General features: G+C 38.1%; 5 protein-coding genes across 10 annotated transcripts in view; 4 read left to right on the forward strand and 1 right to left on the reverse strand.

The window, feature by feature from the left end:
* Positions 1-16,455: 16,455 nt before the first annotated feature.
* LOC111596867 lies at positions 16,456-26,814 on the forward strand. Its single transcript, XM_023311313.1, has 8 exons — positions 16,456-17,046; positions 20,437-20,612; positions 21,347-21,442; positions 23,565-23,705; positions 23,798-24,015; positions 24,467-24,822; positions 24,884-25,464; positions 26,055-26,814. The coding sequence occupies exons 1-8, from the start codon at positions 16,580-16,582 to the stop codon at positions 26,786-26,788; spliced, it is 2,769 nt and encodes a 922-aa protein (XP_023167081.1). The 5' UTR covers positions 16,456-16,579; the 3' UTR covers positions 26,789-26,814.
* Positions 26,815-27,166: 352 nt separating this feature from the next.
* LOC111596869 lies at positions 27,167-31,900 on the reverse strand. Its single transcript, XM_030224175.1, has 4 exons — positions 30,898-31,900; positions 29,281-30,830; positions 28,765-29,225; positions 27,167-28,711 (listed from the first exon to the last, which is right to left on the reverse strand). The coding sequence occupies exons 1-4, from the start codon at positions 31,517-31,519 to the stop codon at positions 27,619-27,621; spliced, it is 3,726 nt and encodes a 1,241-aa protein (XP_030080035.1). The 5' UTR covers positions 31,520-31,900; the 3' UTR covers positions 27,167-27,618.
* A 74-nt stretch (positions 31,901-31,974) lies between these two features.
* On the forward strand, positions 31,975-34,552 carry LOC111596866 (NEDD8 ultimate buster 1). Of its 3 annotated transcripts, none has more exons than XM_023311309.2 (5): positions 31,975-32,228; positions 32,294-32,537; positions 32,589-33,047; positions 33,103-33,894; positions 33,956-34,552. In XM_023311309.2, exons 2-5 carry the CDS (start codon positions 32,418-32,420, stop codon positions 34,421-34,423), a joined length of 1,839 nt encoding a protein of 612 aa, XP_023167077.1. In that variant the 5' UTR covers positions 31,975-32,228; positions 32,294-32,417; the 3' UTR covers positions 34,424-34,552. The 3 variants fall into 3 exon arrangements, with proteins under 3 accessions (XP_023167077.1, XP_023167078.1, XP_023167079.1); XM_023311310.2 differs by having other exon boundaries at positions 32,353-32,537; XM_023311311.2 differs by having other exon boundaries at positions 32,379-32,537.
* Positions 34,553-37,882: 3,330 nt separating this feature from the next.
* LOC111596864 (ATP-binding cassette sub-family A member 12) lies at positions 37,883-57,788 on the forward strand. 3 transcript variants are annotated; one of them, XM_023311305.2, is made up of 14 exons: positions 37,883-38,177; positions 50,198-50,605; positions 50,667-50,809; positions 50,878-50,961; positions 51,054-51,194; positions 51,259-51,398; positions 51,448-52,550; positions 52,605-52,725; positions 52,779-52,969; positions 53,040-53,377; positions 53,432-54,081; positions 54,146-55,389; positions 55,486-56,191; positions 56,557-57,788. In XM_023311305.2, exons 2-14 carry the CDS (start codon positions 50,310-50,312, stop codon positions 57,406-57,408), a joined length of 6,009 nt encoding a protein of 2,002 aa, XP_023167073.2. In that variant the 5' UTR covers positions 37,883-38,177; positions 50,198-50,309; the 3' UTR covers positions 57,409-57,788. The 3 variants fall into 3 exon arrangements, with proteins under 3 accessions (XP_023167073.2, XP_023167075.2, XP_023167074.2); XM_023311307.2 differs by lacking the exon at positions 37,883-38,177 and adding an exon at positions 38,416-38,484; XM_023311306.2 differs by lacking the exon at positions 37,883-38,177 and adding an exon at positions 39,047-39,130.
* A 13,597-nt stretch (positions 57,789-71,385) lies between these two features.
* Positions 71,386-71,651, forward strand: part of LOC111596868 (sentrin-specific protease 8) — a 1,021-nt gene continuing 755 nt past the window's right edge. Inside the window, exon 1 of one of the 2 annotated variants that reach the window (XM_023311314.1) lies at positions 71,386-71,651. This exon is cut by the window's right edge and continues 755 nt beyond it. In XM_023311314.1, the coding sequence (XP_023167082.1) occupies positions 71,473-71,651 (179 nt within the window). In that variant the 5' untranslated portion in view covers positions 71,386-71,472. The other variant, XM_023311315.1, reaches the window with a different exon arrangement.

Below are 71,651 nucleotides of genomic sequence, written 5' to 3' on the forward strand. Positions count from 1 at the left end.
TCTGAAATTTAAGTATTAAATATTGTTATAATTGATTTAAAGTATTATAAATAAATAACATTTATGTACACCTATTGTTGTTGGCACGAATGGATTTTTGTCAATCAAATTAACATTAGAAAATTAACGAAGATCAACAAAAAGAGACAGAAAATTAACAAAAATAAAATACAAAAGTTAAAAAGAGCAAAGGAAAAAGAAAAATAAACCAAATTTCTATTGCTTAGCTAAAAATGTGAAATATGAGAGATATAATAAAATAAAGAAGTGAACAATTTATTAAAGGAAAAACTATGTTTAATAACTAAGCAACAAATACAATTTACCTAACTGTGCTGATTGCAGACCTTAATTGAAATTGAAAAATTAAAGCAAATGAAAAATTAAAGCAAGAAATACGCAAGAAACTCTTTGAAATATATATACATATATACAGTACCGCTCAACTTAATAGGAGTGACAATTTTAGTCTCATCAACGAAAACTCCGATTGATACGAAATCAATTTTGTCATATAAACAAATTAATTAGTTGTGTTGAAGAAAAGTTTCTGCTCGGTAAATTTTGATTTTATATGATTTTTATTTATTTTTTTTTTTTAAACAAAAAATTAGGGGTCTTCTGAATAGGCTTGGATAAGAAAATTATTTTAAAAAATTACAAAAAATAAAATTGCAATAAAAGGAAAAATTGTATCCATATTTTTTTATTTAGTTTGTCTTCCCTTCGATCTCTCAAACTGGTATCTGTATGTATTATAAAAGAAATTGGCCTTCAGCTAAAGTTCGCTCACAAAGTGTAACGTGTCCGTCTTTCTGCCATTTCATCTACTAGACGACTAGAGGCGTGGCCCAACGGAAATTACAATTTATTTTTAAGCACACGTGCCTAAGGCTTGCAGCTTCGAACTGTACCTTCGGCAGTTAAGATCTCCAGATCAAGTAAGAAACTATGTATCCTTATCTACTGAGGGCGTAGCAAACAGGACTCATATATTTTGCGGACTACTCAATACTAGAGACTTGGTATTTGGAACTTATAAGTCTCACGTAAAATTTATGTAGTAGACACATCTGTATCCTCTACTGTTCTACAGATAGAAAATTAAGACTGAAGATAGCTGAAGTTATTACATATGTCTAAACATACGTGCTTTTCGGGTCCCTGTTTACCTGATCCACAGCTGATTAAATTGAAGTATACTGATATACAGATAATTGGATATACAAAAGTAAATTGTTGATATTATTTAACAGAGGTTCTTTGTCGTGGTAAATGCTTACCAAAAATAAATTAGGAATATAATTTAAATACGCAAATAATATTTCTAAGAGCATGACAGATCCTATAAACAAAATAATAGTTCAAGGTACAAACTCCCACTTTATAATGCCTTGTAGACCGAAGACTAAGTTCCTTTGGAAAAGTTTAGTAGGTCTCTATATAAAGCTGTCAGTCCGGTCGTCTATACCAATGCCTGTCTCTCTATATGAATGCTACCATAATTATTATTAAAGGTTAAAATGCAAATGGAAAATTTAGTTATTAAATCTCTTTTTATTGGGAACCTCAATATTCGCTGATCCCCTCTTTTAAGATATAACCTACTGAACCTACTTCCCGATTTGGCAAGTCTCGAGTGCACGAGGGTCTCCACGTCTGCATATTTCAAATGACAAAAGGCATTCAGACATCATCCTTTGTTTACAGCTTTCATACTCAGTATGTTATGCTTCAATATGCTTCATTTGACTAACAAACATTTGCTAACTTCTTTTTAAACCTATTAAATCGGAAAATCGATTCTGTTGAGTGCCCAGCTTGAAGTTCTTGTTGTTGGCAAATTAGGTCACATTTTCAGCTGCAGTGCTTTGTAGTGAAGTTGGTTGAAGGCAGGTCTCAAATTTAGTCGGTCCATGATGGATTAACACCTTTGGCTAATGCTTCAGAATGAGGACTCACGACCGCTGGGCAGCTAAATATCGAATACAAAATAAAAAGGTGACTAACAGACGCGCGCTCTCTCTCTATCTCACTCTTTTTCTCTCTTCCTCTCTCGCTATGTGTGTATAATGTTTGGCCTTTCAACAGATACACAGACCATTGAGCACAGGCCCAGGATAACGCCAGTTACCTGACCCGAACTCCATCAGCGGAGTTCTTTGAAGTTGGCAACGGCTGTTGGGGAAATTAGGCGAACGCTGCTATGTATGCTATAGTCCTCGTTGCGTCACTGCAACAGCAGCTGATGAGCTGACACGCTGAATGCTTGTCTGTCTATTTGGGTGACTGCAAGTAATTAAAGTTTCAGCTGCTGGTCAAAAAGTTGTTCCATGCAAAAAGGGGTCCAAGCCACTAACAAAAACAAGAAAGAACGCTCTAGTCGGGGTGCCTGACTAGGAGATACCCTGATCCCAGTCCTCTTTGAGTTCTTTAATATTTTCCGTAGTTTGTAACGAGTATTCAAAAAATAAAATAAAAATCGACAGCACGAGACCAGGATTCGAACCCACTATTTTTACGCAACGCGCACCAACTCCACCAACACCGCCACTTCATAATTTGAAAAATTAAAACAATAAATAATATTCCATCTCTACTGGGACTAGCTGAAAGAATAGTTGCAAATTTGCAAAAATGGGAATAGTTGTCGAATATTTGAAATAATGCGCGTGCTATACACTGACCTAAAACAAAATTTCAAATCTCTAGGTCTTATAGATACTGAGATCGACACGTTCACACAGACGGACGGACAGACGGACAGGGCTTAATCGACTCGGCTTTTCGTCCTGATCGAGAAAATATATTATTACTAGGGTTGCGCAAAACCATTATGCTCTGATTTCCCATTTTCAATGGAATCAGGGTATAAAAAACTTACAGGGTATACAAAGAAAACCGTAGTGTGAAAAAGTCAAGCCATAAGTTTTGCATCGCGAAAAGTCAAGCCAAAAGTTTTGCTGCACGATGAATACGTAAAAAATAAGAAGAAGAAGGCAAATGTAATAATCGAATTGGCGTGAACACAATTTGAATATATAGATACCAAAAAGAGTTTGGACAATGGCTAAGAGAATGCAAAGCAGCGAGAAACAGAGTCAACCTGTGGCAGTCGGATACCTACCGCGCAATACTTATTCCAGGTCCCCAAAATACTTTACGATTCAAGTCTATAAAACGCCTACTCATTAAGTGATGTGAGCTTACTGTCTTTGGGAGATTTTGAAATATATATATATATATACTTTCAGACCCCAAAAAGTATCAAATTTCTTGATCAGGACGACAAGCTGTGTTTATTTAGCCACGTACGTCTGTCTGTCCGGGTGTGCGTCCGTCAGTCAATCCCTATATATGTCGATGTCAGAGCCTCTAAGCTAGAGCCTTAATATATTTTTGTAGGTGCCTATCTTGCATGTTATCGATTCAAAATTTTATAGAAATTCAGTTATTAAATTATAGCTCATACGTCTTAAGAGCTAAAGTTTTTTTGTTCATTTTAGATATCGGCTCAAGATTTCCGCAAATTTCTTAAATTAAAGTACATTAGCAACTATATCCAATACGTGAATGAGTTCGTTCTTTTCTAAACGAATGAATATTCTGATAGAATATGTAGATCATATGCTGACTAGCAACGGACGTACCAAGCAGCGCCAAGCGAACTCATTTTGCATACACATGTGCACACATACATTCAAATGGATGAAGTCTTGTCTATTCGAAAGATCTCAGTTGCGATTGCATTGTGTTTTAATTGTCAGCTGCTACTTTCGTTTGAATGCGTACCCAATCGAACCAAATAGCGATGCGCGTTGCCAAGGAGTTCTGAGTTCAATTTCCGGCAAGCATTCTGTGGATACAAGGAGTCTTCAGGGAATCCCTGGGTCCAGAGTGGACCTTTCTTACGTGTAGTTAAATGAGCCAAAAGATTGACACAGTAATTAATATATAATTACAACTTTGCATGAGCGCTGCTCTAATTGAATTTTATGTATATGGTGTATGTGCTTGTGCGTATGCTTGATTTAATTGTGTGTGTGTGTGTGTGTGTGTGTGTGTGTGTGTGTGTGTGTGTGTGTGTGTGTGTGTGTGTGTGTGTGTGTGTGTGTGTGTGTGTGTGTGTGTGTGTGTGTGTGTGTGTGTGTGTGTGTGTGTGTGTGTGTGTGTGTGTGTGTGTGTGTGTGTGTGTGTGTGTGTGTGTGTGTGTGTGTGTGTGTGTGTGTGTGTGTGTGTGTGTGTGTGTGTGTGTGTGTGTGTGTGTGTGTGTGTGTGTGTGTGTGTGTGGTGTGTGTGTGTGTGTGTGTGTGTGTGTGTGTGTGTGTGTGGTGTGTGTGTGTGTGTGTGTGTGTGTGTGTGTGTGTGTGTGTGTGTGTGTGTGTGTGTGTGTGTGTGTGTGTGTGTGTGTGTGAGTGAGTGCATAGTTTCAGTGGCATTTTCTGCTTTGCACTATTGCTAATATTTAATATTTTACTTTTTATTGTGCAATGAATTTACGAATTTTTCCAATGATTTTCTATTCATTTTTTGGGTGCCTATAATTTTATCGTACTCGTATTCGTAACATGTCATATATATATATATATATATATATATATATATATATATATATATATATGTGTATATATATGTATATAATATAATATAATATAATATATATATATATATGTATTTGTATATATATCTCGTTCAAATACGTATATCTACAACAACAACAATAACAACACAACTACAACCACAACAACCACCCAACAATAATAACAACACAGCTCTGCCAAGGATATCGAAGTATTATGATTGTGGTAAGTTTGCATTTCCAATAATCCAAAATTTCCACAAAATAAAACCGGCCCCAATTCCAGCCAGCGATTAAATGCAGCAGTAGTCGTAGAGTCTAACTAACATGACTAATTAACTAAACTTAACTTAGCTTAACTGAATTAACTATATGTTTAATATATGCTAAAGAAATATCCTAACTATAGCTGAACTGTTTTGTCTGCCTGCCTGTCTGTCTGTCTACATACCGGTATCTGTCATCATCAATTTACCTGAACGTCTGTCTGTCCAAATAAGCCTATATATCTATTTATCTATCTGTCTATTCATCTCCCAGTCTATTTCCCTATCCCTATATCTATCCATTTAATCCATCTGTATATCTTATATCTATATAATTCTTATATCTATATAATTTATCTATCTTCATCTATGCATATCTATATGCGTCTACGTATATATCTATCTATATATCTGAAATTCTGTGTATATACATACATATATCTATGCATCGATCAAGGTGTCTGTCTGCTTGTATGTGTATCAATACCTATATTTCTATCTATATACATCCATATCTATCTATATATAACTATCTAGCTACCTCTCTGTCTGTGTGCTTCAGACTTTGCTGTTTGTGTGTAGTACCCGAATGTATATATATATATATATATATATATATATATATATATATATATATATATATATATATATATATATATATATATATATATATATATATATATATATATTACAGAACTTTAATCTAGCTTGCATGCCCAACTTCATATATATTTTTTAAACAAACTTCAATGTTTATCGTATAAACTTTTAAAATTGTTTCAAGCGCACGTTGGACACACCCAAATCGAAACACACATGTGTGTGTGTGCGTGTGAGCGTGAGTTGTCACGATGTGATGTAAAGCCGGTTCAATGTTTTATTTATAAGCGCCTTTTGTTCTTTCCCATTGCATATACATATTTAAACATTCTTATTAAACTCGCAATTAAGAAAAATCAAACAGAAAACAAATATTTTTTATTTTTTTTGCAGCTGGCGATCCGAATTCGTGGCGTTTGGGGCGGATCGACGAGACTGATCATGAGACGGCCGTGTGAAAGTGCATCAGTATATGGATATATATATATAGATATATGTATAGCTAATATATGTGCAGTAGCGCAGGCGGAACGAAAGGATGCTTAGACTTGTGTTTTTTTTAGTATTATTAGTGGTATTACGTAGGCAATACGCATACAAAATTATAGATGCAAACTTGTATGTTGATTAAACTTATATATATATATATATATATATATATATATATATATATATATATATATATATATATATATATATATATATATATTATAAATATAAATATATAAATTAGATTGATGTTGATTGAGGAAATTTATTTTTTTAATAAAACACAACAAAGTTAGAAACCTAAGCAAAACATTAAATATTAATGAATTATATATATAGTTTTAGTTTGTATATGTATGTTATAATCAAGTGTGCGTGTGTGTGTGTGGGTGTGTGTGGGTCTGTGTGTGTCTGGCCAGTCATTGGATGCCTGAGCTATGCACAGTTCACAATTCAGCGATTGCTTCAACATTTCTTTGTATTTCAATATTTTTTATACATATATATAAACAAACACACACACTCACACACACACAGGCGCACATGTGTGTTAAGTAAACCTAAGCAAGTTATTTAATTATATTGCATCATATAAACAAATTACTTTTTTATTATGTTTATTTTATTTAGCTTTTGTGCTTGGAACTGAAGCTTGATCAACGACAGCGAAAGAAAATTTCAAAACTTAATCACATTTTGAACAACATAATTTATGCAAAATTTTGAAATTATTCTTTTCATATTGCCAATCTAATCGAAACAGAATTAACATATTTGGTTTAAGCATTTGTTTTCATATATTTTTATTATTTTTTAATTAAATACCCGAATACCTTAAAGTATGCGGCACATATAGAAAGAGGTTTTCACCAAAAAGCAAATTGCTGTTTTCAATCAACAAAACATTGCAGCGAGCAGCATATTTGGGACACCATTGTAAAAACGTAAAAAATTGTATTGCATACTTCTTGGGGCTGAATAGAAATGCACTATGGAACTAATTGAAATGAATAAGCTGTTAATGCTGGACTAATGACAGTCACTTCCTCCTCTCCACTCCAGTTTTCAGCCTTTCCCGACCCTTCAAATGAAAAGAAAACTGAGAGCTACAACCATCCCCCAGCCCACCCGAGATTAGGAGTAAAAGAAGAAAAGAAAAAAAACGCAGCCCATGTCTGAAATTTAAGTATTAAATATTGTTATAATTGATTTAAAGTATTATAAATAAATAACATTTATGTACACCTATTGTTGTTGGCACGAATGGATTTTTGTCAATCAAAATTAACATTAGAAAATTAACGAAGATCAACAAAAAGAGACAGAAAATTAACAAAAATAAAATACAAAAGTTAAAAAGAGCAAAGGAAAAAGAAAAATAAACCAAATTTCTATTGCTTAGCTAAAAATGTGAAATATGAGAGATATAATAAAATAAAGAAGTGAACAATTTATTAAAGGAAAAACTATGTTTAATAACTAAGCAACAAATACAATTTACCTAACTGTGCTGATTGTAGACCTTAATTGAAATTGAAAAATTAAAGCAAATGAAAAATTAAAGCAAGAAATACGCAAGAAACTCTTTGAAATATATATACATATATACAGTACCGCTCAACTTAATAGGAGTGACAATTTTAGTCTCATCAACGAAAACTCCGATTGATACGAAATCAATTTTGTCATATAAACAAATTAATTAGTTGTGTTGAAGAAAAGTTTCTGCTCGGTAAATTTTGATTTTATATGATTTTTATTTATTTTTTTTTTTAAACAAAAAATTAGGGGTCTTCTGAATAGGCTTGGATAAGAAAATTATTTTAAAAAATTACAAAAAATAAAATTGCAATAAAAGGAAAAATTGTATCCATATTTTTTTATTTAGTTTGTCTTCCCTTCGATCTCTCAAACTGGTATCTGTATGTATTATAAAAGAAATTGGCCTTCAGCTAAAGTTCGCTCACAAAGTGTAACGTGTCCGTCTTTCTGCCATTTCATCTACTAGACGACTAGAGGCGTGGCCCAACGGAAATTACAATTTATTTTTAAGCACACGTGCCTAAGGCTTGCAGCTTCGAACTGTACCTTCGGCAGTTAAGATCTCCAGATCAAGTAAGAAACTATGTATCCTTATCTACTGAGGGCGTAGCAAACAGGACTCATATATTTTGCGGACTACTCAATACTAGAGACTTGGTATTTGGAACTTATAAGTCTCACGTAAAATTTATGTAGTAGACACATCTGTATCCTCTACTGTTCTACAGATAGAAAATTAAGACTGAAGATAGCTGAAGTTATTACATATGTCTAAACATACGTGCTTTTCGGGTCCCTGTTTACCTGATCCACAGCTGATTAAATTGAAGTATACTGATATACAGATAATTGGATATACAAAAGTAAATTGTTGATATTATTTAACAGAGGTTCTTTGTCGTGGTAAATGCTTACCAAAAATAAATTAGGAATATAATTTAAATACGCAAATAATATTTCTAAGAGCATGACAGATCCTATAAACAAAATAATAGTTCAAGGTACAAACTCCCACTTTATAATGCCTTGTAGACCGAAGACTAAGTTCCTTTGGAAAAGTTTAGTAGGTCTCTATATAAAGCTGTCAGTCCGGTCGTCTATACCAATGCCTGTCTCTCTATATGAATGCTACCATAATTATTATTAAAGGTTAAAATGCAAATGGAAAATTTAGTTATTAAATCTCTTTTTATTGGGAACCTCAATATTCGCTGATCCCCTCTTTTAAGATATAACCTACTGAACCTACTTCCCGATTTGGCAAGTCTCGAGTGCACGAGGGTCTCCACGTCTGCATATTTCAAATGACAAAAGGCATTCAGACATCATCCTTTGTTTACAGCTTTCATACTCAGTATGTTATGCTTCAATATGCTTCATTTGACTAACAAACATTTGCTAACTTCTTTTTAAACCTATTAAATCGGAAAATCGATTCTGTTGAGTGCCCAGCTTGAAGTTCTTGTTGTTGGCAAATTAGGTCACATTTTCAGCTGCAGTGCTTTGTAGTGAAGTTGGTTGAAGGCAGGTCTCAAATTTAGTCGGTCCATGATGGATTAACACCTTTGGCTAATGCTTCAGAATGAGGACTCACGACCGCTGGGCAGCTAAATATAGAATACAAAATAAAAAGGTGACTAACAGACGCGCGCTCTCTCTCTATCTCACTCTTTTTCTCTCTTCCTCTCTCGCTATGTGTGTATAATGTTTGGCCTTTCAACAGATACACAGACCATTGAGCACAGGCCCAGGATAACGCCAGTTACCTGACCCGAACTCCATCAGCGGAGTTCTTTGAAGTTGGCAACGGCTGTTGGGGAAATTAGGCGAACGCTGCTATGTATGCTATAGTCCTCGTTGCGTCACTGCAACAGCAGCTGATGAGCTGACACGCTGAATGCTTGTCTGTCTATTTGGGTGACTGCAAGTAATTAAAGTTTCAGCTGCTGGTCAAAAAGTTGTTCCATGCAAAAAGGGGTCCAAGCCACTAACAAAAACAAGAAAGAACGCTCTAGTCGGGGTGCCTGACTAGGAGATACCCTGATCCCAGTCCTCTTTGAGTTCTTTAATATTTTCCGTAGTTTGTAACGAGTATTCAAAAAAATAAAATAAAAATCGACAGCACGAGACCAGGATTCGAACCCACTATTTTTACGCAACGCGCACCAACTCCACCAACACCGCCACTTCATAATTTGAAAAATTAAAACAATAAATAATATTCCATCTCTACTGGGACTAGCTGAAAGAATAGTTGCAAATTTGCAAAAATGGGAATAGTTGTCGAATATTTGAAATAATGCGCGTGCTATACACTGACCTAAAACAAAATTTCAAATCTCTAGGTCTTATAGATACTGAGATCGACACGTTCACACAGACGGACGGACAGACGGACAGGGCTTAATCGACTCGGCTTTTCGTCCTGATCGAGAAAATATATTATTACTAGGGTTGCGCAAAACCATTATGCTCTGATTTTCCATTTTCAATGGAATCAGGGTATAAAAAACTTTCAGGGTATACAAAGAAAACCGTAGTGTGAAAAAGTCAAGCCATAAGTTTTGCATCGCGAAAAGTCAAGCCAAAAGTTTTGCTGCACGATGAATACGTAAAAAATAAGAAGAAGAAGGCAAATGTAATAATCGAATTGGCGTGAACACAATTTGAATATATAGATACCAAAAAGAGTTTGGACAATGGCTAAGAGAATGCAAAGCAGCGAGAAACAGAGTCAACCTGTGGCAGTCGGATACCTACCGCGCAATACTTATTCCAGGTCCCCAAAATACTTTACGATTCAAGTCTATAAAACGCCTACTCATTAAGTGATGTGAGCTTACTGTCTTTGGGAGATTTTGAAATATATATATATATATACTTTCAGACCCCAAAAAGTATCAAATTTCTTGATCAGGACGACAAGCTGTGTTTATTTAGCCACGTACGTCTGTCTGTCCGGGTGTGCGTCCGTCAGTCAATCCCTATATATGTCGATGTCAGAGCCTCTAAGCTAGAGCCTTAATATATTTTTGTAGGTGCCTATCTTGCATGTTATCGATTCAAAATTTTATAGAAATTCAGTTATTAAATTATAGCTCATACGTCTTAAGAGCTAAAGTTTTTTTGTTCATTTTAGATATCGGCTCAAGATTTCCGCAAATTTCTTAAATTAAAGTACATTAGCAACTATATCCAATACGTGAATGAGTTCGTTCTTTTCTAAACGAATGAATATTCTGATAGAATATGTAGATCATATGCTGACTAGCAACGGACGTACCAAGCAGCGCCAAGCGAACTCATTTTGCATACACATGTGCACACATACATTCAAATGGATGAAGTCTTGTCTATTCGAAAGATCTCAGTTGCGATTGCATTGTGTTTTAATTGTCAGCTGCTACTTTCGTTTGAATGCGTACCCAATCGAACCAAATAGCGATGCGCGTTGCCAAGGAGTTCTGAGTTCAATTTCCGGCAAGCATTCTGTGGATACAAGGAGTCTTCAGGGAATCCCTGGGTCCAGAGTGGACCTTTCTTACGTGTAGTTAAATGAGCCAAAAGATTGACACAGTAATTAATATATAATTACAACTTGGCATGAGCGCTGCTCTAATTGAATTTTATGTATATGGTGTATGTGCTTGTGCGTATGCTTGATTTAATTTAATTTGCTGGCAATTATTCTGCTTTAATTTGTGTTTAGCAAAACTCAATCATGAACGTTGGCAAGCTTGTCGCAAGTTGCAGACGTTATAGTTGCTGTTGTTGTTGTTTGACATTTGCTGCGATTTGACTTCCGCTCCACTTAAAAGAGAAACGCGTGCGCTGCAGCATGCAGCTCGGGATTTGGGTTAGTTGTCGGTTAGCTAAAGCCTTAAACCAGTTAACGTTAATAAGCTCCGTTGGCTTGGTCAATTAGTTAGTCAGTCAGTCAGTCCGCCAGTCTGTCAATCAATGAATCAATCAGTCATGTAGTCAAGCAACCAATTGCTTCCGTTTTTCATTTAAAACTTTTCTAAATGTGGTGCTGCTGGTAGTGATCTTGATGCTGCCTATTAGCGGTGCTTGTCGGGAATGCAGTCGCATATGCCTGTAAGTTGAGGATTTCGATGTGTCTGGCTGTCGCATTGAGTCGCTTCGCTGCCTCTAACTGCCTGTGTTGAGGGGGTCAGTCGTGCAGGCATTGAAGCGTATCACGTGAACCGAGCGACCTGGTGACTGTCGCTAAGCCCTAACCACCAATATACCAATCCATCAATACTTCACTCATCAACAAAGTTGCCATACTACAGCGCTATGGTCAGTAACCTTAATTGACCAACAATATACTCACACATACATACACACGCACACACAGAAGCTCAGCGAAGGCGATAATCGAGCAACATATGGCTCATCATGAAAATCCGTGTGCGCGTGTGTGTCTGTGTGTGTTTGCGTCCGTGTGTGTCTGTCTGTGTGTATGTGTGTGCGCCTGTGTGCTTGTGTGTAAGTTTGTGTGTGTGTGCCACATGTGTGTTACTCTGCTATCTGCTGCAGCGTTCATTGGCTTTGAACATTCGCATTAAATCAATATTATGTACAGTAACCAAACATTTTGATTGAAGTTGCCAAAGTGTCAAAAAGTGTTGCCAGAGACATTATCGATTTTAAACCAAGCAGACACACAATATATACAGACACACACACATATTTATATAAATATATATATATATATTTACAGACACACACACACACTCATACAGACATGCTCCCGTGTTAAACACAACTCGATAATTTGTCCGTAGACAAACAAAAAAAAACAAATAAAAAATATCTAGTAGCAAATTACCGAGTAGGAGATTTCACAACCCAATAGTGTGTCTGTCAAACAAAAAATAATAAAAAGAAAAACCCGATGTCAGCACAGCAGGATTCGAACCAACATCCCCTCGCCAACGCGCCGATGCAATGCTAATAGAATCAATTGACGAAATAAATTAATATATAAATCGACAACATTTTGATTTGGCCAAATAGTTTATAGCATCTAATAGAGAATTTTTTAGAGGGCCAGAACCCCCAACAGTTTTGTAAATATATTAAGCTGAAGGTAATAATGTACAGTCGACGACGTTAGTACCAAGAGAGTAAACAAAAAAATGTGAAAAATATTCCATTTACCTATTGAACTGTAAGAACACTATTACACAAATTTACAATATTTTATAAAATTTATATTTGTGTTTTAAAAAGAAACACTCTTGTATTTTTCCTTCGAAACACCCTATTACGTTACCAAAATAGCATTTCTAGCATTTGTAAGTGTAGTAGCCTTTGCATAGATTTGCCTTAAAGTTTAAAAAACAAATATGAATCAAGGCCCCACTGCGCGTCCCCAGGAGTTGAACTCATAACTGCTCGCCTTTAGCAACAGCAATATAATAGCAGCTGACCACTTAAACATAATTAAGATTTCAGAAAAAATTTAATTCTCCAGCTCATATAGGTTCTGCCGGTTCATACGGAGAGACGGACGGATGTTCAATCAGACGGACATAGCTTAGTCGACTCATTGTCCTGATCAGCACATAATGAAATTGGGATGAGTCGGATTTGCTTCGAGATATTATATAATTTGTTTTAGTCTCGGTTAAATATGTGCGATGTTCTTCTGGCAGTAGTGTCTCCAATTATGACCTTACGGTCTTAAGTTCCTACTGGGTTTGTTATCATAAATTAAGTACGTGACAATAAGATCGCGCCAATTAATTGAGTGTTATTCGTGAATTGACTGAAGCAAAAAATCTATCCTTTAGCGTTGCCTTACACTAAGTCGGAATTTACTATGGAGGCTACTTGGAGCCTATGAGGTTTATAAAGTATGAATATAATAAATAAATTATTTCTAATAAGTTGTTTTTGGTGAATCTTCATTTTAAGTATTAATCTAATATAACGATTGTCAAATCAGTTCATATCACAGCTTATCTCTTGTAGCCTGATTAGTATATATTTATATAGATAAATAAATATATATATATATATATATATATATATATATATATATATATATATATATATATATATATATATATATATATATATACACCTATACATAGATCTTCTTCTACATTCTTCATAAATATTTGAAATCGAAATTTCTCTTAAGATGTACGCTTAGATATCTGATATCTGAGCTCAATATGCTATACCATTTTAGTCGTAATACCTTTGAGTGGCTAACAGGTATTGCCTAGCATATCACTCTTGACTAATGAACTTTTACTAGTTTGCCCTTTGCCCTTTGCTGCTAAATATTCGCCGAGGAGCTTAGCCTCTGTTGCAGTACATCTGTCCACTTGCTCAGCAATACGAAACTCGCTCGCTTTGTGTGTTTGTCCTTATGTATGAATTCGTGTGTGTGTGTGTGTGTGTATGGTTGAGGTACTACTGTGGCACTTAATCTCATATTTTACTCTTCAGTGATGAGACTTGCTTTGAGTTGCAAATATTTCAAAAGAATCCTCGACTTTCTGAGTTATCATTTTTACCTTTTTCTCATTTGTAACTATAGAAACTAACAGATTGCAAAGCACGTAATTAAGCAAAAATATCAATTGAATGCTTTGTTAATGGAAGAGCGATGAAGGTCCTTTAGCTGCCCAAACAGAAGACTCGAAATTGTGCATTTGAAATCGCATAAACAGATGCAGACTATAAATGTATTCATCTGCATGAAACATAAGGACAAACGTATACTTCTTAATCAAAAGATTTGAGAGTGGCTTAGGCAAGATTTATTTGAATAGAATTTAGAATATAAAGATTCGAAGAAGAGTATACGATTAATTAAAAGTGTAAGCGCCATATATACATTTTGAGACTTGTTAGAATAGGATGTCCAGTTAATCTAGTCTACAGATTATAAAAAGCAGAACAATTTGCATTTGAGTCATGTATACAGTATAGGAACTACTCTCATGGTTAATCATGATTTGATTGCAAAAAGATATTTGAATTTTGTAAATATACTTTTATATCATGGAGATTGCTGATGACTGTGGACTTCTTATTACTTACACTTTTCTCCGAATTTAGAGATGTTAGAGAACTTTGACTGGATCTCGTTTGCCGTCTAAAACACAAAATCGTTGATGCCTATGGGACTTGAGTTAAAATTTTCCCTTTCACTATAAATTGAATTTGCTTTAAGATCTTTTCTAGTCGAGAATGCCCACACAGAATGCTCTACAAAATTGAGAAAAGTCCGACTTTGCTTATTACAGAGTCTCAATAAGACCTGAGTGGTTAAGCCGAAGAACAGAGAGCTCGAAGGTAAAACATTATTTTCGTATTTTAGCAGACGTAGCTATGTAGGCGTGAAGTAGTTGCATTGGGTTAGTAAATGCATTAATGTGTACGGACTTAGATGAAATTTAAGCATATTATGAAGTTGATGTAATCAGAATTGAGCAATAGGGGTATAAGCTAATTATAGGGTAGCACACACACGCAAAGCTAAAGGGCCTACCTAGATGACTGTTAGAGAGTTGCAATAAGAAAGGTGAACATTAATTTGGAGAGAGGGAGAAAGAGAGAGCTAATCTAGAGAGAGAGCTAGCCTTGCGGTCAGGTTGACTTTTTTAATTGTGAATCCATTGAAAATGGAAAATCCATGACAATTTCATTGAAGTCCGTTAACACAGAAGGTATTAAACAAATTGTTTAGTCAATTTGCAAAGCCACGTGGCAATCAGCGCCAAGCGTACGCATTGCTCCTATACATTCTAAAACAAACATTCAAATCTTTTATATTCTATGAATCGAAATAGTGATGTGGCGATGTAGGTAGAGGTGATGCGCCTTGTCAAAGTGCTGTTGTCCCAATGTTGGCTTTTGTTCGTTTTATCGCTTCGGTATCTCCTAGTCGGGTCCTCCCGACTAGAACTTTCTTACTCGTTATCCTTTGCTTTGCCTTCCCTTTCGGCTGATATACTTCAGTGTTTGCAGCTGCTGATTCTATGTATATATGTATATAAGCTGCCATCGGCAGCTACTCAACAATTCCACACTTTCACTTTGTGGCATTGTGCACTCAACTGTGTGCACCTATGCGGTGCATACACACAGACGCACACATACACGAAATATTTACAGTAGTACGTTAAAATATGGTACAATCATAGCATAGAATCCAGCTCAATCACATGTGGGAGTTCAATTAAATGAACGTGCAAAAGAGTCGGCTGAAAATGCCCAGATTTGCCTTGACTTGCAGCAGCAACAACAATTGTTGCACTCGCATAAATACACAAACACACTAGCACCTACATACAGACCTGGGGCATATACATATATATTTATAAATACATATATCCCAAAGCGCCCGGAAGTCACTTACAGCTAACAACGGAAGTTGCAAACGATTGCTGCTTGCTGCTGCTGTTAGCTGGTTTTGCTGTTGTTGCTGTTGCTTGTGCGTTTTATAATCGCTTTTGAGCTGCGTACAGCATGGGGCAGGAGCCGGCTGTATCGTCTGGACAGCCAAGCAGACTCGGCTGGCACTCGTGCGCCCTTACCCGAGTCCTAGCTGAGACTCTGCAGCTGCCACTGCCATTGCCACTTGGTTGCACGTTCGTTTAGTCATTGAACGGTTTTCCAGCGCTTCGCACGTTCACAGCAACAGCGATTAATTTCATTTGAGACTTCAAAGTGACTTTTTGTTTTGGTTTGCTTTCTCATTTTGGCGCGCATTTGTGATTTGTTATAAAAATTTGCATTTGCATTTTGTCACTGAAATTGATTTATTTTTCTAGTTTTTTTTTTGCACTCAAGTCAAAGTCAAACACCAGACGAAATGCGTGATCATCCGGCGGTACCAAATGTGTTTCGTGTTGCCTCATCGCACAGCATCAATAGTATGGGCGTAGCAGCCACGCCTCGCAGTAATAATATGCAGCAGCAGCAGCAGTTACTAACAGGCGGCAATATCAAGAGTGCTAAGAGCAACGGCTATGAGCAACAGCAAGTTGCACAGTTGGAACCACAACCGCAACAGCAGCTGGCTAAGCATCAGTTAACCACCAGCGCATCCATTGAGCAGACTCGTCAGCCGATGCAGCAACAGCAATCACCGTACGCAACGTTGCCTCGCGGTGGTCCGCGACGCACGCAACAGCAGCAGCAGCTATATCCCAAGCAGCAGCAGACGCCGCAAGAATCACAAAAACATCTGCAAACAGGCGTCATCAACACGATTTCAGGCAGTATTCCTGCGACGGGCTTTCAGTCGCATTCTGACAGCTTCAGCGACTTGCAACTGAACAATTTAACCCGACACAACAACATCAATTCCGCCAACAGCAGCAACACTAACGATAAACGGCAGCAACAGTTGCTGTTGCAGCAGCAGCAGCAACAGCAACAACAGCAGAATCGACAAGTCTCCTGCAAAGCTGTTGAACAGCAGCAGCCACAGCAGTGGGCATCATTATCAGCTGAGGATGCTAGCACCGTTCTGGAAGCCCAGACGGGATTCGCCAGAGGCGGTTACCTGTGGCTACTGACACCTGTTGCAGCTAGGTGAGTGCCATGCATTACATATATTAACATACGCGCAAGTATGTCACGAAATCAACTCATTTTTAGATCAACAAGGTCAAACTCAACTTTCGCATATTGCTTCCGCTTGAAGTCACGATAATTTTCAATTATTTTCTAATATATATATATATATATATATATATATATATATATATATATATATATATATATATATATATATATATATATATATATATATATATATATATATATATAATATAATAATATAATTTACGTATATATATTATTTTTTGATAATATTTATATTTGTGTATATTTTATGCTTTCAGCAATATTTTCAATTTAAAGCTCAAGTAGTTCATTAAAATGTTATTTGCTTATAATTAAAAACAAAATAAATAATATTTGAAATGAAATATTTTTGTATTTTAACTTTTTATTTAAATTAATTCTGCTTTTCTATAATATTTTAATAATATTTTACGTATATTTTACGTATGCAGGAAATATTTCTTAAGGAAATAGCTCTAATATTTTTATATTTTTGTATTTATAATATTTAATTATTTTTATTCTAAATATTTCGGAGTATATTTTTTTATTGTGAACAACTCTAACCTGAAATATTTTTATACATCGCTAGTTTTCTTTTTTAAATAATATGTATATCATTTAAATAGTCCTTTGAGATAAGTTACGCAGATTAATTTTGATTAAATTTTTTATTTTTCATTTTGACTGATTTCTTTTGCCTTTGTTAACATTTATCTGGAATTTCACAATAATTCTACAAAATATAAATATATATATATATGACATCTTGAATTTTGTAAACAGGAAGTGTTTAAAAGTGTGTGGAGAGGCGATAAGCCGATAAAGAACCCAAATATCCACAAATCATACAAAATCATCTAGAACATCTAAAGAGAAAAGTATCGAATAATCATGATAGCGTTTGCCATGCTCTTAATATGTATAAATTAAGTCACGTATCGTACTATGTTTGAAAGGTATTTTTTATTCGGAATCCTCTCCATTTAACTCAATGCAACCTTTACAACGATCAATTAATTTATGCATAGACTCTTCTTGAACACCTTTGTCACGTCTGTTTGAATGGCTCGAATATCATTGGAAAATGCTCCTTTCTTGGCAGTTTTCAGTTTATGGTGTTCATGGTGATAGATCTGAAGAATACGGAGGGTGGTCGATGACACAAATCTGTTTTTTCATCAAAAATTCATTAACTTTTTAGTCTTGTAAGGTGGTGCAATTATCATTTGCTCTTTGTATCTTACGACACAAGCTTAAAACTTTCTGTTTAAAAAAAAAATCGATTTACATGAAGTTGGCTTCGTTTGAGAGGTGTATCTTTCTATGCGTTGTTATCAACGTTCAATAGATGGCGTTACGTGTTCCATTATTAAAATAAACAGTCCCCTTATTTATTTGAACATAAGCATTGTGTCTGGAATTCTGATTTTTAATAGGCTTCGGGTATCAAAACAATTGTAACTTTTCAGTCAATTTTCTAGCATGGCCTGCCTTACGTCTGCCCTAACCGGATTGTTTATTTGGGAAACCAATTTTTGAATGGAACGCTTGCATTCCTTTAAAGGGAGGAATTCTTAACAAAGAATGGCAAATATTGTAAGAATTGCCCGAGTGCGAACTTTGGAAATAGAAATCCAAATTGAGATTTTCGTTGCGTTGCAGGCTGTATGGCCGAGCTGAGTTTCAAACTTTTCGAAATTAAGCTCAAAAGTTTGAGATCCTGAATGTGAAATGGCTGTGAGGTGAAGGGTGTGGACTTTTTAAAGTCGAATGGCAGCTGAAGTGTGTGGGCATCTTGACTGCAAATAGTTTGCGAACAAATTAAGCCCACTTTGCAGTGATTTGTGTCGCTAACACAATTATTTGTCGGCAGCAACAGAAAAGAGAGAGAGAGCGAGAGCGATTTTCAAGATGTGAGAATGCCGAGCTGCCTATGCCTGTGACTCCCTCCTACATGGGCGGCGCAACTGATGTCCTTCGTGTTGTCCTGCTTCTGAGTTCTGCTGTCTGCTACTATTCAGCGTTGTTGCTGTTATTTATTATAGCTGAACACGTGGAAAGATGTACGTGCAAAATATAAGTCGCGTTCCTTGGCAGAGGCAGTGGCAGCAGCAGTAGCAGTGGCAGCGGCAGCGGAAGTGGCAGCGGGAGTGGCAGCGTCAGTGGAATTGAATGTGGTTGTGGATGAGTAGGTTAGTGAGTTGATGATTCAGTTGGTTGACAAATGTCAGAAGGCAATATATGTATGTATGTACGTATCTATATGATATGTAAATATATGTTCATGACCAAACCTGAACCATTGAAAAACTTCTGAAGCTATACCCCACTGATTGAAGAGTTACCTTACTTTTAGGATGTGTGAAAAGCGCAATCAGAGAAAATTTAATGGCTACCAAAATAGTGCACTTTAACCTTGGCAGCGAGGGGTTTATGCAAATTAGACTAAGAACTCGCTCAAAAGTGTAAATGCTTAATTTGACCTCCAGTGTGCAGACGTAATGGCTCCCATTTCTATATATTAGTCGCATACTTTCCTCCTGACAGCCTCTCTTTTTTCTCTTCTCTTCTTCTGCCAGTCTTCCTTCTTGCCCTTTTCGTCTGATATTTGTGCGCAGTTTTTTTTATGCTTTTTAAGCCAACAATTTGCGAGGCATTTATTTGCATATCAACCGGGATGTGGCTGAAAGCCCATTAACTTTTTCGCTATTACCTTTTCGTTTTGTTTTTTCATATATATTTTGTACCCTGCACCTAGTTCGTCTGCGCGTACTCGTCTGATAGACCTAATAGCTGACCTAGAGCTGTCATGTTTTCCTTTGCATAGCATTAGGGTATTGTGTTCCCAAACTGAGTGTTTCATCCTCTAACTCGACGGTGTCTGAAAGTGAGTGACAAATCAAGAGTGCTACTAATTCCAATAAGCATATTGCTGCACCTGTTAGCTCAATTAATGACATTCAGCTATTGTATCATTCAATAAGGCTTGCCATTTGACCAGGAAGAACTTTGTATAAACAAAAAAACCATACATAGGCGATGCAGTGGTGGAAGTGTACTAGACTCAGTTATCTGTCAACTTATTGGCATGAACGTAGCTATCAAATGTAATCAGAAGCAATGCAATATTAGGAATTTAGCCATGTCATGGCAGACATACTTAGCATTCCTATTCGCTCATTTCATACGCGGCTGCTAACGACATAGATATCACATTTTTTTAATCAGCAGTCAGACAAGAGAGCACCAAGACACACACACGCACACATGCACATACATGCTGTGTGTGTGGGCATTTCGCGTGAATTTGGCACTTGAACAGCTGCAACATAGTATATTTAGCATTTATTACAGCATTTCGGTGGCAATTGTTATCGCTGCCCTGGCCGGTCCCCACTGGCTATATACCGAGGAGAAGTTACCGAATGTTAACTATAATGGGACGGCCAACTTTAATGCACTGGACGATGGCGCCTATGTGACGAAGTACACCAAGTCGAGTCTTTGGATTTTATGCACAACCTTGCCGGGTGAGTGAGTGAGGTATAAATGTAAGGGGAGATGACATCGCGTATACGTCATGAAGCACACACGAAGTGAACGGTCATTGTGCGTTAATAAAGTACAACTAAATGAATGGCAATCACAAACAGCACTGCAGTCAATCAAGCAACGCCACTGATCCAGTCAGTCAATCAATCAAGTATGTAAATAAACGAGACACTGCCGCCGATTAAGCGCCACCTACCGCCAGCCGGTAACTGAACTGATTTATTTGCCAAAAACCTACCCAATAGCTGTCGCCAGGCATGTCATACCGCTCTCCATATAATGGTTGCGCACTGCATAATATTCATTCACAGTCAAAAAGCAGTTATATAATTTTTGTTACATTGCAAGGGAAAGTAATTAAACTGTTCCGTTTCAGAGCCAAAGCTCCAACACTTTAAATGATATCGCCCCTAATGGACGTATCGAAAAATTGTAACAATAGTAACTTATCAAACAAAGGTATCAAGGAGTAAATGTTCCAAAATTCACGTCCCTAGCTTCGATAGTTGTGATACGGACAGACGGACGGACGAACAAGAAGACGAACATTGTCCGACCAAAAAACTCATTGTAGACTTTGGTGAATATTGGATATTTCTGGAAACGATATTGTTCAATAACACATTGGCCATTGTGTGGGATCTTATCATTATCATTGTCCTTATTATCATTATTGCTATTATAGAACTGCTGTGTTATGCATTATTTACAGGTCTAGATATGGACTCATTCAATTGCATTAAAATTGACTACTTTCCAGATGAAGGATATCAACCAGATCCACACGATTCAACGTCCGCCATACCCTGTAAGTGTATATGTATATATATTTATGTATATACATATATATATATATATATATATATGTATATCCTTCTGTATGTAACTTAACTTTTGCCACACTAAAAGTCAGTCTAAAGAGAAGAGAAGGCCGATAGGTAGGAAGGAAGACGGACGAGCAACGCATTCTTTTGCCTACTACAGACTTTTTCATAACAAGATATATATAGGGTGATACCAATATCAGTAGTAAAAACATTTTTATAAAAACAAAACCTAAAATTTAAGTTTGAGTACGTCTTTTTTTTGCCTTTTCAAGTTGGTTTCCCCTATGTTCCTTCATTTCGAATTCATACGAAATAAAAGACCAACGGTTGCAGAGCATTCCGAATGAGTGTTTGTCAATTAAACATACATTTAATTGCGGGATAGAGGCAACGTATCAAAGAGAGCAAATTCGTTAAAGTCAAAATTGGTTTATGCACATGAAAATATCAGTTACAAAAATCCTTTTGCCTTTTAACCGCACCCAGACAACTGACTAAATGCATTTAGGTCGAACTTTCGGAGTCAGCTCGAATATTGTATGTTTGCTGGCATTGACGTTGTAATACATCGCTGCCCATTTTTATTTCTATTTTCACTTCCATTTCCATTTCATTATTATTACATTTTCAATTTCAGTTCATTCGATTTACAGAAACAACAAAACTCAAATATTTCATTAGTTTTTGCTGCTGAAAAGGAAATTTCGACTAATTTAAAAGCCACCGCGGGCGATTGAAAAAAACCATTCGGCAGCAAAATTCACATTTTCACACATATTTTGTATTTTGTTATTTGGATTAAAGCCCGCGGGCCGAAAACACACGGGCAAATCAATGTTTCTAACTTTCCGGTGCAAATCGATTTTGGAGTTCTTTAAACGAGGCCCAATCAAATTGTTGGTATGTCTATAAAGATAACATCTCTTACAATGGACTTATTTTTTGTTAAGATGTAATTATATCTGTCCGTCCACGTGATGGCTTTACTGCCTAAACAAATGTAGGAAATACCGATGCGTGCTCTACTGCAGCTCGAACTTGTAAACTTATTTATTTAAATATGTTGTATGTAACGACTGTCAACAAAAAAATTAAAGCTAAAATACGGTAGATTCACTAAACCCAACTCAATACAAAGAAAACGCACCACAATTTAGTCAGTGATATTATTTTACTATGGTACATTCGGAAGGTGTTAAAGGCAATTTCAATTGTTAAAAATAATCTTTAGTGTAATTGTTAGTATCATTAAAAATTAAACAGAATCATTTTCAAAAAAGTGACTATAAGAAAAGATTATGGGAAATCGCTAAGAAGATGGGGAAAATCCATTAAAATCGGAGCGTGAAAAGAGTCGTGCAAAGATTAATCCGTTGTCTACATTGGCAAGGGTAACGGAGGAGAGTACCTGGGTGGCCTGGAAGATCTCAGATAAGAGTGGAGCCAATATTGTCGGTAATCAAATTGTGTGGCTTATATGATCAAGTGAGCTGGAAATTATTAAAAATGTCGCTCAGGAAGGAGATAAATTTCAGTAAATTAATTAAATTAATAAAGTTGAACCAATCTGGCAAGGTGAAAGAATTAATATAACACTTTTTAAATATCGAGCGAAAACCATATGTTTGAATGCAGAAACTTATCAGTTTTAGCTCTAAGAGAGAAAGAAAATTTTAATGTATTAATGACAGATATAAGACAGGCAAGAGAAAGATTAGGAGCAATAATTATATTGCTGGAAATTGTATAAGTGGATCATGATAAAGCATCATCATAGTCTGTTTGCAAGACAACTTAGATAAGCTTGTTATGTATTACTAAGGATTAAATTTGCTTTTCCTATCCGTCGTTAAGATATTTTGGTCTTTGGAGAGATCCTTCAGTTGGCTTTCTTCAGATGAGCTAATTTTTAATCATCAATAAACCTCATAAATAAATCTTTCAGTCAGCGACAAGCTGACTTACTTGCTAACCATTCGTAAGATCTTAAGGCTATAAGAACTTATGATACAGATTCTTCTATTGCTTGAGAGCTTCAGCTTCGATGATCTCTTCTGTTTCTAAATTCATAAATAACTGGATATTATCTCCCGTTTCTTATAGATACGGTTACAAGGTCATGCCCCATCTTTTTGGGCGCCGGCATTTTATTGTTCATTAGCTTCCTTATCTATATGATACCAACATGTACGCATCGGAAATATATATACTATTTCAGTTCCGGAATACTATTTATTGTAAGTGGTGAGTAATTTAACTTTCGGTTTGCTTGTAGGTATACGTCTTGGAGTGCTGGAGACAATTGGTTAATGTTTGAATGTTATATTATTCCATAGGTCTGATCATGCTCATCGGTCTGATTGCCTATATATCTATACTAAAAGCAGAGATTGGCTCTAAGCTGCGCTCGCGTTCCACGCTGCAGCCGGCACTCTTCAAGGTGAGCTACGGCCAGAGCTTTTTTCTTTTCGTCTTTGGGTTCATTGCCACTGAGTTTGTCGGAGTGCTAAACATTTTTCTCTTCATCAACCTGCACGAGATGAACTATTACAGCGTAAGTATAGCTGCTCGCCGGCCGCAGCATCCGCAACGGTAATTATACATTACTGGGCAAGGGCTTATGGGGAACGGGTAAGAGGAAGAGGTGGGGCAATGGGTTACGACATTTCCTTTTGAGCAAAGCACTACCGGATGACAGGCTTCTGCGGCTTTGAAAAATGCTCAGAGGATTTGAATATTGTTATTTCTTAAGTAAAATTGTAAAAGGAGGAAACACTATGATTAGTAATTAACCATCAATTATAGGCGATATTCGTCTGAGGTATGAATACTAAACATTCTTTATAATAAGCATTTAGATTAGTTTTATGTCTGTTTGTTTCGAAAGTGGCAGCTGTGCTGAACTTTTGAAAGCAATTATAGAAACTAGAGATTAGAGCATTGCATAATCGAATATACCCAGCAATTTATTGCTCTTTAAGCTTATTTTACACTTTTTTAAGCAGCGACTACCCTGCTTTAGTCTGACCAATATACATACCAAAATCAAGGAGGAACAGGATGAGAATGTCCTCGGCTATTCGTACAAACATTATAAGCAACCGGCCACGGCTATTGCTGGCAGTCAGGAGGCGATGCCAGTGGCGCTGCGGGAGCCGCAATATCGCCCTGGCCAACAGCAGCATGTGGGACAGGTGGCACAGCGCTCTAGTAACGCGCGCTTGCATCAGGTGCATGATGCGGGTCGTGGACCCAGCCAGACGCAGACTTTGCCAGCAGGCTATGCGTGCCGCAAGCATCCAAACGCCAATGGAGGCGGCTCCAATTTGAATCTCTATCTGCATAACGATCTGGAGCGTCGGTGAGTATAGGCAGTCAAAGGTTGGACGAAGTTTAAAGTGATATTGGCTGACTCTTTACAGCTTCTACTTTGAGAAGCCGGCGGTCTCCAAGTGCAATTTGCACTCTCGCAGCTTTGCCAAATCATTGAACGAACTGTGCATGGAGCCAGCTTTGGTTACACCACCGGCACCACCGCCGCCGCCAACCGCTACGTTTGCCGATTTGCCACAGGAGTTTCCGCTTACGCGCTCCGTTTCGACCACAACGGATATCTACACGGCACCATCTTCAGTCCAGATGAAGCGCAAACATCTGCGGAATATGGCAACAAACACTCGAACGGACCAGCGCGAAGACGAAGAGGAGCAAACCGCTCGGCTATGTGGGCTAAAGCGCGGCATTCGGAAGACTAAGGATGAGCTGTTCCAGGAGTTCTGCAAGCGTTCTGGCATGCGCACTAAACCTAAGAATATCTATTACATTCCCAGCGAAGATCCGGAAGATGCTCCTCCGTTACAACACCATCGACAAAGCTACGAGGAGAGCCAAAAGAGTCATCAAATCGGTGACGATGACGATGACGCCGATGGCGATGATCATGGTTTCCGACAGTTTCGCTCTGGCCCCTCAATGGAGGAAGAACATCTTTATGTAATCGGCGGTAAATAAATCTTATTTTACTCAGTGAAAACATGAACAATTCATATTTGTTAGAGAAGTCTGAGAATAAGCTGAATCTTGAGAATCAGTTTCCGACTGGTTAAGATGATATAGACCTAATATAGTTAGAGCCCCACATGGCCTAAATAGTTTTGTTTGAATATCGTTAATTTGTAGATTAATTTGATATTGAGAAACGGGGAAGAAGACATGGATAGAACAAACTAAGCTTGATTCACTTACAGAGACCAAGAATTCATAGGCCTAGGGTCTTTATCACAGAAACCAATACCTAGGTCCATGAAAGTTTGTTAGATACTTCCTTATGACCTTATGAGTCTGCTATACTTGTGGCCAATCTCGACTTACTGTAATTTGCCTAACATTTGGGGCTGAAGGGAGTGCCGTGGATATCATATCATATCTTTGGTCACAGGCGTATCTACTTTGTCAGTATCAGCAGGTAATGTCAGAATAAAGAGTTCTGCTGGAGCTCTGAGAATATGTATTATCACGTTTAGTACGTCATAGCAAGAGTTATATTACTTTTCCAATAGTATACAGTATGATGTCACATAATTTCTTATGCAGATCACGCTCAGCTGGTGGTGCCTCGTCGCGTGTCCATGTGTGTGGAGCCAATGATGACTTCGATGGTGCCGTCGCAGCAATTGCGCAAACTCAATTCCAATCTGTCGCTGCACATGCCCCAAACGGAGGTTTGGCCCTGGATAGCGCAGCAACGCTTGTCCTCGGAGCATGGCCAGAGTCGGACGCTGCCACGATGCTTTCTGCGCCAGTCAGCTGGCAGTCAGGATAGTTTAGGCTCACTTCAGAGTAGCTACAGTGCCAGCCAGCAGCGATTGTCGCTGATGCAGCAACACCCGCAGCAGCTGCATCAGCACAATCGCTATCTTTCCACGCTGACGCTGCCACGACCCGTCGACGAGGCTCACATGAAGCCACAGACTCAAACGCAGTCACAGCCACAGCCGAAGCCGGCAGTGCATTGGCCCACAGCCATACCGTCCTCACCATCCAACTATGCCAACGGCTATCCATTGCCGCATCCACTGTACGCTCCGTCTATTGGAGTACCGGTGTCGAGCAGCATAGCCGTATCGCATCCGCCTAAATTTCAGCGTGCTTACGCTTTCGACGACGCCCAACGTCGCGCCAGCCAAGCTAGCTGTGCCGTCTCGGAAGCTTTTGATCTGGACGAGATGGAGCGCGAGCGCAGACGCTCCCATGCCAGTCTCTTCAGTGGCCTCGTCATGCCACAGGCGCGGGAGCAATATGATCTCATCAATGGCACCGCAGTTTAGACCGAAGCTGGAATTTAAATGGAGAACTAAGCGTATATGGCCTCAGTCAAGGCACATATCTTCCAGAAGAAAATAATTGCTGTTGAGCGTTGCATTAGTGTCCATAAATGTGTTATATCTGAAACCCTATCCTGTTTCAATCCTGATGAAATCTTGATACCTATTAATTTTTTCATCCATTCAATTAGGATATTGTTATAGAAATGATTGCACAAAATATATATGTTTGTCACGCTCTACATTGACTTTCATTCTTTGTAAATGCTTCATCCACTTCATAAGATCGTGAATCGACTTCTCATTTCAGATCAAGTAATAAATCAAAAATAATTGTGAATACATTTTTTATTTTTCATATATCCTATGTCTCCTAAAATAATCTATTGGCTCCATTTATCCTAAAAAAAACATTTTCGGATGCTCTATAAATGTGAACATTATCTAAAAACTTCGTTGTCTTTAGTGTCTGCTATCATATTTTATCTTCAGCAACTGAAGAATTTATAATTATTTTAAAACTATATTTAGTATGAAAATTGCATATTTAGATATAGATAATACTGATGTAATTTTGAAATGTGGTCGAGCTGCTAATCTATCAAGAATATAAGCTATATATGTATACATATAACATATATATAATCCGTCTAATCCAATAAAGATTGAAACACTCCTACATACATATACGCATATACATATAAATGTATGTACGAGTGATCTAATCTTTATTGGATTATAAGTAAATGGGACTGAGGACGAATGCTTTGCTAGCCAGGAACGCAGTGGCACAACGCAGCAAGGGGGTCTAGCAAAGCAAACGTCGGATTTCATCAGAGATTCATGCGTTCCCAGAACTCGAGGCTATGTGAGGGAGGTGGACTGGAGGACGCGAGCGATGCGGATGAGACGTTGCTTACCAGCTGAGCGTACACCTCCCCCGTGGCAACAGGTCGGGTGTCCGGACTGCTAGCAAGGCTACTTGAATTGGCCGTCGTGTTGCCAACATCGCTGAGAGCGTCCAGCAGACCCAAAAGATTGGATTTGGCTTCCGTAGCTTTGGGCAACTCCGTTCTGATACTTGGCGCGGTGTGCGGTCGCTGAACTAATGCAGTGGCTGGGCAAGTCGCATTCAATATACTTGTGGGTGCACTCCAAGGACGTGTTGCTATCTTCACTTTAGGCATTGGTGAAGCATCAAATACGGTTGGGCGTTGTGCCGCTTCCCCGACACCAAAGAGCTGATGCATCCTAGCCATGGAGCGCTGCAGTTTACGTCTGGCAGGCGGTGTTACCGTCTCGTCGCCTCTATTGGCATCCACATCTGCTAGAGAGGTGAGCGTGCTGCTGCTGCTAACCAGATCTGTTTCCTGTGCATTATTAAGTTGGGCTTCGGTGGTCAGCAACTGCAGGCTTCCAGGCTTGGAGACACGCGCCAGTGTTAGTTCCACTCGGCTCAGCAGATGCTGTGTGTCGTTCTGCACCTGATCAGCCAATCGTTTGTTCGCCAGCGCTGGTTGTTCCAGTTCCAACTCTGGAAACACTACTGCTGCTGCTGCTGCTGGTACTTTTGCTGTTGCTGTTATTTTTGCTGTTGGCAAGGTGTACGAATTTGACTGAAGCTCTGAGAAGAGCTTACGCCTAGCCACGGCAATCGCATTGGTAAATTGATAACTCTCTTGATCCAGCTCGGACCCGCTGATAATGGGCGAACCGACCGGTGGAAACTTTGTTGACAGATTCACATCGTCACAACGTCGCTGCCACTCGCGAAAGCTTTCCAAGGTGTGATGGATTTGCTGGCGTTCGCGAACACAGCTGGCGCGTATGTTGAGCTTCTGCTTCTGAGCACGCGCACTTTCCAGATAACCCATGAAACTCTGCTCCAGCAGATCACTCTCTTGCTCCAGCTGCAGCATGCGATTTCTGTATGAATGGTCAATTAACATTCAGTTGGATGCCTTATTGGGTCAACTTACTTGGCGTTAAGTAACGCTTCATTGAAGCTGGGCACAGCCTGTGTTTGGACATCTGATATGTGTTGTCTGCTCTGGCTACAGGTGTTAGTCGCAACACTGTTCAACTGCGGCTTCGTTGGCTGAACAGGAGCTGGGGCAGATGAAAAAGAAGCAGCAGGAATATCGGTGGGTGACGATGTACTCAAATCTAGTGGATTATGAAGATACGACGCAGAGACAGGTCTTGTTGATGTCGCAGGTTGAGAGTTAATTGTGGTCGTAGGAGGACGATTGTTTGCAGTCGCATCGGTCCACACGGGCAGAATGCGTGCCGTTTCCTCGGCGGCCAGTTCCGATTGTTGTATCTTCTCCGCTAACAACTGATGGTGTGCCTCGTAGTGTTCGAGCAGTCGAAATATCTTGTGAACCAAATCACGTGCTTCTGTGGAGTGGGAGTCACGCTCCACATGTCGGCAAAGCGTCTACAATGGAATTAAGTAAGCATAAGCAAAAGATTGGGATGAAAGAAGTACTTACACGCCAGGAGCTCTGCCGACGACTGAGGCGCATTAGTTCGGCATAGTGACGCAGCTTCACGTCAAAGAGCTCATCCAGGCGCTGCTTCTGTTGCTCCAATGCTTTGTTCAACGAAAGCTCGACACGTTCCAGAAAGATATGACCGCTTTGACTGTGCAGCATCTCATAAATCCATTGTTCATAGCTACGAGAAGACACAGGCGTTTCAGTAGGAGCTTGATCTGTTTGGCTAGCGACGTCCTTCAAGGCTTCATGTTCTCTGTGCTTTGGACTAGTCGATGTGTGCCGCTGTTGAATGCTTTCCGTTTGGGTAGCGCTCGTCCGCATTGTACGCTGTGGAAGCAGTATTAGGGTTTGGGTGGAGCTGTCCGTCAACTGTTGCTGCCGCGGGCATTGCATGCCCTCCTGGACGCCCATGTAATGGCCATGGGAGAAGCCTTCGCGATAGCCCAGTTTGAAGCCTTTGTGCCTGCCTACGGCATATTCTTGTTCCATAGCCAGATTGAGCACATTGCTCAGCGTCTGCACACAGCCAGCGAGCTCACCTACCAGCGCTTGAAGCCTCTCCAGCGTTATGTACATTGCGTCCTGGGTCTGGGGAGTCTGCTGCTGGTATTTCTGCAAAGCCTGTTGCACTCTTGCCAGGCTGGCCACCTGCTCCACATGCAAGTGCGGCAGCTTTGGCACAGATGGTGACTCCGCTGGCAACTGAATGAGCCCAACCGGAGACAGAACTGTGTTTTTATCCTGTCTCGTCACTTGCGGCTCTTGCTGTTGTGGTAAGTCTGGCAGTTGTATTGCCGTCTGTCCGGGCCCCAGCAGTTGTCCCATACTTAAAAGGCGCTGACGCTCCTGCATCTCTTGCTTTAGTAACTGTTCAAACGCTTGCTGCGTGATAATCTCGACGGGCGGCGCACACGACTTGCAAAGCGACTCCATACAGTGCATTAGCTGGAACAGTTGTTGCTCCACGCCGATCACTGACTGAGAGACGCGTGGTCCAATAAAGACAGTATGTCCATCGGCAGCCACAACCAGTTCTTCGGCTTGATACAGCCGACTCGTGTCCACATTCGGGCTGCTCAGCAAACAGACTGCCGGCTCCGTTTGTGTGCCCTCCTCTGTTTGACTTGCCCAGTTCCTTTGTGTCATCGTGGATTCGTTGATCTGTGGCAAAACTGTGCAACGAGCATCTACCAAGCTCTTGAGCAGCGCTAGCAGTAGCGACTGTTTCGTTATGCCATAAGCCTGATGCACTGTCTCTTCCAGCTTTACTTGAGGCTCCCGCTGCGTTTCGCCAAGCACTGCAGAAAGCACCAAATGCAGCTCCTGCTCGTTAAAGCGAAAACCAGGGCGATTATCGAAGTCGGGCAGCGTATGACGATGCGGCATTTCACTGCAGTAGACGGATAGCGTGTAATGACAATTTTGTTCATAGAGAAACTCAGCGACGAGCGTGTGCAGAGCCAAAGCCAATGGCGACAGCAACAGACACTTCTGCCGCTGACTTAATTGTGCAGAGGTGGACGATACTCGGGTCAGAAGTTGACCTGGCAGCGAATGGAGGAAGTCAAATAAATGCGACACATAGCCAGTTATGCAGAGTCCGTTACTTACCAAGCGAGCTGCTGTTGAAGCTATTGATAAGTTCCATGCGCAGGTGCGTATGCATTTTATTCTCGATGCCCTCCTGTGCCATCCATTTGCGAAACTCTCGCTCGAAATCCTGCTGGGACAACTGTGACAAATGCTCTAGCTGCAGTCGCAGCTGTGCTGTCTCTTTATCGTCGGCGGAACTGGATCCGGAGGTAGCATAGGGGTCGATGGTGGAGTTACCGTTTTCAGCAGCTTTTGTGTGAATCTGTCCATCGGACTGGTTGCGTATTCTAGGTGTTTGCTGTTTACCTTTGTCAAAGCTGGGCTTGTGCATTGAACGCAATGCTGTTAGCGTCGGTGTTGGTCGCCTTAGTTGGACAGCGCGTTTCTGGTGCGCCTGCGCTTCCCTCTCCCTTCTGGCTGCCTCGTGCTTCCGTTCGCGTTCGCATTGCTGCGGCTGCGGCTGTGGATGCAGCTGCCTTAATTTAGTTGTCTCTTCCTCTTTGCTGCGCTGCCTAACGGATATTGGACGACTGCTGCCAGCAGCGCTTGTTGCAGCGGAAGTAGCGGCAGAAGCAATAGCAGCAGTTGGCCTTTGCTTTGTTTTCATTCTGTATTTGAACACTTGCAATTTTGTGCGCATCGGTAGAAGTTTTAGTGCTCAGCTTTAGATTTTCGCTATAGCTCTAATCACAATAATTTTCCTATTTAATCGTGCACATCTTATATGTGATTCACTTGATTGTGTGTAGCTTGTACTATGTCTGTCTGTGTGCCTGTTTATCTGTCTGTTGTTGCTGGCACAACCAGCTCTTGGTAAATAAGTTTAAGACGCTGCACCACGCTGTAGATACCACCGTCAGGTGGTCAATTTTGACAGCAGTGGCAGCGCTGTCTGCGTCGCAGCCTACCTGCGCTCGGCCAAGCGTAAAACTGCAGGTGCAATTGAAACACCATTGAGCGTTTCTCCAATTGCCCATTGCAAGGCCTTTTGGCAGACACAAATATAAAGATGAAGTGCTTGAACACAAACATACATATGTGTGTAGGTATTGCATGGCTGTATTATCGCTTTAGAGCAATCGACAGTGTGACTATCGTTTTTACTTTATAAATTAATCAAGCATGTCAAATATGTATATTTTACCCGTTTGTGAGTTAAAAATAAAATAAATTTCAAATACAAACGCCACAACTGCATGTTCACAGACAAAAGCTGCTTGCGTTGTTAATCGATATATCGGATAAAAAATTTCATCTGTTGCGTCTATCGCTGTAACAGAGCTATCGCCACAGTACCAAAACAATAAGCACGCATTATTTCGTCAGCACATGATTAACATCGACAATTTGTAAGTAAATATAATTATAACACGCATTTGCAAATGACTTTGCGTATTCTGCTTTCCTTTGTGAGGTGGCAGTATTCTTCAATCGTGGGTATACATACATAGACACACATATTTCATATCATAGTTTATCAGCAACAGTAAAATACGCAGTCATTAGTTGGATCAAGCAATTGAAGTTGGCTCGCTTCCATGTCGCAGATAGATAACATCTTCAATCAGGTGCGAGCACGCCTGCAGGCGCAAAGCATCAAACTGTGGGAGGAGCCATACTATTCCGATGGCTTGGGTAGCATTGAGGCCTCAATTGAAGTAAGTACATCAATTCAAATCGCAAAACAAATTGTAAATATTTGCCAATAGTGTCTAGCTGAGGATTACAGTGTCCAACTAGGAATTGATGCCTCAAGATGCAAATATGTGATCACTGAGTTGCAGGATAATGCGCTACGTAAGCTGGCGGCACGGCGAGAATTCACCGAAACGGGAGTCGCCACGTTTAAGGTGCGACGTGTCGATAATCGCAACGGCACCACAAGCATACTGGACATTAAATGTGATCTTAACGAGCTGGGCTCCAAGTTGCAGCAAGTCATTGCGGCCAAGCTGCAGCTGGGAGATGCCAACGAAGTCAAATGCATTGCAGCGGGACGCATCATCTCGCCAAACGCAACGCTCGCTGCACAGGAACTCAAAAACAATCAGCAGCTCATTGTGATCATTGGGCAGCGGGATGATCAAAACGTTGCCCTGCATGAGCGAATTAGCAAGATCAAAGCTGATGTCGAGGCGGTAGTGGCATCCCAGAGTCAGCTTATGGAGGTAGGTTACCGAATTGAAATTGCAATTGAAGTATATAAGTGTAACCTCACTTTAGATGGAAGATCAGGATGGCAATCCGGTGTTTCTGCCGCCGATTGAGAATCGCGCCTTGCTAACAGGCATGGGTTACTGCGAGAAGGCGCGCGTTGCAATGCAACGTGAGGATTATGAGGAGGCGCTGCTGTTGTTACTCGAAGCGGATGAACAGTTTAGTGCGTGTGATTCTAAATTTCTTGAATCAGTTGACAATTATGCACTGCTCAACTTGGATATTGTCTGGTGTTATATGTGCTTGAAGAATGTTTCCCAGCTGCCGGATGCAGATCGACGTTTGAGCATCTGTGAGCGTAATTTCAAGCGTAGCTATGGCGAAAACTATTCGCGTCTCTATGCGCTTAAGGGTCGTGGCTGTCCAGAGCGCGCGCTCATTATGCGGCTGCAACTGCTTCAGGGCGTCGTGCTTTACCATCAAAATCAACGAGATGCCGCCTATGAGCGTTTCGAGGCAGCTGCCGTTGTACTAAGCGAACTGAAGGTGAACGATGAGCAGTTGTTGCTGCTTGTCGAAATGGGCTTTGAGGTAAGTGAGGCACGCCTCGCCTTGCGCTCCAGCTCTGGCAATGTGGAGCGAGCAGTGCAGTATATACAACAGCGCAAGCAGCAGCTATCAGATGCTCGCAAGCAATCGAAGGGCGAGCGGGCCATGCATCGACGCTATGCCAAGCATGCGACCAAAGACAAGGACTGGGTAAATCCTCGAAGTGTGTGCACTCTTACCGAAATGGGCTTTGAGCGCCGTTTGTCGGCGGCAGCACTGCGACGCACTGAAAACGATGTGCCACGTGCAGTAAGTGAGCAGTTGCTACGGCTTCAGATATAATTTTATATGTCAGTTTTAATCACTGTAGGTGGAACTGCTGCAAACCAATTCCGCGGAGCTGCGCGATACATTGCCTGAATCGCAAAGCGTGGACGCAGTGCAGCTGGCTGCCTTGTTGCAGCTCGGCTTTAAGGAACCAGCTGCTCGGGCTGCTCTTGAGAGCGCAGAAAACAATTTGGAGCAGGCGACGGATTTTTTGCTTAAAGCCATACAGAGCGAGGAGGAGCTTCTGCAAACGGTGGAGCGTGTTACACAATTGGCTAGTGGTGGAATGTTCAATTTGGATGGAGCATCCACTTCACAGGCAGCCGATGTGACACCAAGCGGCTTCCTCATAGATGCCGTGCTGCAAAAGGCTAAGGCCGAGATGGAGGCATATCAGGCGTTCAAGCGCTTGAATGCCGATCTGACACACAGTGATCAGGATTACTTGGACTTGCCGTTGCTGCAGGAGGAGCAATTGCTGGCCGAGTATCGCAATTTGCTAGAGCAATAAAACGAGGCAACTGCCGATGTTGCGATTTTTGCCTTGTTGTTAGTGCCTAAGCGATTGAATTTAATTACGTTCGATACAGCGGCTCCGGCACGCTATAAAAACCGGTTTAATACATGCGGATAACTGTAATCATGACTTGTGTATTGCTAATCATTCACTTATAATGGCACTTAAGTGGCGTTCGTCTTGCTGCTCCTAGACTCCGCAATCTCCTGGCCTGTCTACAAATCTGTCAACAGTTGGCATCGCACATTGTATCATATATACAGAACATACTTATTTTTATATTTATATATGCAATGTAATTCGCTATTTATTCGTGCCTTATGTCAGTTCATTTTACTTAGTCAGCAGACTTTGGATCACTAATTTGCTGGCTCTACTAGGGACTAAAGGTTGCTCAGCTATTGCTGCAAAAAGTACGTTATATATTAAAATATAGTTTAACATTTGGAGCGTGGCATGTGTAGCAATTTACTGACCCAAGCAATTAGCTACATCCTTTTATTAGGGAATTTCCCAAAGGATTTCGTCTTTTTAATGTGCGATAAAATATATATATATATTTATGCATTAATTTCGTGCTGATATTCCCAGTCTTCAAGTAACATCAGCTACTGCCAATTATCAGAGCAAATGAGGCGCAGACGGGCTGTAATGTAACGGTCGGAGAGAGAAGGCCGGATATTTGGGATTCGTATACATATCTACATATACATGCGTGTGTATGTGCGCGTCTAAAAAGCCTCAATTGTTATCATTCAATAGTTTTAGAGTCTGTAATTATCATGGTAAATTGATATATGTAATAATGCTTTTGTTTTGGTCGTTTTGACAAGGTTCAATAAAATTAAGAAATTTTAATAATAAAAATTTGTACGTATATTCTTATATTAAGACGTATATATTTCAGATTTTAAATACTAAATGCAATATCAATTTCCTTGAGATAAAAAACGTTTCATAGCTATAAGAAATCGAGTTTGATTACCGACTGACAATACCGAAATCTTTAGGAAAAACTGGGTTTAAAATTCTAGACTTTAATAGCTTCCTGAATGTTCCGAGTTTGGTTTTCTGTATAACTTAAATTGCTAATTGGGATCTTTAAGTGTGGATTGTTTGTGTTTAATAATAATAAGTGTATATCAAGCCATTGTGATACCCTGTAGACTTTTTACGTCATCATAAATTAAAGCCGAGCTGTATGACCTACGAAGTTCTTAAATGCTTGCATACAGTTGATTTTTGTTAAATTAGTCTAAAATTTACCTTCTACTTGATTAATTTCTTCTGATTCTGACAATCAAGATAGTCGATGTATAAATCGACACCTATTGTTATACAGATTGATAGGTCCTGATGATGTTCGATAAATACCAAAATATTATACATAATTTCGATATTTTGAAATATGAAAATGATCAGAGATATGCACTTTACATTTGCTATCTGTGTACCCGGAAAATATTTTATGTATATAGTATAGTTTGTTGAAAAATCCATCAGATCTTCATAGATCACAGATTTAACAAAGATGAAATTAAATTGAGCTAACAACGAATGCATTTTTACTGACAGTCCCGAGGTAAAGGGTATCTCTTAGTCGAGACAGGTTAATTTTTTATTTCTGGTTCTTTCGGTTTCGTTTTTAGCTTTAATTCCTTCTTTTTCCACCACTTAATGGTTTTTAATAGCTTTAGCAATTATACGTACGTTATACGCAGCGAAGCGCAGCTTTTGGCCATTTATTCACAAACGGATTTCACATTGTTCTTTTTTTTTGGCCAGAACGGTTCTGGCTTTGATTTTTGGCCCAACTAACTAAAATGTTTCCTATTGCGTTATTATTGACTGATATTTATCAAATGAATGAACGTTTGCTTCATTAATGACAATGTCGAAATTTCACAGTTGAATAGATCGCTGAACTTATAACCGCTCACGCACCGAAAAATGTGTATTTGTTTTGGGTTTACTCTATCCTTCTTTCTCTATTAATTTGAAGCATTGGCAATTAGGAATATGTACTTGTCGCTTGTACCCCCGTTTAAAAAATGTTAAACTAAGTAAGTCTTCTGAAAGTGTGGAAAATCAAAAAATTAATCTAGATCCCCTAATGACATATGATCGAAGTTAGTGAAATTTAGATATATCATGTTTTGACAGCTACGCATATTTATAATGTTACAGCCACAATACCAACAATTGACCGTTGAGTTAATATTGACTTCATCTACACATCCCAACAAAATAATTGATGTGGGACTGGCAATCAGAAAAAACGATGTCTCCCAATTGGCTGTCTGTATAGAGTACCGTTAATTTTGTTTTTCTACAAAATATAAATATCAAATATAAATTAAAACATTCCTTTTTAAATCATTTTAGCTGTTTTGGGGGTATGGTGCACGAGTATTGGGTGGGGAGATAGGCTCGTAATACATCATTTACATTTACATACACATGTAAATTTCAGGTATTTGAATCGAAATACTCCTGAAGACCGCCACCTTATAGGCAAGCACTACAGTTCTATCTATATATATATATATATATATATATATTATATGGAAAGTATAGATGCCAATTGATTGATATTAATATCCAATTGGCATTACAGCTGTTTATTATAGAAGTTAAGGCATTCTTAATCTGCTTGAATTTGTTTTTCTTTTTTTACCTCTGTCTTGCAGCTGTTTTTTTTAATCAATGAAAGAACTTTTGTGCGAAATGCCTAGAGAACCACTTGGAATAGGGAAAAATATTTGATCAATGAGTCATTGTTTTGGTTAAATTTTAATTGCACATTATGAGTCCTTCGCCTTAGAGTGTTATTCAACTGTCGGTTCCGGATGGCCGAACTTTAATTTGAATATTATTCGTAACAGTCGCAATGCCAAATTGATAAAGATCGAGTTCCAGCTCATTAACGCTGGCTGGTTCCAAAGTACGACTGTGCGGGCACGACTTCCCACTAGCGATGACTTTTAGTTTTTGTTGGCCAGATATGACTATGAATCGAAGAACTGTAATATCATGAATTAGGGGGGCCGTCACATGTTGCTTTAATATATGGAATTAGCTTTTGGGGAAATGGTGCAGCAATTAATACCGTGATATTTGACATTTCAATTGCCAGCGCTCTGCGTTCTTCTGATTTTTGTTGTTGTTTGTTTATGGCCACAACTTTTGGCCCTGGCGACTGCACGCAAACAGCCTAATGAAAATATATACAGTTAGAACAGATCACGGAAGAGTTGAGCGCCGGCCGCTGCGATAGGGGGGGGGGGGGGAGATGGTCTACCGGAATGTTGAACGAGCTGCAAAGCGTTGCGTTTGCGATCGGGTCTCAGGTAAGAAGGCGCCCCGCCAGCCGATCGTCGGCTTGAATCGCTTGACGTAGCCGCAGCTGCGGAATTAAATAATTTTCCGTAAGCGCGCTTTGTGAAGCTCAGTTCAATTGCGGCAAGCGTTGTCAACGGACGTCTCTTCAAAGCCCACTGTGCAGCTATTCAACGGCAAGCTAACTTCGACTTCGACGCAAGCGCAGCCAGCCAACTAAACAGTACAAGCAGAAAAGAAGTATTTAGAAGTGAATGCAAATGATGCAATCGCATACAATCACAACAGCAAAACAGTGAACAGAGAATAACGAAAATAGCAACAGTTCCAGCTACCAAAACCCTGCTGTGCGTGTCCGGGTGCGTGCGTGTGTGCGTTTTTGCTTATGCTTATGCTTATGCTTATGCTTGTGAGTGTATGTAAATGAAGTAACAACAACAACAACGTGTGATCACAACAAAAAGAAACGCATTGAAAGTAAAACTTGGCGTCGCTCTCTCACACCCGAAAGCAACAACCAATACCCGAAATACTATTGTAAAGAAGAAAAAGAAAGAAAACCAACGTTAAAAGAGTTAAGCGATAAACAAGCCCAAGCCGTGTCTTGGTATTTTGTTTTTTTTTTTTTTTGTTTTGTTCCCATTTACTTGTGTACGTGTGCGTGTGTGAGAGAGAAATAGAGAGTGACGAGAAATAAAATTGGCAAAGTGCAGTTTGTAAGTCAATTGAATTGCATCTAATTCCAGTTTAGTTTCCAACTCAAACAAAATTAACTATTACTAAGCAACAAAATAATAAAAGAAACAATATGACCAATAAAGGGCAGTGGTATGGACAAGGGAAGGGAGGAGGAGGTGGGGATTAGTGAGGGTCTATGCTAGTGTAGGTTTGATTAAAGCCTTCGCGCTGTTTTGCTTGCGAGTCCGTCCATGCGTCCGCAAGTCTACAGCTGTTTTTAATCGCTATCGCTTTCGGTTCACTTTTTTCTTTCTTTCGCTCTTACTGTTGCCGTTGTTGTTACCGCTGCTGCTGCTGCTTTCTTGACACGTTGCAGTTGTTATGGTTGTTGTTTCTTGTATTGCTATTGTGTAGGGCAATTGTGTAGTTGGCTTATTGTTTCACCCACGAAGGGCCTCTCTTCGGAGTTGGCAACAAAAGAAAATACCTTACCCAACCGCAACAACAACAAATGCAATAATAATAACCGAACTTCAAATATAATCGAGCCTGATCTAATAATAAATCATTTTAGTTGCACCTCATGGTACCTATTCGATATGCCAACTACTTGTTATCCAAATCTTCACAGTTATAGTTTGCTTCTCGCCGAAGAATCAGCCTTGCTCTGGGGCTCCAATCTAAGTGAGTTTAATCAAAATCTTAAGTTTTTCCTTGGTGGTTATGCTTTCTATATAAACATGATGGCATCATTTCAGTTAAACAAGTGAAAATGCAAGTAAATTTTATAATTCGAAAACTATAGAGAATACATTTCCTACTCTGACCTTCCTTCCCTCTTTTCATAGTTTACTCTATACTGTACCAATATATTTTCTAATCATACTTAATTTATGTACATATTGTATATTAATGCGTTTGTTTGTCTTCCGAGGCACACTTGATTCTTGTCTTTTGACTAAACAGTAATAACCGGTTTAGCTGACACTTTTATTTATCATATGATTTGAAAAATATCTTCTTATATATGTGCATACACTAAATGTTATATGTAGATACTCGCATTATATAATATATAACATCAGCTTCTTAAGTTGTTTTGAGTTATTTTAAAAACTTGACTTGAAGCCTTGCCAAGCTTACATTGAGCGCTTGTCTAATGCCAAATTAGCGAATCTTAACGTACTTAATACGGGTATATATATATATATATATATATATATATATATATTTATATATATATAGAAGACTTATCAAGATTACATCTATTTATCCATATTTATACTAATTCAATAGGGAAATATTATATTGCCGTTGTGAAATTTGTAATACATACTCGTGATATTCACGTCTGATTTCACCGATGAGCCCATTGGGGCGTGGCATATCAGGTCAAATTGCATTGTCCACTTTTTTAGAGCTTATCTGGCTGAATCTGGCTTGTGAGTTACTGTTAAGGTCCTCTAAAACTATGTCCACGCCAACAAGGGGGCGGCAAATCGGATCCGATTATATGGTGATTTATACAAATAATGTAAACGATATTGGTGATAAAGACCTGAAATTCGGAAAATCGACTGCGCTGAAAATATATATATCCTACACCTATAGGGGGCGTGGAAAGCCGTAAAATTCTATGTTTGTTGAACAGTCAATCGATACAAAAAGTAGCTTTCTGAACTAGATGATGTTTTCTTGCTGCTTTAAAGTTGTTCTCTGCACTAGTTTTGCAATAAGTCATTCACCATTTGTAACAAATATTATTCCATTAATCATTCAATCAGACTAAGACGCTTTCTTATTTTTTTATTGTATTCAAGAACTATTACTATTCTATGTCTATTTTATTTAAATTTTTACAGTCTGTCAATCAAAAGATCTCAGTAGATTCAACTTTTATTTGTGTAATCCAAGAAATGCTGTTAGAGAATTTTACTTTCGGTGTGAATGCTTTCACTCTTCGGAGTTCTTTTCGTCCATATTGTAGCAACACTTTGCAGATTCACCAGTTGTAGAAGTGAGCAGCAGACCCCTTGACAGATACTCGCTTGCATATAGTACAGGTAGCTGGACTTGATTGCATTGCGATGCTTGACCTTGTCAGTTGCTGAGCGGGTTAAAAGTGGAAGCGAGCGAGAGAGAGACAGAGACAGAGAGAGAGAGAGAGAAAGAGAAAGAGATTGTTTGAAGAGACAGAGTCGTAGAGCGAGAGAGTGAGACAGGGAGAGAAACAGGGACTGAGAGAAAAAAATATAAATAATATACAAGTAAAGTAAAATCAAATAAGAGCGTTGCAGTTGGGGTCTATTAGCTACAGAATACTTGCTGGTGATCCAAAAAATATTCTATTTTATGACAAAATCTGTATTTTTCGTAAAATAACTTCAATACTATTTGTATAGATAATACATTTCAGTTATATTATTTGGGGGAGTTGGGAGACAATATATTTCATTCAGGATGTTTCATATAATTTCAAGTCGTACTGCAGCTACCAGACACTGGGATCGTATTTGAAAGCCAGTAGATCAACCAGAGCCTAGGAGTAGATAAATAAGCGTTTTGATTTTACGTGACAGGGCTAGGGCTTTTTACAGGGGTATACTACATTGGAAAGTGCAATATACTCTTTTCGCTTCTTGGACGCGAATCGATAATTAAAAACTTGGCAGCATTTTCCATGCGTTCAGCTTAGAGCATATAAATAAATAAATGCGATGTACTTATTGATTATTATATTGCTCGACGATTATTGTAATATTTAAATAGCCAACGATGCCTTGCTGCCAACGATAATTTTTGCCGACTCATGCTGATAATGATGATCGCTGGCAGATCGTATCCCAATTTGTATATGCGTATGTATGAATATTGAAGTGATCGCAATGCCAGGGAGTTCAGAGTGTTCTAATGCTTATATAGTATATACGTTTGTATGTATATTTCGAGAGCGACAGCTATGTAAATTTAAGTGGGGATAATATTCAAAAAAATTGAACGCATTATATTATAAAGTTCGCACGGGACGCAGGGGCGATTACGCGAAACGAGTTTGCTATTATTTCTGTTTAAATATATTTATTATTCTATTTTTTATTCCATTTATCACACATGCGAACGATTCTCGTCTCAGACGTTTTTAACTCGATTTGAATGTGTGATTTTTTTCTGTTTTCCAGTTTTTTTTTAGTTAGTTGAAGACTCATGGCCAAGGCCGCGTACTTAATAAATAGATAGCTCTAATTGCTTATGTGTGTGTGTGTGTGCGTGTGTGTATATGTGTTTGTCATAAATTGTGCTAAAAGTGCCTGACCGACATTTTTATACAACCGACGTTTTTGCCACTGGTTCATATTGTTTGTTTTCTATATATATATACATATATAACCCAGATATATATATATATATATATATATATATATATATATATATATAATATATATATGGGTTGCACTTTGTAGAGGTGTTGTTGCGTCGTCAGCGCAACTCACAACTGTTATTTGCCATTTTATTCCCTACATTACTAAAAGTGGGTATACGTGGTTTATGGTTAGCATATGTTTGACAGGCAGAAGAAAGAACTAATCGACAAACTTTTTATACCAATACAGATCCTAGACAATTGTAGCTTAGCTTATGCACATGTATTCATATTAAGTAGGTCGGCAGGGTATCCAATAGCCTGCCACACCACACTTGGTGAATCTTACTCGTTTGTAGTTGACTTTGATTAGTGGCTGGCCCTAGCCACCTGGCTTGTAGATGTCATTTAGCAAGCAGTTGAAGTTGCAGGCTGGCAAGCATGCGGACTCTTCTAATCTTAATTGCTGCAATTATCATTAATTTGGCGGCTTTGGCCCATCTCCTTATGGGGGTGAGGTAGGCTTTCACTTTTTATGCACCACAAAACCTATTATATTATTAGTGTTTCACTTATTGGCATGCTTAAGCCTTCTGCCTATTTTTTAACATTCAGTTAAAGTACACTTCACTCACTCGGGCAGTGTCAACTTCATAAATTGGCAGAACTCATTGGAAAGTTGCCTATAAACTCGGTTATAACTGTTTAATTTGTACAGTTTAACAAAATATTCTTTGACGTTGCAACTCCCCCAAATCCTCATGTCAAATTGACCATTTAGCCATTTGAAAAATAAATCTCAAGCTTGATGGTTAGTTTCAACGATTTGCAGGATTGGATGCTTTTTATATATCAATTTATCTATAAGTTATATGTGTATAATATATATATATATATAGTTTTAGTTTTTTTTTAGTTTTTTCTTGTTGTGGATTTCGTTTTAATAATATGTTCTACTGTTGAAAACAGATTTCTAGATATTTCTGAAGCCTCGCATGCCATTGTATTTTTTACTTCCGCACACAGATAAAATATATTGATAAAATGCTAACTGTCACGTAATGTAGTAATGCCGTCTTCAAAGCTGTCTCCAAGATGGTGTCATAAATTCTTTGTTTCTTCTGAAATATGAGTGAATGCACCCACAGTGCAATTAAAAGTGATTACCTTAAAGTTGTGAAAGAGATCTATAGTATGATATCACTTAACTAAAGGCTATTGTTTAGATATATTTGGACGTCATCTAAGCAGCAGAAGATACAATAGTCGAATTAATTGGAGTCTTAGCTTTTTCTGTTTTATTTTAATTCGCTTTCGTAATTCTAAGCTATTTTAATCAATAACAACAAGTATATGTAATACCGTAACATTTAGAAAAGAAGGGTTGGAATTACGCAGTTCTAGGTAAACGTTTATCTGTCTGAAACAAATGCTTTTATAATGGGATCCAACATTTTCGATTCATTTTAATGGTCGCCAAGCACTGAAACTTGTATTCGGTTGTCTTGAAGTTAATTTAAAATAATTAAAATTACAGCCGTAAAAAAATCGTGTAGAATCCTAATCGCCAGTCAACAGGTTTGACAGAGACTTGTCAAACAGGTACACACGTCGGCTTTGGTTTTTTTATTATATCGTTTTGCGACAAATTAAATGGATAAGCATTTTCTTTCAGTGTATGCTGTACGACTCACTACCCTAGGGTCTCACTCTTGCTCTGTTTATTGGGAACGCAGGCAACAGTCGTAGAAAACTATTTTACATCACTTCAAGTGTTACGAGATCAGTGAAGTGTAAAACTTTTCAAATTACAAATTGCACTGTGTTTTATAAAATTCGTATTTAGTATTTTGTTAAAGCTGCTCGCAATAAATCAACTAGCAAGAGTTTTCTCTTGTTGGAACTGCCCAACTAAAAGATTTCTTCCAGATAGTTAAGCTTGTTAAAGGCGAGTTTTTTCTAATTTGATCGGAATGAAGGAAGGGGAATCAGCTTTATAGGTATCTAAGTATATTCTACCTCTAAAGACTGAGATATTCTCATATAACTGAAGTTTGATATCGAGTACTTAAAAGACCTTCCCAGGGATCCAAACTGTAAATGATATGGCAATTCAATATGAAGTTTTGGTAAGATGAAATAAAATTGAAAAAAATAAAATCATTATGAAGGTTTTTCATAAAATATTAAAGAAAAGTTATTTCTGTTTTGGCAACATAAATAATGAACATTATTCGAATGCTCCTTATATTCCTGACAGGCAGTTACCTTTCTTGTGAAATCTCTAACTCAATAAGAATTATTTGCAAATGTAAGTAACAAATTTGTGGACTCGTGTTGTTTAGACTTGGGAATTTCAAGAATCCAACTAACTGCCCGAACCAAGCGCAAGCTTTGAATCCCAACTCTGCGACTCTACGAGCCCGGGTTACCTAATTGCTAGTGTGATCTTTCGCACAGATATAAGCAATGGTTATATATGACGATTCCGAGTCGTGTTGCTTCCGCAAAGTGAACCGAGTGCGAATTGCAAAATAATATTAAGGCGGAATACATGGCGTCGAGGGCTTGGTCAGCGTTTGGAAATAAATAACTATATTACCAATGTGCTAATTATAACTAATAATTGCCTGTAACTTCCATTGTACTGTGGACGCTCTTTGCTGTTTTGTGGCTTTGTTGTAATTTTTTAGCGAAGTCATCTACTCTTTGGCAAGCTGACCTATACACTGAGAGAACTAGTCGATACAAACGATGAGGAATGTGGATATTAATAATTATAAAAAGTTAGATATCGTAAAAAAATACGATAAAAGCAAATATAATAATATCTGTTTGTATCAAATGTGGCTAAGTATGCTACAAAATGAAAGACCGCAAAAACCTCCTAAATTATGCATTTGTACTAATGCGGGACGTAGTCCTGTCCAATGCTGACAAACTACGGTAAGCGATGATGATCTTCTCGCTCGATATATTAGCAGAATGTGCTGTAGACCTATTTGTCATCACCAATATACGCAGAAAGCGCATATGAATACGTCTTGGCGGTGGCCCTCTACTACAGGAAAGCAAGAAAAAGAAAACTGGTATGTCTCTGCATGTTTCAGTCTCGTCGCAATTGTGACCTGCTTCCTGAAATCCTGACTGAGATAAGTCCAACACACCGGTCAGAGGGACGACTTGACTAGCGTAAAGAATTTTTATTTTCGTCAGAATCCTCAAGAGTAGACGCGGTCAACAGTAATTTAGTTGTTACATTTGGAGTTTCTAACTGTAACTGAAGATAATATAGCTTAACCCGATTATCCATGCGGCCAATAGACGTAGACATATATTTTCTGACTAATCTCTTACACTAATGTAACTTAATAATCAAATTTTTAAATTTATAACCTTTGCGTTTTGCCACGCGCCTTATGAGTGTAGATATATAGTTTGTATATTTGTTGATGCGGGTTGCACTGTCGAATCTATATTCAAAATTTCTCTAGCCCCCATAGTGCTAAAAATATAAAAGAAATTGTGAAAAAAACTATATACGGGGATCCGATTTGCACCGCCCCTAATTGGTGTGGGCATATAATTGTAGATAATCTTAAGAGTAACTTAAATTTCAAATTTGCGGTCTCTAATTCTAAAACTTTGCAGGATGTAGTTTTACGCCACCCATCGAATGAGCGTAGATATATCCGCCATATCTTACTGATCTTACGTTTTTAACGCGAGTATGTGCTCCCAGTATTTAGCACTTTAAATAGTAGCGTTTGTGAGATACCAGAAATATTATTTTCTGATTTGTCACTACTCTGCACTACTCTACTGCAAGGTTATCCACAATGGATATATACCGAACTGGAAGTCTTTAGCTTCAATAACGGCAAATCCAAAAACAATCCTAAATAAAAAATTAAATTACATGATGATATAATTATTTTGAGTGTGGCCTACAGTTGCAGTCGGTCAAGCTGTTTGAGATTTTTTAATTCGGATGATTGAGATGCAAAACATTATGCTCAACAGTTTATCGCTCCGTAGACCGACGCCTTTTATTTAAAACTCTTATCAATGGATGGTTTCCACTTGACCACGTCACGAGGTAGACGTCAATACCATATTCATGGTTGAACACAAGCTGAACACAGACAGCCAATTGTTTGGAATTTGAGATCATTTCCGTTGTTCAGTTACATGAGGATGCCAAATTGGATTGATCAATGACAATATTTTGACTAGGAGCTCTAGCAGAGAATCTAGACGTATGTACATAATAATTCCATAATGAATATTCTGATATACATTTATATTTAATAGAAAATATGTGTAATACATTCATACACAAATACATTTATATATATTTATGTATATTATATATAAAATATTCAGTTCATATTAATTGTTACGTACTGCTAGTTGATCAGTAAATAAATAGGTCACATAGTTTGCGAGAAAAACATTTGTAATTTGATTGAACTCAAATAATTACGCATTGGGTTAATAGCTCTTTATTGATTGCCAGATCAATGATAATCAATGTAATGCGTAATAGTGTTGTGTCAGTAGCTACTTAGCTACATTACATATATGTATATATAAATAAATATGTATATATATATATATATATATATATATATATGTGTGTGTATACACAGATGCAACAAACAAGCCGTGTGAATGCGCGAATAACTGGTTCAGAAATTGTGAGCAAGACGAAGGAAAGCAATTTTTTTAATGTCTGCTGTAATATATATCTTTATATGGTAGTAAAGCAGTTATATAATTCCGTTGATACTTTTTTGTGTATTATTATATCATTATTCGTTCACTTAAGATTAAAGCTAATTTTGACAAAGAAACATAATTTAATTGTTCGAATTAGGCTGAGGTCTCAAAAAATTAATATTCTTGATTACGGGCAAATGCCAATGGCAGTGCCAACTATATTAATTTGAATAATATTTTTAATTACAATGCCGGTTTGTCCTTTTGGGAGCTTGATCAACCAAATATGGTTTTAATATTCGATACCTCATTACACATATAAAAGAATTTAATCTGTAAGTTCTCATATAGAATATACCAGTATTTCGATTGCATCGAAAGGGGTTCAGGGGACATCTTAGTTGTGCACTACCGATAAATTACTTTGATTATTTGGATTTGGATTGTGACTAACTCCTCCCCTTTCCCTTCCCCACAAATGAAAAAACAACATATTTCAAATACTAGAAAATTGTGCTTGAGCAAATATAAATTTCAGGATGCAATAATTATGCGCTAATTAAGAAAATTAATATTGAGCAAAAGTTATTCAACCATTAAGTCTCTATAGTAAAGCCTATGCAGTCTGAAGCCCACGCGCAGTTGCTGCGTAAACATCGCACTTATCAGAACGCGTGCTTTTGCATGCGTGCGTATGTGTGTGATCACATGTTGCTTGATATGTACATACATATGTATACAAGAAGCGCAGGCTGATTAGAACACCAACACTATAGCACTATTACTTGCTTAGAATTATTATTTTCATAAATTATTCAATATATTGTTGCTTTCCAAGCAACAAAGACAGAAAATATTTAGTTTTCATACTTATTCACGAAGAAGCATTGCTTCTTTGCAATGTCCGTCTTGCTGTCCGCCCGCCTGTCCGTATGAACGCTAACCATTACGTCGCTATTAAAGCAAAAAACTTAAAGTTTATATATCTCGTGGAAACTCTCGTCCATAAGGGTCTCTATTAGTTAAGGTGCTAGATAAGTGAAATTCGGAACATTTACTCGCGTGGACAACTCAAGATCAAGAAGATATGGCGGATATATCTACGCATATTGAAGGCGGGCAAAATCGGAAAAACCTTTACCTTCCAAAGTTTTTAAGCCGACAGCGTTTGGTGGGGAATGAGTATTCTGCCGTCGGTAGTGCCTGACTGCAACGTTCTTACGAGTTTTTTGTTGTCTGTAGGATTTTAAAATGAACATTTTTATTGAGTTGATTAAATAGCTTAGATAGCACTCATACAAATCTCGATTCAGTGATTCAGAGCTCAACTCATAGCTTAGGCAAATACATCTTAGTTGAAGTTAAATACTAGCTAGCTAGCTTTTAACAATTACCTCAAATCAATTAAAGGTCAAGAGTTTACCCCCTACACCTAGTATGTCTCATTGCGCAGCTGCTGTTGAGGCCGAGCATGAGCCAAGGAAATGACAATGACACGGAAAATATGTGAGAGAATATTGCATATTGATTAACAGCTAGACTGGCAGACAGACAAGTTAAGCTCAGTCGCAACGACACAAGACCAAAAACAATATATCTGATAAAATTGGCAATTTTCCACTGATGAAGGCTTGATTCCATCTGCCTTTAGGCGGCAAGTTAATTGCAACTGCCAAAGGCGAAGCAAACAAGTAAGAAAGCTCTAGTCGGGGTGCCCGACTAGGAGATACCCTGAGCACAGTCCTATTTGCGTTTATTATTATTTTCCGTAGTTTGTATCGAGTATTCAAAAAAAAAAAAAAAACCAAATAAAAATCGACATTGCGAGACCAGGATTCGAACCCGGGCGACGTGCACCAACTCTACCAACACTGCCACTTTATAATTAAAAAAATAAATAAAACAATTAAAATTTCTCATCAACACGAGTTTCAACCCCAGACATTAATCGCTTGCTAGCGCCGCCTCTACCAACGCAGCCACTACAACTCTTGCAGGAAGAGGTGCAAATTTGAAGCTGAGTAGCAGCTGATAATTCAAAAGAATACACGAATTTGAATGTATGTGTGCACACGCATAGGAAATGCGCTGCTGCTGACATGTGCTTTTGTAAACGTTTTGTTTAATAACTTCTGTTCTACTTAATGGATTTTAATTAAATTTTCAGCATATGATCTACATATCCTATTGGCTTGGTTGAGATGCAAACGCCATCATATAATGGCCCTAGTTCCAACTAAACTTAAATTTTAAGAATTTGGGGAAATTTGGAGCCAGTATCCAAAATCCAACAAAAATCAAAATTGCATAAAATATACATAAAACTAAATACAAAATTTGGAGGCTCTAGCATTTCAGACATACGAGATAAAAGTTGTTAACTGCATTTCAATCATGTTTTTATTCGATAACAATGAAATGTGAATAGTTATCGAATATTTGAAACAAGCTTGATATGCGCGTGCTGTACACGGACCTACAAATTCAAGTCTCTAGCTCTTATAGATGCTGAGATCCATGCGTTCACACATACGGACAGACATACGGACAGGGCTCAATCAACTTGTATTGTCGTCCTGATCAAGAATATATATACTTTATGGGATCTGCCTTTTACATACATTTGCACAAAACCATTATACCCTAATTTCCCATTTTCAATGGGATCAGGGTATAAAGAAAATCCGAAACAGTTGTAGCCAAAAGTCATAAATAAAGCGAGATGTCTCACCTGGTTTCTGGCGTTCGTTCCCATTGGTAGCTACGATAGCAACGATGCATTGTTCAACTCAACAAGCGTCTAGTGTTTTTAGTAATTTATAAATTATATTCCCCATTTACAAATGCCAAAAGCCAAATGCCCTGCTTTTCAATTTTGAAAATCTGCAGTCTATCTTATGTCATCAATATTGGCCAGTAGCTTAGGGCTGCTAGTTTCATAATTCGTTATAATATCCTAGTCTTGAAAGAAAAGAAATAAGAATATGTGGTGGAAACTTCAGGTGTTTTTTTGATCCTTGCGATCACTTGGATGAACATAAATCATAAAGACAATTAATGCATTACTGTATGAGTATTATTATCAGATAGATTTCGGTCTTTGATTCCACTTTGCCCTTCACGTATATAAAGAGTATTAATGGCTTAGAAGCAGAGGGCTATAATCCGTTGGCTAGCTACTATTGCTAATGAATAAGATCTATAATTATCCAGTTGTTTACTTTATACCTGGAAACTTACTATACCATAGAACAAAAACTAATGATAATAATACAACAGCTCACAATGAAATGTCTGTAGCGATCATATAGTCTTTAAAACGTGTTGCACCCATTAAATATGGAAGCATTCAGAATTCAAGGTGAACTGCACTGGCCACAAGCCGATTTATGTATATGAATTATCAACGCAATCAAACTAATCGAAGCCGATTTTATACTTGTCTTTGTCTTAGTCGACTTAGTCCCAGTTCTTATTTGAAATTTGTAGATCTACTCAAATGTGAAAGATCTACCCAAGAAAGTCCATTTGCATGTTAGCTAATGTAATATTGAATTTAAAAATTTTCCTATTAAATTAGCTCACATGTAGGTTGACATACAGATTATGTTTATAAGCATTAAGTGAATACTTGAATAGAGTTTCCCTATTTTATTATTTACTTACAGCGAGTTTAACTTAAGAATGTGTCAATGATAAATGATCTGGTCGGTCGAAAAGTTAACAGAAAGTAACTGCCAAAATCCGTAAGAGCAGTTCTTGGACTTGCAAGGGGACAAAATGTCCTTCAGAATGAGGGAGGTTAAGGCGCTGCTGCGCAAGGACGTCATTGTGCGCTGGCGTCAGAAGGGTCTGTCGTTAACGGTGATCGTTTGGCCATTGCTTGCATTCATGCTGATTTATCTAATAAGGCTAAGATATGACTCGGAGCAGATGGATGCATGCCAGTTTCCCACCCGATTGCTGCCCACTAAAAATCAGGTGGTACCCAGCGCATTCTCCTACATTTGCAGCATAGAGAATAAGTGCCTGAGCACCGAGCCGTACGAAGAGTATTCCAAATGGCAGGAAGCACCGTAAGTTAGATACTTAGGGAGTATCTATTCAATTGGTCTTTAATGCAACTTTATCTTACAGCCTGCATTCTGTAATTGATATTGTTAATGTCTTCGTTACTGATGATCGTTTGTACAATGCGCTCATCGAGCTGCCAGAGAAGGCGAATTTCGTAAATGCGATCACAACACTCCTAACCAGCAGCCATCTCGATCTCATTCGAAGTAAGTGAAGTTTCCTTGATATTCTTGCTATAGCAATATAATACATATACTAAAGAGTTATTTTCCAGGTAACATTAGTCAAATAGTTTCTTTGGTTCCCGAAATTGAGCGCCTGATGAACTACAGTTTTGATATCACAAAACTGTTTTCAAGTAAGTTAACACACCGGAAGTAGCTAATTAGTTTTCCATTGTTAACTTTCTTCCTCTATTCTTCTCTCTGTCTCTTTCTTGCATCGGTGTAGATCGTGAGACATTTGTGAAGCTGGGTATTTTACTTTGTGGACATCCGTTTCCCAGCACGGAAAGCATACCTCTTGTCAACGATATACTTTACTCCGACGACCTCAGTGAGGTCAATGACGATGAACTAAAGGCCATGCCAAGTATGTCTATATTTAATATTATGCTACCTTATTCATTTCAAGTCTTTTATTTTTCGTTTCACAGCCAAATATTGCAAGCGTTTGTATTTGGATGTTACTTCAACGAATCAGGGCAAACTCACCTGGAATTTCGTCAAGCCTATTATACAGGGTAAAATTCTATATACGCCACCCAATGCTGACACGGAGAGCATTGTCAATTTCGTAAGTATTTAAGTACAGTAGAGATTTTGGCTTAATGCTCTACTTACAGACCAATGGAACCTTCGAGGAAATTGGTCGACTTAGGAATGTATCGAAAGCAGCCGCTATTATTGTTGACAAGCTGCATACGAATGCCACTTTCGGGCAGGCCTTTGATAATTTGCTGAAACTGGCCCGCTCCCCGCTCGTTCAAAGTTTGGTTGGCAGTGAATTTAATGTGGAGGAGATCGAACGAATCATGAACTATGTGCGCACCAATGAGCTTATCCATCAGATTTTGACTACTATCAGTGATCTTTTAGAGTGCATTTCGGTTGATCGTTTTGAGCCAGTGTCCAGTGTATACAAATTGCGACATCGCGCCTATGAGCTCAATCAGCAGCGTCTCTTTCTAGCTGCCCTCAACTTTGAGGACGTATCGGGTCAACATATAACCTATAGATTGCACATGGACACGGACAATACGCAGCCGACGTTCGAGAACAAAAATCGATTCTGGTTCCCGGGGCCAGCGTCAAGCATGCTGGTGGATCTCAAGTATCATCGTGGTTTTGTTCAGCTCATGCAGATGGTCGATCTGGCAATTATCAAGCATAAACGCCAGGAGCTGGGACCGGGCGAGAACTCTCAATCTGATGAAACCTCACGACCAACGATTAGTTTAAAACGCGTTGATGACGATGAAGATCTCTTTAATAATGAGGATGAGGATAACGATGACAATGCCGATGATTTTGAACATGACGAAAGTTCGAGCAATGAATATTCAACGACAACTCTTTCTGCTCAGCCTGACGACGAAGAAGATACAACCATCGTTGAGCAAAAAGAAATGAGGGAGACTACAACGCTTCATGGTTCTAAGCGAGAAACAGAAACATCAACCGTTAATCCAGACTTTAAATTCCTTAGTAATGACAATTCGGACGACATTAAATTGCCAGACGGTATTCAAGACGCTCTCAATGAAGCCTTGGCAGATGGCAGACTGAATCTGGATTTCCGGGGTGGTCGCGTTAAGCGTCAGGGTCTTTTGGATCTGCTCAGCAGTTTCGGCAATGGAATTGATAATGTGAAAGGCATTAAATATGATGTAGACGAAATGCAATTCTATACCAAACAATTTCCCTATCCCGCATATGTGCGCGATGAGTAAGTGCTTCATAGATTCAATGATTCAATTGACTTATGGCCTAATTCTTGCAGCTTCAAGCGCGGTATTTACTTGGCGCAAGCTGTGCAGGTATGCTTCTGCCTGGGTCTCGTTGTTGCTGTGGCGGTCTGCGTTCGAGAACGGATCTGGATGCGTGAGAGCCGCAATAGTTTGGTAAGTTTAAAGTTATCTCAATATAGCTCTAATTAACTCCGATATTTTGATAGTTAATGCGCTCCATGGGTATGCATGCACACTCAGAGCTGATCGCTTGGATATTAATTAGTTTCGTCGAGCTGTTCGTTATATTTGGGCTGGTCAGCCTTGTTCTCTATATTGGAGGTATTTTGGTCTACACCAATTGGTTCTTCATGATGTTTTACTGCCTGGCTTTTGGCGCTTGCCTAATCTCATTCTGGTGTGTATTTAGTAATACAAATTTCGTGGTTTTCCCCCTTAGTTATGTTTTTATTATGATCTCTTGACAGCTATATGTGTTCGAACTTCTTTATATCTGCCAATATTGGTGCAGTCGCTGCGGCGTTGCTCTTCTTCATCACCCTATGTCCATTTATCATAGTGCTGCTCTTCGATGCGAAATTGAATCTGCTCGAGAGTTTTCTTGTGAATTTGTCTTTTACGACCGCCTTTGCCAAGGGCTGGAGCGAACTGCTGCGCATGGAACTGCAAGAGCAGGGCATGACCGTTGGTCACCTTGTAAAGTTGGGACCCGCGGGTAGCGAGTGCGCGTTGGCCTTCCTTATGTTCATATTCGATCTGATGCTATATGCGGTCATTGGCTATGGCTATCAGCGCTATAAGAAAAGTGAGTGAACAGCCATCTGAGCCTTTGAATTGTTCTAATGTGATTTTATCTCAGCTAACTATAGCTTTGTGCGTGTAACTCGCGCACAGCTTGATGCCAAGCTGGGCGCCTCGCTGACCTGCGTCACGAAAATGTATGGCCACAAGTATGCATTGTCGAATCTCAGCGTTGACTTTGCACGCAATCAGGTCAGCTGCCTATTGGGACGCAATGGAGCCGGTAAGAGCACGCTCATCAAGCTACTTACGGGCCAAACGGTGCAAACAACGGGTCAGGTGGTGCTCGCTGGTCAGCATAATGTGGGCGTTTGCTGGCAGGATAATGTACTCATACCCAAGTTGACGGCACGTGAACATCTGGAGCTATATGCCCAGCTCAAGTTAGATGCTGTTGATAGCGAGTGTGTGAGCGCGAAGCAGGAAGTGCGGCGTACATTAAAGAGCCTGAACTTTGGAAAATATGAAAATTATTATGCTTATCAGCTATCAGGCGGCTATAAGCGGCGTCTCTGTGTAGCCATTGCGTTCATTGCCTCGCCCAGCGTAGTCATCTTGGATGAGCCCTGCAATGGGGTCGATGCCAAGGCGCGCAAGGATATATGGCAGCTAATTGAACAGCTGCGCCAGGGACGTGCTGTACTCTTTGCTACACACTTCCTCGACGAGGCCAAGTACCTTAGTGATGCGCTCTTTATCATGCGCAATGTGAGTTGATAAGAATAATAAAATTAAAATTATTTTTGTTGCTTACCCAATGTCTTATTCACAGGGTCGCATTATTGCCCAGCACAGCCGGGATTCACTTCAGCGCATCTGTACCTCGGATTATAGCATGGAGATGCGTTGCCTTGATGCCAATGCATCCACTACTATTATACAACGAGCACAGCAGCTTCTGAGACAAAGCCATGTGCTGCCTGGTCGTGAGACACAACATTTGATAATTAGTGCTACCTATGCTGAGAATCTGACGCCGGCTGCTGTTCAGTTTCTGGAATTTCTGCAGGCGCAGGAAGCGGCGGGACACATTAGCGATCTGATGCTCAACAGTAGTTCCACTCTGGAGCAAGAGTTCGAACAGTTGAATCGCAAAGATGAATCACTTGTACAGATGATGCCAACCACATCGAGCATTGTCACTGGCGCAACCGATGTGTTGGAGCAGCCGCCTGGCTTCTGGACACATTTCATGCTGCTCCTGGGCAAACGACGGCGTCATCTGATGCGCAACTATCGTCTGCTGCTCTACGTGCTGCTGCTGCCTGCCATATTTGAACTTTGCGCCATGTGGTTTGTCAGCTATCGTCTGGACGACGATTTTGACACTGTTCTGCCATTGAGTCGTACGCTATATCCGCAGAGTGCGCAAGTAATGAGCGGGGAGAAATTTACAGAATTCACGGAAACTGTCTATGGTAATCTAACGTCCAATTGTCAAACGGACTTTGAGTGTGGTGAATTCACTAGCTCTCGGGATGCCTTTAACTGGGTGCTAAACAGTCTGGATAAGTATCGGGGACGTCGCTATGGCGGCTACGGCATCAATGGCACTGGCGCCACCGTCTGGTATAACAACAAGGGCTACCATGCCATGGTGGCCTGGCTGAATGATCTGAACAGCCAACTGCTGCGCAGCTCGGTTAGCAATTCATCGTACGACATACGTATCTTAAATGAGCCTTGGAAGTTGGCGTTTGCCGAGCTGAGTACCAGTTCGGTGCTGCGTCAAGCTGGTGACTCCTGCATGGTCTTTATACTACTGGTCGCATTTAGCTTAGTAGTTGCAGCTGCCTCTGTTTACTTGGTCAATGAGCGAGTTAATGGCGAGAAGCTGCAGCAACGGCTGAGCGGCGTCAGCGCTGCCACTTACTGGCTGGTGGCCATCCTCTGGGACTATCTCATTATGGTGCTGGCTCTGATCATTTGTCTTGCAATTGTGCTGATTTTTAATATGCCCGTTTTTGTCGATCGCCAGCAACTGATGGGCATTGTGGCTCTATCTCTGATGTTTAGGTATGTGCCTTTGCTTATTTCCTTTTCCTTACTTCCGATAATCTCTTTTGTCTTATTCACTAACCGAATTTATTTCTTCTTTTATTTGCTTTACAGCTTTGCGTGTGTGCCCGCCGTGCATGTTGCGGAAAAGATCTTCACTGACTCGAGCATAGCTATTGTTTCCATTTTTTGCGCTAACATTATAATTCCAGTGATTACCATGGGCATTGTGCTAATTCTAGGAGTTGTGGGTGATAGTCCCACCTGGGACACTTGGCGGCACGGTCTAAACAAAGCCTTCCTCATTTTCCCTCAGCATGCATTGGGCGATGGCCTTCTGGAGCTCTGCAAGAACTATATGGTCGCTGTTGTCTTCAAGCGGTACGACATTGACTCTTACAAGCTGCCGCTGGCTAGTGATCTATTGCAGCGTCACTTTATAGCTTTGACTATAGTTGGCATTATCTGTTTGCTGCTGAACTTGCTCATTGAGTGTCATTTGCTGAGCCACCTATGGCAACAGATGGCGAGCCTTTTAGACTGCCAGTATAGACGTGAGCTGCGTAAGCTAGGTCAGCTGAAGCTCGTCAATATACAGAGTATCTTTAAGAGTTGCGTAAGCGCCGACGAGGCACTACGTGTCGAGAATCTCTGGCTTGCCTATCGCCGTGGACGCTATGCCGTCCGTCAGGTTCACTTTGGCGTGCAACGCGGTGAATGCTTTGGACTCCTTGGCAAGAACGGAGCTGGCAAGTCGACCATATTCAAGATACTTACGCGTCAGCTACTTCCAGATGTGGGGCATGTATATTTTGAACATGTAAGTTTCATTCAATACTCATGTAAATTTACTTTTCAAGCCAGGGATCCCAAACTTAGCCAGTTAGTCATCAGTTCAGTTAATCCTTAAAAAACCATTCAATCAAGTACATTCAATCAGAATTTAATCAATCCGTTTTCTAATAAATCAGTCACTTATACAGTAAGTCAGTCTGCGACTTAGCTATCAGAAAGTCTGAATATTATATAATAAGACAATTGGTAAGGAAGCCACTTAAGTATAAACATTCAGTTGAGTTCGTAAGTCAGACATTCAATCAATCAATCATATATTCAATTAATTATTTAATAATTATTATTTAATTTGCAATCAGCCAATCAATCAAACTGTTTATACCATTTTAGCCTGGCGTTTCGTATTGCCCGCAGAGCAATCCTCTAGATCCTTTGTTGACCGTGAAGGAATGCATCCTGCTCTATGGCCAATTGCGAGGCATCAAGCAGCTGGATCTTCTGCTGGAACGCATACTGGATACCTATGAGTTGCGCAACTATCGAGATATCCAGGTAAAGAAGCTTAGTGGTGGCAATCGACGGAAGCTGACAGTGGCCATCAGCTGTTGCGGCTATACACCCACCGTATTAATGGATGAGCCGACGAGCGATATGGATCCGGTGACACGATCCTTTATCTATCGCACCATTGAACAGTTGCTCGTGGCGCGGCGCGCTGTGCTATTGACCTCGCACTCAATATCGGAAATCGAGCATCTGTGCCAGCGTGTCGCGGTGCTGAAGGACGGCCAGCTTGTGGCCAGCAACAGTCCGTCAGAGCTAAAGAGTCAGCACGGTGGCTACTATGCAGTCAGCTGTTTCTGTGCGCCTATTCAACAGGCGCAACTGGCCAAGATCCTGCCTCAACATTTGCCCGGCGCCTGTGAGCTGCTGCATTACGCGCACAGCCTGCGCTTCCTCGTTAAGGTGCGACAGCCCCACAGTTCAGAGGCGACGAGCAGTATCAAGCAGCCGACGCTAGCCGCGCTTTTTGAGGCAGTTCGTGTGATGTCCGGTACCTTGGAGCTGGCGGCGCACTTTGCTATCAGCCGCTGTCGCTTTGAGACAGTCTTTGAGCGCATTCTGGACAATTGCGAATCAGTCTCGAATGGAGGCTCTGATCTGCCCTCGAAGTCGGTGGCAGTAAGCGGCTCCCTGGAAACAGGCTATGTACATTGTGGCTACGAAGAGACGGCGACCTAAACCTGAATAAAAACACTAAATCTATTTTTTTTTTATACATTTTAACTGTAACTATATTAGCTTTTTACGTTTATGTTTTATGTTTATACATCTATAATAGGACAAATTTGTTTTGTGATAAGTTAGGACGGTCCGTTCCAGTGATATTAGGGCGTCTTTAAAATAAGGGGAAGTTAAGAGCTTTAATACCTATCAAATCTTATGTACAAACATTTTTAACCAGCGCCGGCGAGTGCAATTTTAGGGTTACAAACTCCATTTGAGCTTGTTTCTATATATCTTTGTAAAACATAATTTTGTATTCATGTTATAGGATGATGTTCAATATCTTTACTTTTCCTTGTACTTATAACAATTGTAAACTGTAAAATGAATAAACTCACAAATATTTATGTACATTTTCTATGAATTCAAGACATTTTATTTATTTAAACGCAACAGTCGTATATCTTAATTATATGATTACCTTTGATGTGGATGTTGTTTTTATTACAATTCTGGGCTATTTTTGTCTCGGCCAAGTTCCAAGTTACAATTATATTGGGTTCTATGTAACTTTTGATTATTTTTGTGTATTTACATTCTGTTGGGATTTGTGTAATTATACTAGTTATACATTCGTTAATTTCTTGTTTTTGTTTTTTGGATTTGAAATATACTTTATTATTTTGTGTGTAGTAGGTTTCATAAGTGTTTTCTGTAAGGGTATTGTTATGATTGTCTGCTTAGGGGAGAATCTTGTATAGTGGACTTTTAGTTATTTGTTTTGGTATGTCCGAGATAATCAGTATTTCATTGGTGTCTGTCTTAAACCAAGTGGAAGTTTTTATATTTAGAATCTTTTCGAAATTTATATCTAGCATGTTTTGGTGCTTCAGGAGTTTAGGGTTAAAAATTCCTAGTCTAGTTAGTTGCAATCCTATTTCAAGGTTTTCTATGTATTCTATGAGATTTTCTATCAGGTATTCTTTGTGGGCAACGTCTTTAAATGGCTCTGTTTGTTTGAGAAAGTCGTTGTAGGTAGTGTGTATTTTTTAGTTAGGTTTACTGTAAAATAGTGGTATTCATAGTAAACAGAATAGCCAAATAATTAGGAATAATCAAAACTATGACAGACAATAAGACAAAACCCAAATTTTAACAGACAACAACAAAGCCAATAAAAAGTAAAAATTTTAACAGACAACTAAGTTAGAATATTTGACAAAATCAAAATCAAAATCATCAGCAACCACAACCAGAAGCAATGAGTGTAGACAATTTAAATGATGAAAAAATTAATAACAAACCAAATTACGAAAATAAACAGGAAGAATTGTTTACCAACTAGCCTCGGACAAAAGAAAAGTTTCATTAAAAGAACTATTGAGGGGGATACTTTTCTAATTTTAGTAGATACTGGACCTATTATAAGTATTTTAAACACCAAAAATATACATGAAAACCATTTACACTATTAATGAGGATATAAAAAATGTCAGCTAGAAGTACCAAGTGATTTTAAATATGTAGATTGCGCAAGAATAAAATGGGTGCTATGTCCCTGGAAAGAGCATATGATCTTCTATTGGATTTTATCCAGGCAAATTTGGAAAATATTGATTTTAAAAACAAAATAATTAAGCTTTGCAATGGAGTCGAAATTTCGCTCCTTCCCAAATTATCAGATGTTTGTGTAATGTAAGTAGGGGAAATTGATGACTTTAAGCTACAATAGCTCAATGCTGAAGAAGTTCAGATAGTAAAAACTCTTACGAAAAAGTGTGAAAAGTTATATTTTAAAGAAGTTAACTTACATAGAATAGTTCACAATATTAAAACTACAACAAAGCATCCCATAAATTCAAAATTCTATAGAGTTTCTCCAAAATATGAAGAAGCAGTAAGAAAACAAATAATTGCAATGGAAAAAAGTGGAATAATTAATAAAAGTAAAAGCAAATATAGCTCTCTTATATGTGTTATTAAGAAAAACAATTGATAATTCAGGAATTCAAAAATATCGTATCTGTGTAGATTATAGACGACTAAACCAAGCTACCGCTTCATATAAGTATCCAATACCTATTATGGACGCGGTATTAGATACACTTGGTATAACCCATTATTTTACTACTCTTGATTTAGCGAAAGGTTATCATAAAATATTAATGGCATAAGAGGATATTGAAAAAACAGCTTTCACAATGGGATTATACGAATATGTTAGAGTGTCATTCAGGTTAAAAAATGCTCCAGCTACATGATATGGCATATTGAGGGATTATGTAAACAAAATTTGTATATCTTGATGATATTCTAATATTTTCAACAAGACTCGAAGAACACAAGATTACTCTAGAAAAATTTGCAAAGTACTTAGAAATTATAATTTGAAAATACAACCACATAAATGCTCGTTTATGAATAAAAATACCGAATACTTTGAACATATTCTCACAAAAGAAGGGTTCAAACCAAATTCAAGAAAAATAGAAGCATAAAAAGAGTGAAAAACAATTAAAAGAATTTTTAGGAATGACAGGATCTTATTGAAATATGATCAAAGATTATTCCAAAATAGCTTACCCAATGATAAGATATTTACAAAAAGCTGTATCAATAAATATAAATGATCCACAATTTATAGATGCATTTGAAAATCTCATAAGCTCATAAGTTCACATCCAATATTAAAATATAAAGAATTTGACAAACCATTTACAATTACTGCAGATGCCAGTGATTTTGACATAGGTGCAGTTTTATCTCAACAAGGACAACCAATTGCTTATGTTTCAAGAACACTTAATAAACATGAGAAAAATTATAGTACAATTGAGAAAGAATTTTTGTCTAAAAGGCTTAATAGGCAAAGACAATAAAGTAGCAGATTTTTTGAGCAGACAGGAAACATCACAGTTAATAAATACAAAAAATAAAGAAGAATCAAATTTTGATTTAACGAACACACAGCATTCAGAAGATGAAGAGAGCAGACACAGAAAATGAAATTGAAATAAAATTACAAAATAATATAGAGAAAGGAACAGTAGAATTTTTTTCAGAAGTACTAGATTCAGAATATCATAAAATACAATATATGTTAATCAAAATTGTTTCTCTCTGTAAAAATATAAAATTTTCAAATCAACAAAAAGAGCCTACAAAATTTCAACTCAGGAAGAATTACATGAACAAATTTCAATTTACCACTCAAAAGATTCATTACACAGTGGTATAAGTGAAGCATTCAACTTACTAAAAGACAAAATATATTTTCCAAGACTAAGGGACCATATTCTGTTAATAAAAGCAAATTGTAGAAAGTGCAAAGAAATTAAGTATGATAGAAAACCGATAAAACCAAACAATTTACAGAAATACCAGATACAAAAAACCAAATTATGTATTTAGATGTATTTCACACAACACAAATCACAATCACAAAACACAAATCTTTTGTTACAATCATTTATAAACTTAAAAAATTTTTAAGATAATAATAGATAATGAGTTTAGATCAGAAGATATAATACAGTTTTTCAACAATGAAGATATTAAAATGCAGTATACAAAGCCCAACTCTCATACAGGAAGTGCTGATATTGAAAGATTACATTCTACATTAATTTAAATAATAACAGGAATAGATAATAATAAACTATCCATTAGATCTAAAAGTCAATTAGCAATAATAGCTTACGTTATCATTGAATAATAAAATGTACACCAAATTATTCTAAAGATACAGAAATTGCTAATAAATTAAAAATGACTATTGAGAAACGTAAGAAAATGTCTACAAGCAAAATAAATAATACAAGAGAAAAAACCATAGAACAAAGATACGAAGGTCCAATTAAAAATTATAAAAGGGTCAGACATAAGGATGAGCCTTATTTTAGCTATGCAGAGCTAGAAAACATTCATCCAAGTATCATTAAAAGACCGTTAAAGCTGGAAATGAAAAATTCTAACTTTTTTTCTTTCTGTTTTTTATTTCCCAGATGTTAATCATGTTAATCATCATTATAACCAGGTACAATACAGTACAGACAATATTATAAATGGAACCGATATTAGTAAGTTCAGGTTATGCAGCCATATAGATTCAGCAAACCAATAGTAAACGAAACAATAATCAAACTACACATTATTAACATTGACCCACTTCAGGATATTTTAAAACAGATAGAAACAAACGTAAAAACGCCAATATTACAGACAAAGAGGAACTATTAATCCCTAACTAACTATCAGATTAATAAAGGCAAAGATTAAATCCATTACACCTTTTAGCAGATATAAAAGGGGACTTATAAATATAGCTATTTGGACTGATGGACGACCTTGATATAATCGACCAAAATATCCATAACATCATAAACAACATGAACTAACATATTATCATAAATTTACATTTCAACGACACAATACATAGCTTAGCAGAAAAAATTAAGCACGACCTAATAATCTTTAACGAAACAATGAGCAAATGCAGAAATTAAAAAATATTGAATACAATGTAATTTTTATTCTCGAAAATATAGCCTCTGCAAAGAATAATATAAGTTTACCACAAATTATATCAGAAGAAGAAATAAACAAAATTTAAATTAAATCGTATGGGCATTTTGAAATACAAAAATAAATCCATAATAATAGCAATAAAAATTCCATAAATGATATAAGTGTAGATTAACATCTTTACTTATCCCAATGAATAATACAGATTTTAACCAAATTGACCAAGAAAATGTATTAATTATAGAAATTAACAATAAGACACTGGAATATAAACCAAATACAATTTTAAAAGAACTTAAATTAAGTAAAAGTTGTACTCTTATCAATAATAGTAAATTTATATTTAATAATATCACAAGTATTGAAAAAATAGATGATAACAATAATAAAATAAAAATTTTAAACATTTTCCAATGAAAAAACTGTTAAATCAAACTTACAAAAACACTATTAATTTTGATCAATTAACAATAAAATACTTTGAAAATTTAAATGAAATCACATAATTGAAATATGAAAGAACAGTAACAAATGGCAGTATGTTAATGCTTTTAATCATTTTTATATTTCTGTATACTTACGATGCAAAAGGCAAAATATTAATATTAATTTAAAAATAATTCAGGAGAATTCATACTCTAAGAGGGGAGGAGTTACGCCATCAGCATCACTTCCCACAGCGTCTACCGACACCATACCATTAGCTTCATTTCCAATAACTACAGTTGACACTAAAGGCTTACAATCTTCCTTATTGTAGAAAATCCATGAACCATAGGTGTCATAAGCATAGCGGACGCTTATTGCAACCCAATTAACTCAAAGAGAATATCCAATATTGTGAACATAAATGATGGTCGCAGCCCAGCTGCATAATATAAACATACATACAATAAGACGCATTTCCCATATAAACAGTTATCGCAGCCTCCGCTGACTAACATAAGCATACTTTACCATGATTGCAACCTAGAATCGTAAAAAAGACCCCTTAGAATTGAATAAGAGTTGAGTATTTTATGCCACGAATAAAGAACATGTATTGAATCTTCATATGAAAAAAGGACATAATTCACTCACGCATTTTTCGTATACGTGTGCACACATACATTCAAATGCGTGCATTCTTTTCTATTCGAAGAATCGAAATAGCGATTGAATTCTGCTTGAATTATCAGCTGCTACTCAACTTCACATTAGTAATTATTTCAAGTGGTGCAGTGGCTACGCCGGTAGAGGTGGCGCTCGTAAGTAGTAAATTCCTTGGTTCGAAATTCGCGCCGAAGAGATGTTTTTTATTGTTTTATTTATTTTTTTAATTATGATGTGGCGGTGTTGGTAGAGTTGATGCGCGTTGTGTAAAAATTGATTCGAATCTTGGTGTGTATTGTCAATTTTTATTTGTTTTTTTTTTTTTGAATACTCGATACGAACTACTGAAAATATTAAAACACAACGAAATATTAAAACACAGATAGGAGCACTGGGATTAGGGTATCTCCTAGTCGAGCATCCCGACTACAGCTTTCTTACTTGTTTTTATGTTTGTTGTGTGGAAGTAACATGTGGTTAAAAATGTGGTTAAAAGGCAACGAAGACCAAATAAATGTCTTCGTTGCCTTTTATGAATTTAATTTGTTTGTTATATGAGTCTATAGGTCTTCCCTAAATGGGTATTAGGTTTTGGTCGTCTTCTAGAGCACTATGAATAGCTCGGCAGCTAATAACTTCTTCTCCTAGGAAATTTTCATTTAATTTGATTCTAGAGAGGGCATCGACTACGTGGTTTTCTTTTGTAGGTATTATCATCGTATTCGTTCAATTTAATCTTCTGTCTTTGCAGTTTCATATGTGGTTCTTTTATATTATGTAACCATGCTAGAGGTTTATGGTCGCTAAGGATTTGGAACTTTCGATCGAAAAGATATGGTCTGAAGTAGTCCATAATAATAATAGTTCCTTTTCTATTGCCGAATAATTAAGTTCGTGATCGTTTAAAGTTCTGCAAGCGAAACAAATTGCTTTGTGATCCTGTGAAAGGACTGCTCCTCTAGCCACATTGCTTGTGGTTAGGAAAAAGGTTTTCTTGAAATCTGGGCAAGTTAGTATGGGATCATTTGTTATGAGTAGTTTTAGGTTATCGAAGGCCAAACCAATACATTATGTAGATCATATGCTGAAAATGTCCATTATCCATTATCCATTAAGTAGAACAGAAGTTATTAAACAAAACGTTTGGCCAATTTGCAAAAGCACATGTCAGCAGCGTCACGCGCACGCATTTTTCCTATGCGTGTGCACACATTCATTCAAATGCGTGCATTCTTTTCTATTCAAAGAATCGAAATTGCGATTGAATACTGCTTGAGTTATCAACTTCAAATTTACTCAACTTCAAATTTGAAACTATTTAAGCGGTGCAGTGGCTGCGTTGGTAGCGGCGGCGCTCGTAAGCAGCTAGTCCCAGTGGAGATGGAATATTATTTATTGTTTTAATTTTTCAAATTATGAAGTGGCGGTGTTGGTAGAGTTGGTGCGCGTTGCGTAAAAATAGCGGGTTCAAATCCTGGTGTCGTAGTGACGATTTTTATTTTATTTTTTTGAGTACTCATTATAAACTACGGAAAATATTAAAAAACTCAAATAGGACTGGGTATCAGGGTATCTCGTAGTCGGGCACCCCGACTAGAGCTTTTTTACTTGTTTAATTTTATGGTCAGGGGTCTTGAAATCATTTGATTTTTTTAGTTGTCTTGGGAATTGGAAATTAAAATATAACTGCTACTTTGTCGGGGCTAGGTTTAATACCTTCTGTGGTTATAATGTGTCTTAAGAATTCACATTTGTCTAATTATAATTTTAAGTTGGCTTTGCGTAATCTGTCGAATGTCCTTTTTATAGGAGCTAAGTGTTCTTCTAGGGAGGTTGAAAGGTAAATTAGACAGTCTTTTAAGATTAGGTCTTCTAAAAGGTTATTAATGCATTTTTGAAAATTTGCTTGGGCGAAAGGCATTCGGGTGAATTCGTAGGGCCCTTGTTTTGTTGAGAATACGGTTTTCTGTTTTGAAACCGTCCTCTTTTTAGATACGATCCATATAGGTGAACAATAAGGTGAATTAGAATTTCGTATAATTCCCTGTTTTAACATTTCGTTGATTTGCTTGTTGACTTCTTAGTCAAGAATTTGCGGATGTCTATAAGGGTGTTTATAGATAGGGTCCTCATGTTTGGCTATTATTTTATGTTTAATTGTGCAGGTAAAGGTGAGGGGGGTGTTGTTTATGATAAGTCGGATGTAGGGGCTTAGTCGATTGGTTCGGTTGGATTGAGTTCATTCTAGGAAGATTGAAGAAACTTTTCTGATCATTATATTTTAGTTTGATCGCTAGTGCTTTCTCTTAGTCGCTTAGTTGGTTAGTTTGAGAATGGGTTTTAGGTTTGTTCTTGAGCAATTTTTGTTGTGTTCCCTGATTTAATTTACTAGTAAAGTCAGTGTAAAGCTGACGATTAGTTGAACTGCTTTGTACAGGAAGGGTAGATTGATGGTTGTTCTGTCTGTAGTTAGTCTGGTTTTGGTTTGGCTTAGAGTAAGCTTGAAGTTGGTGTTATAGAGTCGTCGTAGTGATTGCTCGCAAGACGTATGAGTCTTAAATTCACTAATCAAGGCGGTTCGTAGGGTACCCCAGCTCGTGGGCTGTGAGAGTTGGGATACTCGCTGTGCATCTTCGGTCAGCTGCATTTCTATAGTCCCAAACGTCCCTATGCTGACGGACGCCTCTCGTTGGATACAGTCATATTGTAGTCGACCCGTCTGATGAAAGTACTCAAAGTGTTGGTGTCGCCGTCCAACATGGGCATCAGTCGCAAAAGGGCTAGGACCTGGTTGAGGTCGGCTTCTGACAATTCCAGAATCATGTTGATTACTTGGGTTGATTAAACACTTGCTTAACACGGTGTCTATGTATTGTTAGAGCCTAGGAAAACCGATTTTTCCTTAGCGGCACTAGTCTGAATTGCTCCCGTTAACACAATTTTATCCTACCGGCTGCGTCAATAATGAGTTTTACGTTATAAGTTTATAAAAAAAAATAATTTTATTATAACGGAGCACAATTCGTTATAACAATAAACAATTCTTTTCTTATGATAAAGTGCAATTCTTTATGTATAATTAGGAATCGAGTTGACGTGGTTACGGGCTGAATAGGACTGAGCTGAACTGAACTGAAGATTGGGAGTTCGTTTGTCTTTTATAGTTAGATTTGTTGATAGTAGCGTGATTTGAGTTATGCGTAAGTGGCCTGATCGCTGACGCTGCCTTGTTGACTAAGACTTTTTAACTGCATGCCCTCAAATTGTTTATGTTAAGTTAATTCAGAATATTTAATGTTCGCTGGCTTTAATTATGATTTGAATAAAGACAGCATAAGTCTGTTCAACATTACTCCGGCGTGGCCTTAGACTTATTATTTAATATATTATCACTGAGTCACAAGGCCAATGATTGGAATTAATTTCCCAACGAATTCTTATCTGAAGTCCACCATCCACTGGAGGAAAGCACTCGCATCTTCCGGAAGAAACTATTAATTTGTACACATACGTTCAAATGAAGCATCGAAATCGCTATTGAATTGTGCTTAAATTTTCAGTAGCAACTTAAGTTGAGATTTGCAACTACTTAAACAAGACGTGTAGTAGCGAAGTTGTAACTGGCGGTGCATAGAAGTGGTAAGTTGACTGAGCTTTTATCCATATAGTAACTAATAATGCAATTATATATGTAACGAATATTCTTAGCCTCGCTAAATTATTTTGCATCAAAATCATTTTTAGTCCAGATAATTTTCTATTTATATTCGCGTTTAATCTGTTAAGAGAATTAAAAGTAAATAAATAAAATATTCCTTAAGCACTTTTAACGCTCATGAAAAATTTGTGCTTTACAATTTTTTTCAGAAGACCTGGAAAAAGCACTGAGGCTTTAGTTGAATATGACTGACTAAAATATACCTTGAAACATATTCACATATAAATTCCTTTATCAGCCAATGGTGTGAGTATTCTTGCATAATTTTGGGACTCATCGTCGAATTGTTATTAAACGAGACAGATTAGAATCGGCTTGCTCAAAATGAATATGCCCCTCGCTATTGAATCACTTTCAAGGAGTAGACATGAAAGGAAAAGAAAATAGAGCAAAGCCAGCCGCCATTGAAGCGAACACTTCTATAGAGAGCGTCGAGCTTTTTATATTTAATTAAGCAGTTTAAAGCGCCAGAAATCCGAACGCTGCTCTATAGAAAAATGTAATTATGCCAAATGGTGTAACATTAACGAAAACGTGCCATGAAAGGCGTACTGGCCACTGGGCCCTAGTGTGGATGCTCCATTCTGTTCCTGTGGGGGGCTACGAGAGCGAGATAGAGTGGTGCGTGTGTGTGTGGAATTTAAATGGAAGCATTTTAAGTTTTGCTATTCCATTGTAGGTTCAAATAGGGTAATGGCAACGGGGTAAACGGGGGGATCTGCTTTAGTTAGTTGTTTGGGCCTGGCCAATGGCATAAAACAAGTTCTTCGCTAAAGCTCTTTATATTTTGCATTTGGTTTGGAATCTGCGGTTGGGGATGATGAAATGTAGCGTGGCAACACCTAAATTATTTTTTCAAAGGATTAAATTAAATTCTATTCAGTTCAAAGGCAAAAGAAAAATGTAAAAAAGGATACAAATGAATAATCTCTGGTGAAACAAGTGCCTGAAATTAAATCAGCGAAAAATCAACATCATTAAAAATGCTTGTAATATTTTTACCCTGAAAACTGGATTCGTGTGTGTGCGACTGTGCGTATAGGCGGAAATGCACGTGTAAAACCTATAGCTGTTTTCTGGTAATGTTGCTTTCATGCCCTATAGTTTTCAACAGTTCAATATTTCTTTATAAGATACAGGTGATATTATAAATTCAAATTTATGGTCAATTATAAATGGGATGTTATTTACTATATTTTATATATAAGATTATTCTGTATATGTCATATTTTCTATATGTATGTTTTTTGTGATTCTTAGTTTCATTGCTTTTTTTAAGTGTTTAATAAGAATTTCGAATAAGACGTTCCTTATCATGCATAATGCCTAACAGCATAATTTCAGATATTGAAAAATGTTAAAATGTCTCGATCAGCAACTGAAATGCCAGAAGCAAGCTAAATAGCCAAATATCAAAAAGCTCAGATTTTCTTCAAATTTAAATAAGAGTCTCAATAAATCGTAAAGCCATGTTAGTCGTAAGAAATTCTTGGCCCCTGCTTTTTCGGATTAGTCGGAATACACTGTATATAAATACAAAGGAAATCTTCATTCTAACTGATTATAATTAATATTTCTATAGGGTATCTCCTAGTCGCTCATCCCTTTGTTATTTGAGCTTCGTGCATTCCAGTTGAATGCATAAATATCTCTCTCCATACATGTAATTAACAATTGATTTAAATGAATGTATGAGGAGAAAAGTAGCAATTCTTAATAATTACAATCCCTTCATATTGTTTTAAAACTATTTTAATGTTATTATAAATGTCATTATTACTATTGTTAGAACCTTTGTGATTTCCATATGTTAAATAGAAATTGAGTATCGTGTGAAGTATTCAATGAAAAAATACAACAATGATGTTCGTATTATGAGTGTGTTAGTAGACGTAACTAATTTTTACTACTTATAAAAAACAAGTAAGAAAGCTCTAGTTGGGTTTCTCGACTAGGAGATACCCTGATCCCAGTCCTATCTCCGTTTTTTAATATTTTCCATAGTTAACATTGAGTATTACAAAAAAATAATAAATAAATACCGACATTACGTCACCAAGATACGAACCCACATTGTCTACGCAACGCGCATCAACTCTTTCAAAAGTGCCACTTCATAATCAAACATGTAAGATACTTCTAGTTGGGGTGCCCGACTAGGAAATACCGCTACTTAATAATTAAAAAATAAAAATAAAATAACAATAAAAAACACCCCTGCGCTGCCGCCTGTCTCGAATTCAGTAGTCGTCTGCAGCGAGCGTCGCCTCTACCAACACCACCACTCCGCTGCTTGTGAAAGTTGCAAATGTCAACCTTAGTAGCTGGCAAAACGGTTTGTCTAATAACTTCCGTTTTATAGAACGGACTTGAATGAAATTTTCAACACAAAATCTACATATTTTATTGGCTTGGTAGAAATGCAAACTCCTTCACTTCATCTTCATACACATGTGCATACACGGGCGCAATATGAGAATTGTTGAAAACGTTTTCTTCTTGATGGACTTTAATATTCCAATTTTCAGGGCGTGATAATGACATTATAATGATAATGACAACAAGCTAAAATACTCTTTTTGCTCTGTGAACGAGTACAAAATTAAACAATGAAATTGTTTGCTCTTTTACTATTAAGAGTTATTAAAATGCAATATTTTCCAATAATCGATAATTATTTTGCAACTAGTTGTTTGTTTACTTCCGCTTGAATTATGAAAAGCCACACAAAATAGAGCTTGAATTACTTGTGTAGATATGGTATGGTAAAAGGCTAATATGCCGAATAAATACTTCAACTGATAGTATATATTTATGACACTGTGGCTATTTTATTCCTTTGAAAATGGGAAATCAGGGTATAATGGTTTTGTGCAAATGTATGTAACAGGCAGAAGGAGGCGTGGCAGACCCCATAAAGTGTAAAGTGTATGTAAAGTTGATGTGCGTTGCATAAAAATAGTGGGTTCGAATCCTGGTGTTCTACTGTCGATTTTTATTTCTTTTTTTTTTTTGAATACTCGATACAAACTACGGAAAATATTAAAAAACTCAGAGGACTGGGATCCTAGTCGGGTACCCCGACTAGAGCTTTCTTACTTGTTAATATTAAAGCTTGCAGACTAGAGAGGATGAACAGAGGAACTAATTGAAATATGAGAAGAAACACTCAAATCTGGTACAACTTCGAAGATGTTGTCGCTCTTCTGTCCAGCTTAATGGGCTGGTGCCAAACACATTTATGTCTCATATATATCAGGTCTGTCTGTAGGAATGGTCAACTTCCGAGCCTGAACCTGGTTTCGATTGAACTTTCAAGCTATGTTCTATTGAAAATAACTAATCGCATCTGATATGGAAACGACTAAACGTCGAAACATGATTTCCTCAAACGTAGCCCTTCCATAGTAGGCTTTGAAAAAAATTAATTTTGTTGGCATATTCTCAGAAAATTTGTACACTGGAAATTGTTCAGTTGACAAGAGGATTTTGTTGTGAATAGAACAGCTCTCTTAAGAAAAAGAAATTCAATAGATTAGAAAGTAAGGAAACACAGAACAATTTTGCGAATTTTCTAGATCTATGTCAATTAAAAAGAATATCATAACAATTAGCATGAATGGACCTCAAGTAGCTGTGCATTTGGATGCCAAGGGCGATGTGATCTATGGCTGTGAGTGTGGCCGTGATTTAATCAAAATCAGCGACGTTTTCACATTCAACGGCGAGCTTTGGTTTCTGGTCCTTTGGGATGGCTACAACATGCTAGAGGCGGTGCCAGCTTGCCTTTTGGGTCAAAAATATCCCTTAGGCGTCATCGACTACTTCGAAAGTATTGTAACTGTCAATTAATAAAAGAGTGAACGTAATTTTATTAGATTATTAAATAGTCTTTTGTTAATAATTTGTGAACTTCAAATACTGAAAGATACATGGAAATAAAACTTGCGATTATAGACGGTAAATCCGGACAGAGCGAGTGATAGTGATAGAGTGAGAGAGTGAGAGTGAGAGTGAGAGTGAGAGTGAGAGTGAGAGTGAGAGTGAGAGTGAGAGTGAGAGTGAGAGTGAGAGTGAGAGTGAGAGTGAGAGTGAGAGTGAGAGTGAGAGTGAGAGTGAGAGTGAGAGTGAGAGTGAGAGTGAGAGTGAGAGTGAGAGTGAGAGTGAGAGTGAGAGTGAGAGTGAGAGTGAGAGTGAGAGTGAGAGTGAGAGTGAGAGTGAGAGTGAGAGTGAGAGTGAGAGTGAGAGTGAGAGTGAGAGTGAGAGTGAGAGTGAGAGTGAGAGTGAGAGTGAGAGTGAGAGTGAGAGTGAGAGTGAGAGTGAGAGTGAGAGTGAGAGTGAGAGTGAGAGTGAGAGTGAGAGTGAGAGTGAGAGTGAGAGTGAGAGTGAGAGTGAGAGTGAGAGTGAGAGTGAGAGTGAGAGTGAGAGTGAGAGTGAGAGTGAGAGTGAGAGTGAGAGTGAGAGTGAGAGTGAGAGTGAGAGTGAGAGTGAGAGTGAGAGTGAGAGTGAGAGTGAGAGTGAGAGTGAGAGTGAGAGTGAGAGTGAGAGTGAGAGTGAGAGTGAGAGTGAGTCTCTACCTACTCTCTTCCTACTCTAGACATATCACAGATCAAGTAGGTGTTGAGCTGTATGTGTTTCATTTTCTTAACATTGGGCCCCATTCATATTGTTGATTGTATCGAAGGTAGACACTTACAGACATACACACATACATAAACACAACAGTTAACATGTGTTAAGCTTGGATGATCGAGGCCGAGATGTCCAAGACCAATAAAAAAATAAAAAAGATGGCCAAGAAAACAGGTCATCCACCTCGTGGCCTGCAGACGACAAAGCCCAATGTCGATGTTGACTATGCGTGCGACTGCCAACTTAATGACGAAAGTTCAAGTAAGCCGAGTGTTTCGTTGCGATTCCAGAA

Source organism: Drosophila hydei, unplaced genomic scaffold, assembly GCF_003285905.1.
Source record: "Drosophila hydei strain 15085-1641.00,03,60 unplaced genomic scaffold, DhydRS2 tig00000383-arrow-arrow-pilon, whole genome shotgun sequence".
Lineage (NCBI taxonomy): Eukaryota > Metazoa > Arthropoda > Insecta > Diptera > Drosophilidae > Drosophila > Drosophila hydei.

What these genes read in the sequence shown, in the direction of transcription:
- LOC111596867 (XM_023311313.1), top strand. Translation starts at nt 16,580, where the DNA reads ATGCAGCAACAGCAATCACCGTACGCAACGTTGCCTCGCGGTGGTCCG. An exon ending in CATAACGATCTGGAGCGTCG is followed by an intron (nt 24,823 to 24,883) that starts GTGAGTATAGGC and finishes GACTCTTTACAG; the next exon opens with CTTCTACTTTGAGAAGCCGG. An exon ending in ACATCTTTATGTAATCGGCG is followed by an intron (nt 25,465 to 26,054) that starts GTAAATAAATCT and finishes TTTCTTATGCAG; the next exon opens with ATCACGCTCAGCTGGTGGTG.
- LOC111596869 (XM_030224175.1), bottom strand. Translation starts at nt 31,519, where the DNA reads ATGCGCACAAAATTGCAAGTGTTCAAATACAGAATGAAAACAAAGCAA. An exon ending in CTTCAACAGCAGCTCGCTTG is followed by an intron (nt 30,831 to 30,897) that starts GTAAGTAACGGA and finishes ATTCGCTGCCAG; the next exon opens with GTCAACTTCTGACCCGAGTA. An exon ending in GTCGGCAGAGCTCCTGGCGT is followed by an intron (nt 29,226 to 29,280) that starts GTAAGTACTTCT and finishes ATTCCATTGTAG; the next exon opens with ACGCTTTGCCGACATGTGGA.
- LOC111596866 (XM_023311309.2), top strand. Translation starts at nt 32,418, where the DNA reads ATGTCGCAGATAGATAACATCTTCAATCAGGTGCGAGCACGCCTGCAG. An exon ending in GCATTGAGGCCTCAATTGAA is followed by an intron (nt 32,538 to 32,588) that starts GTAAGTACATCA and finishes ATTTGCCAATAG; the next exon opens with TGTCTAGCTGAGGATTACAG. An exon ending in AAAACGATGTGCCACGTGCA is followed by an intron (nt 33,895 to 33,955) that starts GTAAGTGAGCAG and finishes TAATCACTGTAG; the next exon opens with GTGGAACTGCTGCAAACCAA.
- LOC111596864 (XM_023311305.2), top strand. Translation starts at nt 50,310, where the DNA reads ATGTCCTTCAGAATGAGGGAGGTTAAGGCGCTGCTGCGCAAGGACGTC. An exon ending in CGGAGAGCATTGTCAATTTC is followed by an intron (nt 51,399 to 51,447) that starts GTAAGTATTTAA and finishes CTCTACTTACAG; the next exon opens with ACCAATGGAACCTTCGAGGA. An exon ending in GCTCTATCTCTGATGTTTAG is followed by an intron (nt 55,390 to 55,485) that starts GTATGTGCCTTT and finishes TTTGCTTTACAG; the next exon opens with CTTTGCGTGTGTGCCCGCCG.